We start from the raw sequence: 56190 nt of genomic DNA on the forward strand, positions 1-56190 counted from the left end.
TTGTTTTCTAAAATCTGTCTCATTAACACAGAGAGCTTCTTTTCTGTCTTTAGTTCCCTTCTTTGTAAAATTAGTGACATTATCTTCTGATGCACGCTGAGCGCTGACAGTCTGATGACAAGCAACGACAGCGATGAGTATAGCAGGAAAGCACAAGGTACTTTGTCTTAATGAGCTGCCATGCAGTTTGAGCTCCCCTCCACCTGTGATACGAGTTATCTCTCTCATCTCCTTATTCATCATAAGACTGATGTCTGTGTGTGCCTGTCTCTTTTGTCTACCTTTATGCTTATGTTCATATTCCAGTACTTCTTTAGCACTCATCTTCTTTGTTAAGAGGCTGAGGAAAGTCTTTCAACTATGGCAAATCATTTTAACCTGTTTAAAATTGAAAAGTTAAATAGAAAGTCCCCTTTGCCCCATGAGTTTACAGAACTTCAGCTGAGGACTCAGTTTAAAGTGTTTAGTAGTGATGTGCGGATCGATCCTGAAATATCGATTCCTCCGATACCAATCATTTATGTTCTAGAATCGATTCTCACATTAAAATATCGATATTTTAGTAATTTAGGGTAAATTTGTAGTTTATCATTAACAGGGACACAATGGAAAGAAACTATAACATTCGGATTGTCTACATTCAAAGGAACTACTTCCTCTTCCGTCTTTCATAGTCATGTGCGAAATACGGCTGTATAAATGTCTCGCAGGCCCTGGCGTGCACACGCACAACAATAGCTGAGCGTAATTGTGTGAACTATTTTACCTCCACAAACAGCTGAGACGTGGTTTGCCATACATGTGGCAAAAAAGTGAGGTGTTGTGGGCATACTTGCCAACCTTGAGAATTAGGGAGACATTCAAAAGGGCTGTTGGGGGGGTGATAAATACATTTTGCAGTGTTTATTTATCGGATAAAATTCTTAAATGTCACCGTTATTATTGGCCGGCCCGGAAACAGCGAGGGAAAATTCAGAGGCTGCTTCCACCTGAGGACCTGGCCTTCGCGGTTTAAAGAAAGCCGGGTAGTACGTAGAGCTGGGCGATAGAACGATAACGATATGTATCGCGATATAACTTTTTCTCGATAGAAAAATTTAACTATCGCGATAGACCTTGCCGCTCTTGTCCTCTTAATAAAAAAATAAAAATAAAAAAAAGAACGGCCAATCCTAATTAAGTAGCGCAGAGCCGAACCAATCACAGCCGCAGCATTACGTCACGTGACTTGTTACGTACAGCACAAGTGCCAAGCTGCACATGTGTACTGTATTTGTTTGGGAAGCAGCCAGCCACCGTACCGCCCGGGTAATGGAGGAAATGAGTGTGCCGACTAGAAAAATCAACCGAGCGTGACCGAAGGTTACCGAAGAGAAAACAGATGATGGTTCCAACGCCGGAGAGATTGTCGAACGGAACAGCCATAGAAGTTCCGTAGTGTGAAGGTATTTCGGCTATTTCAAGTCTGACAAAAAACAGAGTAGCAAGCACTGTAATTTGTGCTGAAAGCAAGTCTGGAAATACAATAAACTGGTGCATGCGCTACGTCCACACGTACCCGGGTATTTTTGAAAATGCAGATTTTGCTATGCGTTTGCACCTTTTGTCCACACGTAAACGGCGTTTTTGGTCACTGAAAACGAAGATTTTGAAAAACTCCGGCCAGGGTGGATATTTTTGAAAACTCCGTTTTTGCATTTACGTGTGGACTAGAAAAACGGAGAAAACGCAGCGTCAAAGGTGTGCGCATTTTTTGACGTCACACTGTGCGCCACGTTATTGTTTCGGTGAAATGAATTTCTACAATACTGTTACTGTTAATTCTACTCTCTGCAGTGTTTAAATGCTTACATATACACACAGTTACTGTCCCTCCACACATACGACTCGGTTCTGCTTCTATGCCCCAGCTTTGTTTACTTTTTCCCACCGAGGCTTCTAGACTTCTGATTGGCCAACATTTCTGCACGGTTAGGAATCGAGCGCCACCTGCTGCTTTGGCATGTTCATAGCAGCGTTTTCCTTCATTTCCCCCTTTATGTGTGGACGGGATTATTTTTTAAAACGAAAACGGAAAATCTCTGTTTTCAAAAATACCCGTGTACGTGTGGACGTAGCCTCAGTCTCTGACTGGAAGCGCTAATTCGTCATTCGGCTTTTGTCAGACTAAAGTAACTGTTAAAACTGTTTGAAAAGCTAAGCTATACAACAAGGAGAGATTGAGAATTTCCTTTTAGTTCTCAGTTTATTTGATATTGACAAAAGTTAGTTTTGTCTGTTCTTCTGTAAAACAAACTAAGATTTATTTTTAGAATTAATATTTTGTTTCTAAGTGGAATTGACAATTTAGTAGTCTGTTTCGTTTGTTCTATTTTGAAACTTAAACGCTTTAGCGGCTGCCTTTTGTGTAGTTTGCAATATTTGCCTTTATTTATCTGAAAAAGTTTCATGTTCCTTAAGTACATCTACCCTGTTGAACTTATTATGGGAAATAAATATTTAAATAAAAACAAGCTGCTGATTATTTCACATTTTACTTGTGAGCAACAGCACATTTAAATCTTACAAATATAGTTATTTGGCTTATATCGTGATAGATATCGTGATCGCCTGAAATGAAAAAAACATATCGTGATATGAAAATCTTATATCGCCCAGCTCTAGTAGTACGTCATGAGCTCCCTTGGTGGAATGAAACTCTGTCGTCTGCTCCTTGCTATCTAAAATATAACCGGGTGCTGGCGTAAACTCTAGACCGTCTCACACTTCTTTTTAATCAGTTATTCAGCTGTGTGAAAAACCCGGAGGAACCCTCCCGAGGGATTAATAAAGTTAAATTTAATTTAATCTAATAACTTTAATCTCAGCAAAACCGATTTACTCACGAACAAATAAAACACTGAAAAAGCCAAACAATAAAATTTTTAAGTTATCAAAGTGACTTCTATATCATGTTTAACCCGAGTAGCGAAAGACCGCGGGGGTTTGAAAACGATGTGTCGATCGTCTCAGATATTTGAAGTTTACACAGCTACATTCTCACCTGAAAATATGTTTAAAATAAAGTTTTTTTGCAACCCAGAAAGAGAAATAAGAGTCATATTAAAACTAAGTAGCTGCCGTCATTGTTGTAAACTGGAATTGGCTGGGCCACGCTATGAATTCTGCGATATGGTTTTTCAATTTTGTTGTCTGGGTGGAAAATCGGGAGAAATCCGGGAGATTTTCGGGAGGGGCACTGAAATTCGGGATTCTCCCGGAAAAAAATCGGCAGGGTTGGCATGTATGGTTGTGGCAACATCACTAACCTTGTCAAACACCTCAGAGTAAATCATATCACAGAATATGACGAGCGTATGTTGAGGCGAAATGAAGAGAAGGACAGGGACAGGTGCTGCTAGGGCGAGACAGACGTCTCTCACGGAGTCCTTTAGTGCTGCAGGCAGGCAGGTGTTCAAATAGCGCACAACTTCAGGTTTTTTTATTTCTATATGATGAACTCTGCATTATTAAGTGATAAGAACAAGTAATCTGATGTCCTGTAATCATTATGATGCTATAATTTGAGATACAATAAATAAAATAAGTTTTTGTACAAAGTATCGTATCGGATCACCACCCTGAATATTACTTGGTATTGGATCGGAAAGGAAATCACTGGTATCGCACATCACTAGTGTTTAGCTGTGAAATCTAAAACTAGCTTAGCTGATGGTGCCTTTATTGAAGCATAATTTTTTAGTATTAAATTAATTAACATTTGAAGGCTTTATTTTAGAACAGGGGTGTCAAACTCAAATACACAGTGAGCCAAAATTCAAAACTGGAACAAGGTTGCGGGCTAACATTAATATTTACTGGAAAAAAAAAAAAAAAAAAAAATCTTCCTCCAGATTTAAGAATGAATCTCTTCTTATGGACTCAAACAAGTTTTGCTGAAAAACTGAATATGGAACAATTAAAGCTTAATACTAAACAATATATATATTAGCTGTATAATACCAGTAGTGTCACAATCTGAGGAGGCAGACCGTGCGGTGGTGTGTGTGGTGGACCCAGGTGCGAACACACGAGAGTAGACTGGAGTAAACTTAACTGAAAGCGAGCCTTTATTGTGGCCGGTGACAAGGAGTGCAGATAAGGCAGAAACGCAGTGACAAACTAAATTATGACTAAACTGGGAAAGTAAAACTAGGAAAAACTATGAAGACACAGGAAACCATAACTATGAATACTAAGACTGGCTGTGACAACATGGAGGGTGGGAACACAGATGACACGACACAGACTACATGAAACACAGAGACTAAATACACATCAGGGATGATCAGGGGAAGTGGCCACACATGGGAGCACAGCTGACACACATGAACCTAACGACAGGACAGGAGAGGTGAAACTAAATACACTGACATTGAATACAGACTTTCAAAGTAAAACAGGAAACATGGAGATTAGACATGACATGAACTAACATAACCACGCAGACATGACGCATGAACCAGGGAGACTTAGTACAGGGGGAGATGACTTAAACAACTAAGGAACAAGATTATACAGCAATCTAGAAATTAACTAGGTGAGCTAAACTAGGGCACAAATGAATACAAAAGATACATATAAGAACTCAAACACTGGGTCACAGACCCAGCCCATGACAAGTAGGCCAGCTCTAATAATTTAGCATTGGCTTCGCGGGCTAAATGTAATTAAGCGGAGTTTGACACCTATGTTTTAGAAGAACAAGAACAAAAGTTATTTAGTTTAAAAACATAAAAGTTTTTTTTCTTTATTATAAAACTGTGGAAAAGTCTTTAACCAACACTCATTCATTTATATTTTCTTACATTTCCAACCTGTCTTGAGCGATAGTTTTCCAAGATTTTCCAAGACGTCTTTCAAAGCTTTCTTTGGACACCGGCATGTTTCAGAGCAGTATCTGACAGTCATGTCCTTAAGAACTCCTTCAAAGACCTGATGACTGTCAATAATCCATTCTCAAAAGGTAACAGAGAAAATTACACAAGAACTGGTCCAGAAATTAGTGTCCAACGAGTCACAGTGGAATAAAAAAATAAAAATAAAAAAATTGATTGGAACTAGAAAGTGCATTTTCTGAAGAAACTGCAGTGTGAATGCTGAAATCTGAAGGTATGCACTGAAATGAATTAATTGCTGAATTTTAAGTTAAAAATGTTGAATGAGATGGAAAAAAAAATTCTCATCTGAAAACAAAAGTGCAGAACTGTTGAAAGTTGAATAGTTAGAAAGTAGGTACCTTAAAGTACCTTAAGTAGTACCTTAAAGTTTTTTTAAGGTACAGTAGAAAAGCATATAAAGATGTGATCACATCTTTATATGCTTTTCTACTGTACCTTAAAAAAAAAAAAAAAAACCCTGACTAATAACAAAAGAATACATCTGAATGCATATTGAAATATTCTTTTTATCACTACAAAAGTGGGATTATTCATTTTAAGTGTCTAAACTCAAGAATCTTACATTCTTGAAAGAAAAACCAGAACATCTTGACGTCTACTCTGATCTGCTGGGTGTGTAGATCAGTGACTTCTTGTCAGGCAGGAAGTCAGTAAAATAAGGCTGAAGCGATGGACAGCAGCCTCTTGCCAGAGAACAGTGTGAAAAACAGTCTGTGTGGGGTCATCAACATCTTCTTAGCAGCGATCATGGCACAATGCAGTCTGCTTTTACTAAACTAATTCACTGAAACACAAACAAACACTCTGAAGAGTGATGACTTGGAAACCAATACAGACTCAAGATGCTTCTAATAACAGTAAAAACAAGGAACTTCGCTCAAAACAGGAATGCAATCACAGTAAAAACTTTTATTCTCCTCCTCATCTTTCTCCATTTTCTTCAGTTGGAATTTACTAATTTAGTGTTGCCCCCTCAAATCATTTGAAGTAAATGTAAATAAATTTTTTAATTAAATTAAATAAGACTCTCCAAGTTTGCAAAGCATTTAAAACATTCAGGATTAACAAACCACCACAAAACACTGAACTAATTAACTGATTTTTTTTTTCTTCAACCTATTTAATTTTCATCTTTAACTAATTACTTAAAGATAAACAAAAGATTAAAAAAATACATTAGATAAATAACTAAATAAATAGAAATGCTGGGAAAATAATAAAGGACGTTACTCCTCTGGCATCAGAATGTCTGTTACGGTGCAGTGTTCGTAATTTAGCAGGATCACTGAAGGGAGGATGTCTGGGAACACCTTTAGCCATACAGCAGATGACAATATGTGGAATGTCATCGGAGTCCAGGACCTCTTGGTCTTGGCCAATGGTTCTGTAACCTCTCGGTTTAATCTCATGGATCCCACTTCCAGGCTGTAGATAATAAAAAAAAAGAAAAGAAAAAGAACTTCATGGCCAGTTTAAGACGAGTACTAAAAGCATGAAGACACTGCATAAAGTAATTTACCGACCTTAACCACAGTAAATGCTGATGTGTGAAGTGCAAAGCCATATGAGTGCGAGTTGTTTCCTTTCAAATGAGTGATCTCTACAGGTGATCCAATATTGCCCCCGTTCCCTTTCAGTTTTTTTTCAAGGGTTCCATCTAAATGTGACAGAGAAGGACAATTATTTTAAAAAAATGGACACAAATCTGCATATTGCAGCAGATAACCGTGTCCCATTTTAACTTGTATATAGTTAAAATTTCGCTCTCCATGCTTTAAATCTCAAAAGAACTATCCTCTTTCTGTTGTCATACTCTGATTTTCATTTATATGATTTTTGTTTTGAAAGTGCCCTAAAATTGGTGTGTTCGCTTTAACTTGGAACAGTAAAAACAAAACGTATAAAACCTTAAGCTACATCTAAATGTGTTAGTAGTAAATTAATGTGGGGAAACTTACTGTTATGGCAAATGCAGATGGACCCAGGGAGCAGAACGCACGGAGGCAGAGTTGCTGTGAAGACAGTTTATTTACAGCGATGGGGAGGTATTAACAAGGACAAAGTATATACAACAGCGTATGAATGGGGACGCAGAGCCAGGACGTGCAGGTGACGGAAACACACACAAGTAATGCACTCGATCTAAAAAAAGGAAGAGGGACGTGAGAATTAGGAGGGTCTTGCCCGATAACCGAGAAAAGCTTAAAGTAAACTTTACAGAGAGTTGGAGAGCTTACTTGGTACTGTTTATTGCCAAAACCTCCAGACAGAAAACAAACCAGACGAGGCGAAATCCTAGGGAGGAAACAAAACTCCTTACAGTCACCAGAAATAATCCAACGGCTCCAGCAGGCAGGGGCAGAATTACAGACTCTCCAAAAACTTCTGTCACGTAGCTCCTAAAGAACACTTCAGAAGAATGCATCTGATGAGTAACAGGTGTGCCAGGTTCAATGACTTACTGCCCCGCCTACCTATACTAAAAGGGAGGCACCCAAAAACACATACAGACAAAAACACCACATAACCAGAACCCAACTCCTAACACTTACAGCTGTTACCCATCCCTTCACTGTCACATACATCATCTGTGACTGGCTGATGTTGGTTAGTGAGATCGAGGTGGTAGGTGGCTCCAGAAGCAGCCTTGCTTCGTCCTCCAGCTGTTGACTGACCTGGATGGGCACACTGACTTACACTGCCGTGTCCTTACTGGAAAGCATTGTTCTTGTGCTTCCAAATGTGGTCATTCTAAAATTTCTAATTGTATAGGTTTTACCCTCTTTAATTTGGGAGGCCAAGCTTTCAAATATAACAAATCTGAACACATTTGTCCCGTCACATACTGCCGCACTTGTATTATTGTGGACAGCTTTGGGCCTTGCACTTCCATCAGAGAAATGCCAGCCAGTGACTTTAGGGGTTTCTTTAAGATACACCACTTTCACCGTTAGGGGTGGCAGCCTCTTGTATGGCTCACTGGTATTGCGATGAGGTTTTGATGAAGCCATTCTGAAATTATACACACAAACACACCCGCACACAGAGAGAGAGTTTTACGAGACACGATAATGTCCATTCGATTAAATAGGACAAACACAAAAACCTGATGTTTTATATATTTCCCTTGAGCCTGTGAATTAAAAATAATCTTGATGTTTGTGTAGGCCCTCGGTTATCTTATGCATGTTAGTGTTAAAAACGTGAAAGAAGGGAAGGTCTTGATAGGTTAAAGAAGTCCAATCATATTCTTTTAAGCTCTTAAGACGTCTTTCTTGATATCACACACTCCGTGCAGTAGGAGGTGCCACATATTTTTAACTCTGAATTCATGCATGCCAGGAACAGAGTAAGTGCTGCAGCTTCGGATCCCACGGAGTCACGGGGAGCTCATAACATGGCACGGGGCAACTGAGAGAAAATTGTAAACCCGAACATGCATGTAAGACTTATACGTTTTTCAATGCTCTCTGTGTTAATAACTTGTAATGTAAACGTCACAGTTAATTAGCCAAGAGTGTACAAAGAGCACATGAATGCAAGAGTGTAAAACTGTGTGGCTAGCGGTCAGTGTACCTGCTACGGTGCTGCAAAGATGTGAAATTCGCACAGGTGCTTATGGCTTAGTTAACATAAGCAGAGCCCTTATAATTAAGAAGTATGTCACATTGTGTTATTTGTATGCTAAGAATATCTGTTAAAAGGCATATAGCCTTCTGTAGTCTACATCACCGTTTTATGTTCTGGTCTTTGCATACATCACGATAACTGAAAAAAAATGAAAAGGAAAAAAGTGGCTAATGTTTAAAAAAAAAACAGTAAAAAGTTCTAAGGTAGAACTGCACAGGCTTCAGTTCATAGGTACAAGAGGGTGATATCTCAATCCCTTCATAAGAATCTTGGAGCCTCTTAATCATGTCACTGAGGAGTGAGAATTTCACCATCACTGCTGTACCACGATTACGTGACCATAGTGGTAGAGGAAGACCACTGGGTGTTCTGGAGTGTGGATCAAAGAAACCATATTTGCCTGAATTGGATCTGAACACTGCGATACACAATCCACTCATAATCAGTAAGGCATACTGCACATCTGACAACAGGCAGCTCAGTCCTGCTTCTAAGATCAGAAATGTATCTACTGTTTCCTCTGGAGGTTCTTCATATGTCCCATACCGGGAAGGCTGTGTCATGTCAACATGATATATAGACCTGCGATCATCAACTTTGTCTGGAAGCTCATCGGTTGCCAAATGAATATTTTTTGGAAATCTTTTCTTGGCCTCTTTGTACATCATATCACCTTTATCCAAGACCAGATTAAGGTCAGCCGTAGTCAAGTTTTCATTCGCATGAATCAAAGCAAGAAATATGAGTGAATTGCATATGCACTGACTGTTTCTAGAGTCTTCATATTTAGGATGAGCCTGGCTGCACAGACATGTGTTACAGAGGGCTGGTTTTCAAGGTTCACTGTTTCTGCCTATTCCTCTGTGGGGCAACCTGCATATGGCCAATAAAGCATTCATTCATTCATTCATTCATTTACAGCATCAGCATAAGATACCTGTTGTACATGTGCAGGAACATGTTGACCTGCCTGTTTGACACCATCAGCATTGGTCTTTGCAGACACACTGTCTTCTCTGAGGAAAATCACACTCAGCTTGTTCACATGTTGGTACACTGTGAAACTCATGGAAATTCTTCCAGCGAGCGTTATACTTCTGCAAGCCTTAGCATTGCTGCTAGAGTTAACACTGCAGCTAGCGCTAGCAGCGCTAGCTCTCTTGCTGTTAAAAGTGAGCCACACTGGCAATAACAAAGCTCATTTGTTACTTTTGTCTCACTGAACACCAATAACTATCACAGGAATACTCTTCTTGGCAGGTAACAACTGCTAAGACATTATAGCTAGCGTTAGCATTGTTGCTAGCATTAGCATTGTTGCTAATGTTAGCACTGTTATTAACATTGCTAACGTTAGCACTGCTGCTAACAATAAATTTTATAAACCTAAGTCATAGAAACGTCATTCTTTTTTAATCTTTCTTTTTTCTTTTAACTTTGCTGAACTTTAAAAGGACTTGTCATGTGAGTTTAAATGTCAGACATGTATTTTTACCAACACAAAAATAAAACAGTCCAGCACTGAGTGTATTGTACTTACCACAGCAGAGAGCAAAGCGGAATGAGGACAGTTGGGCTCAGTGATGGGTTAAAAACAGATGAGGCGTCCGGGTGGTGCTTGGAAATTTGAGAGTCAGTTTGAATACCAATCAATAATGGCATCTGTGAGTATTTATGGTCGTGTCCAAATTCATGGGCTGAAGAACAATACTGTGAATGCTTTTCAAGCATTCAAACTAATTATGAATGCAGAAAAGTAATATCAGGTTTCGGATCCACCATGCATTACCATCTGCAAAGTGTCTGATTGGCAGTGGCACCGCTAATTCAGTAAAATTGTACCTGGATAAAAAACACACAACAGAACACAAGAGTCATGGATTGGACTCCCCAGAGCACAGACCTCAACTCTTGTGTATTGTATTTTCATGTATGTTTGCACCTTTTACCCAACAACATATAAATAAATGAGGGGTCACATGAAGACTTTTTCACAGTACTTTATATATGCGCATTAAGGAAAAACTCTTTATGCGTTACACTGTGGTAATAAATAGTTGTTGTTTGTTTTTTTTTCCATTTGCACCATCCTCCATCTGTAACCAGGTGTTCCACCTCTGGAAAAGCAGACTCGTGAAATAAGTGACCTTGTCTCATATGGCCAACATCATCAGGACTGTGCCATAGAGGTCCACTAATGCACATTAATCCTCCAACACAATGACCCCAATCCCTTAAATCTGTCAACAGGGAGCTGATGCTCCAGATTACAGATCGAGCTGTAATGATACTAAGGAACTCCTGTCTCGTTTGAAAATTCACACACAATTTATGATTTACAAACTTCATTATATGCAGTAGTAATGGCTGCTGTGCGTCTGGATCTCAGTGGATTACCGTACTGCCAGTATAAAGTGGCTGGGATTATACTTTATAATGCTGTTTTCCAACCGCTCCTTTTTCAGCAAAATCTTGTATGAAGAGTATGAGTAACTGAAATCCTCTCTCAAAACTGTGATAAAGCCAAACATTTCACGCTGACATCATCTAAATGGCATTTAGTTTATATGTAGGAGACCGAGATTGGATGAATCTGACAGCAAAAAGGTTTCCAAAAAGCCACAGCATTTCAGTGGAAAAGCACGGTGAGACATATTTTGTTATTGTTGTCACACAAACTGTGCAGCTTTTATATCTTAATCAGTTCTGTGTCTGAACTTTTGAGTTCGGAATTCTGCCCTGTTTGATACAGAAGGTCCACAATCAAAGATGCTCAGCTATGATCCAGCACAGAGACAGCTTTAAATCACCGCTTATCTCTGTTTGTTTACTTTTTCTACTGTTGCTGGACAGATAAATCGACTGGAAAGGAGAGACGGGTTGTGCACATACAAAAACGCTGGGCCTGTAGGTAGAGAATTTGGGAGAAAGTTATTAAAATTGCTTTTATCAACACTCTAAATCCACCCGATGCTGTTGTGCAGCAGAGAGTGACAATGTGCGCTGACATATCCAAAGCTGCCAATTCCTGAGGTGCGTGGCATCAGATTATCTGGGCTTCTTTAAGCTGGTGAGGTTGTTTATGCATCACAGTTACAGAATGCAATTTTAAAAAGGTGTAGCTGTGGTCACCTCAGAGACACAGGAAGGGGGGCTGGAGAAAAAGAGACAAATGAGCCATGAGATATAATATGCAAGCCTGAACCATTGATAAAATACCTGGAATTCTTTGGGGACACAGTCAGGCTACACAGAATGAGAATCAGTTTTTTTCTGCTGAGTTTTTTCATCCTCTCAGTGTACAAGTCATTTTATACAGCAGGACAAAATCCTGGCAGGCACAACAAATACATTGCTGTCAGAGTGACATTTCCATGATAAAATCAACCTTAAATGACATTCAGCTGTGATTAAACAAAATCAAATCCCACGGATTCCTACTAAAGCTTTAGCCTGTAATCCAAACCATTCACTGTACTTTCCTATGAATCGCTTTACTATTTAAAAAAAACAAAAACAGTAGCTGAATTAAATCCATTTTCAATTATAAAAAGAACCAATCTATTTTCTCTTTATTGATAGAATCTTGCAGGAAATACACATCACATTTTGGATTTAAAAAAGCAGGATGTCACAGAGAAAAAAAGGCATTTTATTTTCATTCACACATGAAAAATCTTACAGTCGAATGAATATGTGCACTGTGAGAACAGACCAAGATTACATGTTTTTTACAATTTGTAGAAGCAGGCTCCCAGGAGAAGCCCGAAGCCCAAGGTATCTCTGTTAAAAAAAAAAAAAAATCAGGAACAATGTCCATCTCAAACTCTGCAAAGACTATTTGCATAGCCTGCATTTGATTTGAATAAATATCTGGCGGAGACTGTAGTGACAGATTGCTCAAAATAACTTGATAAATGTTGCATATTCTCTGACAAATTGCACAGAGTCCTCAGGTATTCTCTAGAGGAGTCCTACAAAAAGTACAAAAGGCTGGAAAAGAATAGAATTACTAACAAGAAACAGTCCCTCCTGTACTGGTTTTTACCCTGAACTGAGCAATATCTGGAGCTGTTTCTGCAGGAGCAACAGAACTGTTGACATGTAAGAGGAGATGAAAATGCAGTTGTCTTGAATTTGAAATGTGGAAATAAGTAACATAGCATAGAGAGTGTTTGTTAATATTTACAGAAATAAATCGGAGCCTATAGATTCCTTTTATCAGAGGATAAAACATGCAAATTTCTTTTAATCTTACTAATAAACATCACTTCATTTTCATGTGCACAGGTTTGCACATTATATAGAAAATGTCATTCACGTAATCACATATACATCCTTTTCCCTTTTTTTTTAATAAAGAAAAATTAAAGACTTTGTTTTCCTTTTATACATCCTTTACACATACACACACCTAAACAAACTCACTGGGGTTCTCCTAGAGGTTTCACTACAGGCCATGGCATGTCAGGCAAAGGTGTTTGAGGTTCAGCGGGGGCCTGCTGTTGCTTTTGCTTCTGCTGGTTGGCCCAGTCTAACTCAACACCGTTCTTCTTTAGCGCAGCCAAGTGCTTGATGTCCAGCGTGGTGAAGGTGGTGAACTGGACCTGGTTTCTCTTACTGGTGGGGGAATGAAGAGGTTCACTGCGGTGTGGCCTCGCCAGTAGGGTAGCTGAACGATTTGCCATGGGGTCAATTGCCTTTCCTTGAAACTGCTGGTGCTGAGAGCTGTTCCTGCTTCGTCCTAAGGTTGCAGTTCTTTCTGGGACAGCCGCAGCGCTCACTGTAGGCAGATTGCCTTCCAGGCTGCGATGACCCATGGAATCTATCGAGTGGCGGGACTGCAGAGGGCAATGAGGCTCACGTTTTAGTGTGGACACTTGAGCCGGGGCACCTGAGGCAGGAGCACTGTGATTGCTGTTCCCAAGCCAAACCCAGTCGTGTTTGTGATCCTTTGTGTCTCCACTGGGGGCTGTGCCTGCCTGTATGGGGGTCTTTTGTTTCCTGAAACAGAGACTATAAGAAGCACAATTGAGCAGAAAAGCCAAGATGGCAACACAGGAGACCCCCACCAAGGCATACATGCCAATTTCCATGTCAGTCATAGCTTTGAATGTCCTAATCAGGTCACTCTCAATTACTTTGGGAGTTTTAGATTTAGGAGGCTCCTTTTCGGGTCTAACTTCTACCTTAGGAGTATCATTCTCAGGAGAGGCATCGGGGTTGTCAAGCATGTTTCCATAACTTACCCCAGGCCCTTCCTCTTTACGGACAACACCCACTGTTGCTGTGGGTTTGGCAGTGCTAAGTTGTGTATTTAAGTTTAATTCCTTTATTCTTGTAGGTGAAGCTGCAGTAGAAACAGTATAGGTGGAACCTTTTGGCGCTTTGGTTGCCTTTCCGATCCAGACAAGATGGGCCTGTGGATTTCTAGTTGAAAATGTCGTTGGAGTGGTAGTTTTTACCAGAATAGACTCTTGCTGATCAGATATGTTGGCCCTGTTGAGCTGTTTATCCATCTCTGTGGCAGCAGTACTTGTTTTGCCCATCACTTTTGATGCACTGCCATTTAAATCCTTACTTCTGTCAGTGCTTCCTTTCCCTTCTCTTGCTACACTTTTGCTACTACTCTGTAAGTTGATCTTGAGAAGCCCCGAGCCCACTGCCAGCTTGCTCTTCCTTTTAGATTTTTGGCATTCCTCACAGATCCTCAGCTCCACTCTCACTGGCGCCCCCTGGCCTTCACCTTCACCCTCTGCTACTACAAATGCTGACTGTGGAGTGCGGCGTATTGTGGCCACCCGCTCATCTGGGGTAGAAACAGTCAGAGAGTAGATACTGCGGTCAAACAGGTCCAGTGGAGCAACTGCCCCATCGCTGAAAGAAACCCAGCAGCTGACCAATGCTTCCTATGAAAGAAAGAAAAAAGGTTATATGTAGAAAATCAGGTCAGAATACCGGTGGTACATCAATACCTCCCTTGGGCTATAGTCTCATTATTGTTAATAACATTAAACTGCCTATGCCAATCCCTTTAAAGTTAATCTCTTCATAGTAAATGCCAGTAAGTAGTTTATCTAAAGTTATCCACTCTGGTTGAATTGCATTTCATACCATAAAGATATTATGAGAGTCTTATAAACGTCCTTCAAAAAGAAACCCAAAAAAGAAAAATTAATTAACATGGGTCACATTAAGAACAGAATTGGCCAGTCAAATTACATTAATGCACAGTGACCTATTTCCTGTAGCTAATGTGAGTTACTGACTCGCCAAAGACCTAACCTATATTTTGGATTTGAATACATTATAAATGGCCCTAAGCAAAACATTAACACCCCGCCATCACAGACACAATTGGCTGGTCATGGGCACTGGCATGGTTCTAATAGTTTGTTATTGACGGGGCAGATCAGCAACAGTCACTGTGTACTGGAGGTAAAGTGAGTTGTCGTTCCAGCAGCTATGGACCGCCTAATTGCTGCCCCATGCCTGCGACAGGGAGCTGGTTTAAAATGGGCAGGCTGCCATGGCTAAATGTGTGAGTGAGCTTTTAAAATGATCATCTATGCACCCTGTCTGCCTTTCCCGCTCTTTCACACAGCATGGTGGTTGGAGATGATGGTCGAGGCTGTGAACACAAAGAACTCCTATTCAAAGAGGCGAGGAGAAAACACAAATATTATTAAACCCCTGAGGTCACTGGTATGGGAATCTGCTCTGCTGCGGCAGTACTTTTAATTCAAGTTCTTTCTGTAGGAGGCCATTATATCTGTGTTGCAGGATGAATATTTAGGATATGTTAATAACGTACTACTTTATTATGGCAAGTTCAAGTGTAATTTTAAGGGCTGTCTCAAAAGGTTTTCAATGAGAAACATGTTTTTATGTTGCTTATACTACCTCTGCTCCTTGTGTGCAGGAACAGCTGAACCCTAACTGGAAAAACCCTTAAATGAATGCTGAACAGTGCATTTATGACTCAAGGCATTTCTCTTCTTGCACTTTTATTTGCAATCCTTGAAATTCAGACTGCGATTAAAGAAGCTGAAAACCTTCATGATATATGAGAAAGCCAACCTGCAATGCTCTCACACTGGGATGTTTCAGACTATAACAAACCATAAAGGCTTTTCTTCTTCTTCTGCTTTTGGCTTCTCCCTTTAGGTGTCACCATAGTAAATCATCTACCTCTGCCTCTGTCCTAAGCCCCAATCTCAACCCTATTAAACATTTGCGGATTACACTTAAAACCGAGGTCTGTGCCAATTCTGCCAGGAAGGACGGTCAAATATCCAGACAGAATTATGCCAGAAGCTTTTTAATGGCTACCAAAAGCATGCAGTTGAGGTGTAACCTGCTGAGAGGCATCTTACCAATTATTAGTAGAGGTATAAGTATATATTTGAGCCTGTATGTGTACTTTTAGCCATGTGTGGATTAGAGAAAATCTAAAATAACATCAAATTTGTGCACTTAATTCTTGTTTTTTTTAAAGTCACTAAAGACGTGCTGTTTAATCATTCCATCCTGGAAAAAAGTTCAAATAAAACATCAAAACCAAAACCACCATGGCATACATTCCCATAATCAGTATATGTAAATTTCTGAAAACAACTGTATAACACACAAATGACATGTAGTGTATGAGGACTTGTTTTCAAATGAAAAAGTGGAACTTTTTTTCTTTAGTTAGACTTTTTAAATCTGCTAAGAGTACAACAAACAATGTTGGACTACAGAGACAAGACTGTGAATGCAATGATGTTATTTATGCTCTTGCTTTATTATGCATGCATCTGAATAACTGTTTCCAGGCTGGTGTCACTAATAAAAGGAGGGAATTTGTCAGTGGAGCTTGGTGATGAATGCCAGGAGGCTACTTGTTAAATGTCTACACCTCCACAGAACAACGACAGAAAGATGTTTTATGACAAAGGCTTACAAAGTTAAGAAAAAGAAGGAAAAAAGACAGACTGTGCACTCTCACAATCAACATTTAAACACACAAAATCTGCAAATTCTGAGTTCCCGTGATCTTAGCTAAGCTGTCTTATGATATCCTGCCTATGGGGACAAGTCTGATAGACACTTCCACAGCAGCAGATCAGAATTTTCAAAGATGCAATTTTAAAGAAAAGTTCATATCAGGGATTCTCAACTTGTTTTTTTTTTTCTAGGGGCACTCTTGCACACTCTTGCACAATGATATGAGGCTGATCATAATAAAAAATATTATTCATCAGATAAAAATGAAAACGGCAGCATAAAGGCCCTCGCTCATCTTTGATTGAAAGGATGGATGGATGGATGGATGGATGGAAACACAAATGGAAAAACAACTGCCACATACACATGATCAGATGGATGGATGTTTTGGTATAAAGTGGTGTTGAGGGACTTCTTCAAATAACATGAGTGTATTTTCTATCAGTTATCAGTTCAATTTTAGAATACATTTCATGCCCACTTGGTAGATCTACTAATCCTGTTCATAAAAAAATGTGATTGAGTATCATATGATCAAGCAGTTATTCTGTTTTCCCAGTGAAATGTTTGCAGTGAGGCTAAAAATGAATAACTCTCAAATTAACATGCATGAAAAATTCTATTTTCATGCTTGTTAAGTATCATCATGAACAAATGAGATGTGCTTTAAACTGGCATGCTTTTGTGTGAAACAATTTTCCAGCTGCTCACCTGTTTGCGCTGCACGATCGTCTCCTTAGTGGTTGCCGTGGCAACAATAGCCCTGTTGCTCCCTGGACTGAGCTGCAGGGACAGAGAGAGCCCAGACACCAACTGCACTCCGAGCTGTGTCACACTCACTTTATCATCCACCACCCTGATGCTCGTCTCAGCCAGGACCGCTGACGTCAGAGGGGACAGCACCTGCAACAAGTTCATCCTTCTTCCAGCTAAAGATGGATATTGCACAATGCTCACACCACACTCACACAAACACAGTAAATGACTCACCTGTACAGTGGTAGTGCCCACAGCCCTTCCTTGCAGCAGCACCCCATCCTGCACCCTAGCTACATCCGGATCTGCTATGTTTAGAGAATAGCGTACAAGGTTGGTGACATCTATCTGCCAATCAAAACAAACAGGAAAAAAAGGTTAAGCACTGTGTGGCAAAAGGTCAGGTGACTTTTAATCATAGCACAAGCATATAAAGAAAACCTATCATCCTCTTCTTTTGAAATGTGACATGTATAATTACTATGACTTCCCTATACTTATACACTGAAGAATGGGCATGTCAAGCCTTATAAAACCTCCTGACAAGTGAGCTTTATTTGGAAATGTTAAAATGCTTGTACCTGCCAATCAGAACCCAGAAAGTATTCAACTGTTTTTTCCCCAGTTAACGGGTCTGGCAGTGCCTCAGTGTCAGGCTGGGCTACAAAGGGTGTGAGCACCCTTACAGTAGAGTGCTGATACTGTAGCATGCAACCCCTGCCTTTCCTCATCTCCTCCTCTTCTTCACTGTCCCATGTAGACCTGACACACACAAAAAGCATAGGGACACAATGAGCTACACGTTTCTTGCAGACAGGTGGCTATAGAAGTATATTGCCTGTTTTAATATGTTTAAATATATACAGTAGTAGACACTTAGCACAGGTTATCAGAATGACTGCAAGCCTTATAAATATATATGTGTTGCAGTTAAGAGTGGAGAAATTATACCAACAAAGTCAGACTTGCTATCTCTACCTGCTTGCAGTGGTGTACATACAACTGACACAAAAAAAATAATTTATTTATTCTTTAACAATAAGGACTGGTGAGCTGAAGGAAAACCGAAGACCAGCAGTGAAGCTGTTGCTATTATAGAGGCACAATGCATGCTGAGTGACCTTTTCCGCTAAATGAATTGAAGTGAAATTAAACAGGATCCCACGGCTGAGTGGTTTGTTTATGGGTGATAGAGGTTAAGCTGTGAACCATCCTCAAACCCCTCAGCAATGATCATATAATTATCATACACGCAGCTGGTCTGCCACACACTGCACCACAGGTGTGCTGGAGGGTTGGAGAATATGTTTTTACACTGCAGGCGCAAAGTTCCTGTCAAGAGCTACAGTCCCAATAAACATCATTATTATATAGCCTAAGGTGAGAGCTTAACGTGATGGAAATGCTGCTTAAATCAGCGTGACTCAACATCAGACAGCAAAGTTACTTTAAATCTAGTTCGTGAAAATGATCAGCATCTTGCTGGCCTTCCATATGCAGGGAATGAACAGGACTTATTTTTTGCTCCATAAGATACTTGTACTAGTTCTGTTCAGAACTTTTGAGCCACCCCTCATTTCTTTATATTTTGCTACCAAGGAGTCAGACTTTTTTGTACTTTTTAAAAGTGGTCATGAGAAATATTTCTCCGGGCTTTCTGGAAGTCTTTCAGAGTTTTTTGGACATTGGCTGCTTTTTCACTTCTCTATCCAGTTCTTGCACTTCATAATACTGACCTATGAATCATTCACCCAGGGATGAACCAGGGTTGCGTCTGCACATAAAAACTAAAGCTTAGTAAAGAAATTGTTTGAAATTGTGTCCTTAGGCACTTTGTTACTAGTTCCCTATCACAAAATACATTATTTGTTCCCATTTATTTTGTTTAGTCTAAAAAATGTCAAAGATAACACAGTTTAATAGGCATTAAAATAATATTTTTGCACCAAACAGGTGATTCCCAAAGAACTATAAACCAAAAGTTGGCATATCACAAGGTGGGTGTGCAATGGACAAGTGTAGAACAGAAGAATAAGTGACATCCGTAAAAAAAAACAAAAACACTACCTACAAGAAATAAACAGTATCTGAAAATCACATCCAAAGACCTGAAACAAGGCCTGAGAAATGCATCTGGCCCTTCAGCAGATCCATCTACTATTTACTGAGTCTTTCAATCTTTCATGAAGCCATTCTCAAAGGAAACAGAGAGAAAAGGCTGAATAAACTTTATTTATACAGCACCGTTCACAGGTCAAAAACTACAAAGTGCTTTACAATAAAAACAGGCATAAGAAACACAGAAGATAAAAACATAAAACAGAATATATATATATATATAACATCATACAACCTAAAACAAGTTAAAAGCCAGTCTGATTAAATGAGTTTTCAGCTGCTTCTTAAAAAAATCAGCAGAATCAAGACAACACAAACAGAGGGAGGGAATTCCGCAATCAGGGACCCACAACTCTAAAGGATTTATCCCCTCTGGTCTTAAAATGAGTTTGTGGGATTGTTAACAGCCTTAGACTGAAAGATCTCAGACTGCGAGAAGAGGTGTAGGATTCTAGAAAGTCAGAAATATAGGCTGGGACTTGACCACGCAGGGCTCTCTGGTACAGAAAACGGCAGCGTTCTGTACCAACTGGAGACGGTCAAGATCCTCTTATTCAAACATTTGAAAAGGCTGTTACACTAATCAAGAAGAGATGAAATAAAGGCATGAATAATCATCTCTAACTCAGCTTTTGACACAAGAGTTTGAAGTTTAGAAATATTTCTTCAAAAAAAAAACAAAAAAAAAAAAAACAGTTTCTCATTAATCCACCAGTGGTTTAAAAATGTGTGGCAACAGAGGGTGACAAATCCAAATCTGGACATTTTTGGTTACAATGGTTGTCAATATGTACAGAGGAGTTCAGAAGAGAAGTGCAACAGTGAATGTCAACAGTCACCTCTAAAAAATGGTGGATGCTCTGTCACAGTTTGGTGCTACATTTCACTCAGTGTTGTTGGGGATCGCTTTAAAATTGACTGAATTATGAATGCAGAAAAGTATATCCATGTCAACCCGTAAAATTTGTGCAGGTTACAGAGACTTTACTAGATCACCTGCAAACTGTGACAAACTTTTATAGTTTAAACCCTAAATATGCATTTGGGCAGCATCTTAGGGATTCAAGATATCGACACGCTGTAAACTGTTATGATGTGCGAATGCTGGACTGCCAGAGATGGAATGAAGAGAGACAAATAAAGCTTTCATGGGTACCCATACTTCCAAACCTTTGATAACACGAGTACTTGACCATGCAAAGCCGCTGTTTCCTCTTAAAAAAAAAAAACTGCCAAGGATCTTTGCAATTTTTCCTGCGAACAACTATTAGTTGATTCTTCTTTAGAACCTGTGAACAACTAAGGTTGAAAACTCTGAACCACGACTAGAGTTGGATGTCTCGAGACTGGTCTTGGTCTCGAGACCACTTTTACATGGTCTTGGTCTTGTCTTGGTCTCGATGGACTTTGGTCTTGGTCTTGTCTTGGTCTCGGATTCCTCAGTCTTGTCTCGGTCTTGCTGTCTCAGATCGACACAGTGGTCGGGAGATTTGGAGTCAACAGTATCCATGACACACAACCTAATGTTTGATAATGTGTCATGCGCAAAAGCATCGGCTCGAAGAGCCATGTTTAGAGAGCGCTTTGTAGTCAATCAGAAGAGTCGACTCCCATTGAGCGAGAGCCGGCTCCTCACTTAATTTCCTTTCACTGCTCAGCTCTCACACAGTGGCTCAGCTATGGTCCAATCCCTCCATATTGTGGCCAATCACATGCGAGGATATAGGATAATATCATTATGTGAAAAACAGAGAGGGTGAGAGACGCGACAGTCAAGTGGAGCTTGTGTCTGTCCTCTCAGTAAACGAGTAAGACAGTAGACAGCGGTGAGGAGGGCTGTGCGAGTGCATCGCAAAAAACACATAAATATGCCTGACACCCGTAAACGAAGCAACATCTGGCTGCAGTTTAAGACTTTTTTGTCTCGGTCTTGGTTTTGGTCTCGTCTCGACTTTGTCTTGGTCTTGACTCGGTCTGTCTTGGTCTTGTCTTGGTCTCGATACCCTCTGGTCTTGGTATTGTCTTGGTTTAGGCGGTCTTGACTACAAGTCTAACCATGACTTCACAGGTTATACTGTAGTCAGATTTTGCAATACCATCTGCATCTGAGATAAATGAAGAAACCTTTGACTGCCCTTCAAGAAGTCTGGAGAAGCTAAAAGCTACTTAATTATAAGAAAGCTGTCTAAGAGAGTTCAGGCTGTGCTGACAAAGTGCTCATACCACCTATGAGTTTCAAGCTCATTAGAACTACGCAAACTCTGTTTTTGCTCTTTGTTATTTATTTCCATGTATGTTTGGATATGCTTTACTAAATCACTGCAAGAAAAATGTAAAGAAATGAAAGATGGTAAAAGACATTTGCACAGTGATGTATATTTTGCCCTTGATTTTTAAGATTTCAGAGAATAGCTTTTAAAAACACTGTACCACAAAACATTGAGATTTCTATGTTTCCTCACTTTTCAATTTGTTTTTTCAATAACCCTTAAACCAGCACGCCTTTTTAGGATTGCTAGGCTGCAAATCAATAATCACAGTATTAGTGTTAATTAAACAGTATAAGTGTTCATTGATTACAAGTGTTTTACATTCTACAAGTGTTTAAGAGTTTATTTTGAAACCAAAAGAGAGTAAAAAACATGCTGAGGTGAAAATTTTCCATGAACCTACATAGTTTTTTAAGATATAAACATATGAAAAACCCATAAGAAGTCTGACCTTAAGTTTTACCTCCATTATATTATCTATCTATCTATTGAGAGAGAGAGAGAGAGAAAGAGAGAGAGAGATTAGTGTATTCCACAGTATAGGATGGAAAATAACATTGAGCACCTTTATTACTTGCGAAAGTGAGAGAAAAATAGAGAATAGGCAGTACAATCACTGTTGAAATTTCACAATACTGACCTAATGTCCCTTTGGGCCCAGAGCTGGGTAGTGAATGTTTTGGGAAATGACAGCCCATCAGGTGGCCATCATCATTAGTATTGAGTGGGGAAAATAGTGACTCGTATTGAGTAAAATCCCACTAACCTTTACCTCCAGGGCAACTGTGTTGCCTTTACACTTGCCTGCTCACTAATGTACCAAACACAGATGTGATGTTGTTTGTTATGACTGACTGTAAAGAGTGCACAGATGGATATTAGAAACACACCACTCAGTATAATGTTATTCAATTCAACACCACCATTAACAGTCTCAACATGTACCAGCTGATTGTTTCTGAGCCAGTGTCAACAAAAACATTAAAAAAAAAAAAACAGCAAAGATTTATTACAGGTTAAACATCAACTTTAGACTTAAACCTGGTTTTTATCTGAAACACCAGAAATAATAGAATAACACTTTATTGTGCCATATATATGTGCAGTGAATTTGTGGAGGATGGTGTAAGCTGTGGTGGGAAACAGACTTCCATTCCTATATGTCACGTGCCTATGACGTATAGGTCAATGGGAACGGCTTTAGGTCTTGGCCTCTGTAAACATTTTGGGTCATATTGAACAAAAGATTAAGTCTGTTTTGTAACTCTTGGTAATACCATGCTTCAAAATGGTGAATTCTCTATCATATAAAAATTGTTAATCTCAAGTTGCTAGCCAATGAGTGCGTGGTTTCACAGTCAGACCTACCCCTCTCTACATCTTGTTTTTACTCTTCTTTTGCAGTCAAGGTGGCAGAAACACTCACGCCAAGGCTTATAAACAACACTTTGGAAGCCAGTCATGACATCACTTTTATTCTTCTCTATGCTATAGATGAGGTTAGCCAACCTTTATTGATGATGCATAAGTAAACTTTTATGCAGAAAAAAGCTTTAGTATTTGACTCAGTACTTCAAAGCAAAGTCTTACAGGTAAGGCAGGTGACAGAAGGTAACAGAACCCCCAAGGAACAATAGATGTACGGCAGTTGGTCAGGCCTTACCTCCTGTTTCCAGTAGTAACGGGAACCCTCCAGCCTTTGATCTGGCTAAGCTCAGGGTCAGCCACATCAATACGCAAGGGCAGACGGGGCATCCATACACTCATCTCCAGCTGGGCACTCAGAAAACCATATGTAAAGTTGAGCATTATCCTACTTTTCCCTCTGGTTTCCTTCCCATTTAGATATACATAGCTGCAGCGCTCTGACACCTGGAAAGAAAAATAGAGAAGAAAGATAATGAACAAAGGCCTCAAGAAGTATGTCTTGGTTCACAAACTCAGAGTTGCTCGAAAACTTTGTAAATATACCGAACAAGAAAGTTATTTTAAAATGTACACAGGAGTCACTTGACCAGAACTGGGACTGGACTGTCATCTAGTGATGTGAAATCAATATTCTCTGGATGTACCCTGGTCAAGGTCTTTTAATGTAAAGCCTATGCAAACTCAATAAGTTTGAATATATATATGATGAGAGGGTAGAGGGGACAGAATCGCCAAACCCAATAAGGCAAAACCACACACATACCAACATTTTATTAATTTCACACCACTTTCAAAGTCTGGCCTGGGAATTGCAGCGTGTTTGTGTTTATGTCATGTAAATTCACATCTGTGGTCTCTATGAAACTGTTACTGAATGTAAATTAGCTCTCCTTTATGACTGTTCCTGTAATGCCTTACTGTAGGTTGGAGTGCCACAATCCCCACCAGCGAGCGCAATGAGGTGAGACACAGCAGTTGGTGTGTTTTATTTAAGATTGGAGGCCTATCTCCACTGCCGCCGTACTTATCTTAACAAACCAGTGGCTCCACAGAGGTAATTGGAGAGCACTAGACTGGAGAATAGAATGGAGCACTGGAGAGAGGGAGGCAAAAAGAAGGAGGGAAAAAGTGAGGAAAAAGCAAGAGGAATGAATTCTGAAGCAAGTCGAGCTGAACTCTCATGGAAATGATGACAGAGGGCAGTTCATCATGCTAACTGTTCATGACTCAGATTTCTTGGGCAGCTCTCCAATTCAACTTCCTCTTCTATAGTCAGCAGACGATTTGACGGTGGAAGATGAGGGATGCTATATCTACTGCTAGCAAATAGATCAAACGCATTTCTTTTTAACTTACCACCCCTCATTCATGTGATAGCACAGGAAAGAATGCACCAGTTGTAAATGTTCACCCACCTCATTGATCCTTTATCCGACTTAGATAAATGACTGTCCGTGGGCCTGAACAGTGTTGTATATAAACGTGATTTTCTTATTTATTTATTTTTTTGCAACATGTTGCTAGTCATATAGTTATGTTGTCACCTTATTACATATGTTTTCAATTATCTGTATAATGTGCAGACTTCAAACTATCGATTTACTAGATTTACTATTTATCATGTCAAAAGTTGCAGAGCAGCCCACAATTTTAAGGGGTGAAGATACAAACATTAATTCAAATTTATTCCAGCAAGGGACAAGAGTGTGACAGAAAAAAAAAATACAGACCAGCAACAACTACCCACACCCTGATATCAAAGCTTACCAAGCATGTGGAAAGACATAAACTAAACCTAATTAAAAGGTGGTAGCAAAAGATCCAACCAAACTGGGTGTATGCTGTCCATAAACAAGAAACTAAAGCTTGATATTTTAAAGAGCCAACAAGTAGCAATTATACAATCACATTACATTTTTAAGTAATATAGTAATATAAATGTACTGTATTGCTTTACTAAACCCAGTAACCACATTACAATTGTAGTTATGTTATCACATGTGTCAAGCTTCAGTTATCTACATGATAGACAGCTAAAAATACAGTCCAATATGCCTTTTCTTCTCCTACACACTTGCTCTTCAATCAGCTGAATCCGGTTGTTCAGTCTGACGTCACTAGCCGTGTCTGGGCCTAAACTCCGCTGCAGGTCCATATATCAAACGATCACTATGGCATTACTGAGAGTTGAAAAACTGTCTAAAGTCTTTCATCTTTAATAGAATGATCAGCGTTCTGCTCTACCAGGTGTAACAATTGAGTTTAACATCCAGGCATCCATGAAAACGGAATTTATGATATTTAACGGAGTTAGAAGTTAGCAGGGAGTTAGCTCGCTAGCTTCTATCTAAATACAATATAGCATGTCCTGACTGCGGGGTTTTGGAACCAAATTAAAACGTACAGCTCTGTTATCACTTCCAGCATAAATGAAGACAGAAAACTAAACAGCAGTGACGTTTGTAGGGTTACTGAAGTTTGGCTAGCTGGTATATAATGATGTGCTACGTGACCGCTAGCGACACAGCTATGTTAGCATAATATAAACAAGCTAACTTTTTTTCCTCTCGATAAAAGTTGGCAGGATGCTGTAAAAGGACCAAACTTCAGCCAGGAGAACAACTGAGATAATCCACCCACAATACAAGGTTAGTCATTCATTATACTGCTGCATGGGCTGGGCTGTAGTTACATCCTAAGGTATTAAAAACTGAGCTTAAATAAATGATTAGCGGTAATAAAAGCCGAGGGAGGTCAACAGCGATCACTGACTGTTTTAGGAGCTTTTTGAGATTAAATAGAAGAAAATACATAACATTAAACATGTTAACAACACAAAAGCCATATTAAACGCAGACTACTTTAGGCCCGGAAGTAGGATTCGTCACAACATCACTTAACGACCGGATTCGATTCATTTCCAAGGAGGAGAAAAATGGTGGTCCGGTCTACAGTTTTTGAGATATAACCATTAATAGTATCTACACTGCACAATAAGAAAAGAGCACAATAATAAAGCACAAACTATGTCCAGGACAGAAAAAAGCTGCGCTATACTGCTAACACAACACTGGTTCTTTGCAGCCTGAGTTTTAGCAGGTAACAAAAGGAGTGATGTGCAGTCAGGTTTGTATACGCCGTTTCTCCCTGTACATGTTTTAAAGTCCCTTTGGGAATGTTTTTAACTTGTTAACAAACCTAAACAATGACAATTTATTTTAGGCTATGTTGCAGAGTGCATTGAATTACCTCCACTGGGGAGTAGCTAAGTAAAAAAATGCATTACTTTTAAGAAAAGTAATGAGTAATGTGTAAAATCAATTATAATTAATACATTATTTCTGTGTTTATTAAATGCCTCTCAAGCCAATTCAAACAAAGGCCTAACCAAGTCATCTCCCCGCCTCCCCCTCTCCTACTATGACTAGAAAGGGAAGCAGGGATTTCTGAAGGTGTGAGGTATAAGGAGCACTCGAAGAGATCAGAGGCACACAGTGGCATTGCCAGCTTTGTGAATTTGTTGCAAGGAAGGCATCAGGAGGACCACTTGACCCTCATTTATTTTCAAAACGAGGATATTGCCTTGGATTTTACTGGTGTCCAGACAATTAAATATGCATAAAACTTGAGTCATGACACGTAATTTAAAATACTACGGGGATTTGTGGGTCCTGCTTACAGTGTATTGTGAGAGACATGAGAAAATGCTACCTGAATAAACTCATTCCACTGCATAAACTTTTACTGTGTATTTACTTATTACTTTAACATGCAGTTATAAAAAGATAATTGGAAAGTAGGAAAAGAAGGATGTTAACTAGAGGAAATTGAAATTGCACAATTAGATATTCTTTATACTGCAGTTTTATTCTTTTAACTGTGCATCTTTTCTTCTGTACTTCAGCCTATTGCATATTTCAGCCTATCAGATATATTTCAGAGCAATGAATTTTAATAATAGTGAATGTTTTATCTACCATTCCCAGCTTGTGTTGTTTTCTGTTGATCTCTGTTTGGGAGACTGCTGAAATGTGTTGGAATGGGCAGTCCATGAACTTCACGTTGTGTAAATTGCTTTCTTTCTGTTACATTATTATGCTTCCTAAATTCACCATAAAACTATTTCAGGTTAGAGGGGTTTAAAAAAAAAAAAACTATGTATCAATGCATTAGTAAAGTACTACATGAAAAGTGTTAATTCTTCCTTTTCGCATCATGAGACAAGAATGCATGCATTAGAACTATAGGATAAAAGGTCAGTATAATATTTTAACACAAAAGCTGTGTTCAGCCTGGGTGCTGGATATATATATTAAGTTTATACAAACACGGTTTATACAGACAGGAACACATGGTATTTTTAAAATCTCTAACAAAAGGATTTTATGAGGTAATTCCAGGAATCCTCTAAGGTTTTGACCAAAAACAGAGAAGTTGATGGCCTGCTTGAAGGACAACAACAATCTATCAGCTGCAGTAAATATGGAAATACAGCAATATTTGTTTTAAGATATATAACAACAACACCCAGAAACACTCATGTCCTCACTGGGCCAAAGTTTATTTAAAGTGGACTGAAGGAAAGTGGAAATCTGTTCTGTGGTCAGACCAATTGAATTTTGAAATTCTTTTTGGAAAACATGGCACATCTGGAAGGGCACCATCAATATAGATAAAGGTGTTAGAGCAACATATGATGTGTTCAGGGAAGACCTTGCATATTTCAGAAAGACAACCACATACTGCAGCTATTCCAACAGCATGATATCAAAGTAGAAGAGTCCAGGTGGTCAGCGTGCCTGTCCACAGTCCAGACCTTTCAGCTATTCAAAACATTTGGCCCATCTAGAATAAAAAAATACAACATAGAAGACCCCAAACCAGAGCAGCTATAATCCTATATCAGACAAGAATGGGACATTTCTCTAGCAATTGGTCTCTGCAAGATTAGGAACAAGCCAGAGTTTTAAATGTGTTAATGTGTTGGGATGCCTAAAAATATCCAATGTGTTTTTTTAAGACTGCATTGAAGAAATATGTTAATTCAGATATGCAGCATGAAATTATCCCACTGGTCACAATTATGCATTCTCAAAATAAGAAAAATAAAAAAATAAAATACATTAAAAATAATAATAATAAAAATAATGGCTGATTATTTCAAAGGGTCACTAATGTCATACTGCATTATTACAGTAATCGCAGTCATTGTTAGTCTTTAAGGTCAAGAACAAAAACAGAGTAAACACACAATTAGCATAAAGAGAAGAAGTAATGCGCCTTCATTTTCACATAACAAACCACTGATGGTGTATCTACAATAACTATTTTACATGCAGGACTAAAAAACAGGCTGCATCAGCCTATTACCACTGCAAGTTTAAAGATCTAACTGGTGCAGAAGGGGTGAATGCTATGGGATTCCCTCTCAGTTCTTGCAGGATCAGAAATCCTAGATTCATTGATTTTTGGTGACTGCTCGTCATTGTCCCAGGAGAAATGTTCCCCCGTCTGTAAAACTGGTTGAAATCTCACTGTTATCCTTGTGTCCAGCATGGCAACACAGGAAGGGAAGCGTTTCAGAGTAAAATAAAATTAGATATGAACGGTTGTTTTGGATATGAAAGATATAACATAACCTCGAGTGATTTGCTTGATTACAAAATTGATTACATTTGATTTTCCCTCCAGTACTTTATACAGTGCCAATGCATCCCATATTTTCTGTGTACGGGATAGTGCATAGGTTTGTTTTGGAAAATGTGTAATATAGCTCCATCTGCATATACTGCATACAACTGAATTCCCCAATAAAGGTTCAGTCTGTTCCGCTTATGCTATAAAGAGTTACGTCTGTGGTTTTAGCCTTCAACTTCACCCAGTTAGTGGTATTGCATTAAGAGAGTCAGTGACTACAGGAAGCATAAGGTATTCATTCAGAGACACATAATAACTGGATTAAGTTGATACAGAAAATCATTACAAACGCAGTCTCACTCTCTTCAGCTCTTTCCCACTCTCTTACTGTTTACTTACTGCCTTACACTCAGGCAGGTCAGCTGTCTGGTAGAAAATAACAAATATCTTTCTAATTTTCCAGTTCTTCTCCGTCACCCTCACTTCTTTTTCTGTCCTAGTAACATGAATCCATTGCACAAAGGTCAAATCACAGCTGAGTGGTGTGAGCATAAGCTTGTGCTATATTGGAAGAGGTTGCTTTTGTCTGTAGTACTTTAACACACACTGACACACTAGAGTTGAGGTTGTTGTGTGTGATGCCACAGTGACAGTGGATGTCTTAGAGGCATATACCAGAACGACTCATGAACAATTTCTTTTTTTGTATTAAAATTCACTTTCACTTTTTGTGCAAGTGAGTCCTGATTTTCATTCAATTCAAAACAGTATCTACATCAATTACATCAATTCTTCAATTACATCTGCTGTAATAACTGCATTAGCTGATATAGATTTTTTTTTATGTAATTATTTATTATTCATGCATAATACAGAACTCATATACACAGTTAACACTATGTGTTCTAGCATAGGTGCTTAGGTTACTCATTTCATAAAAAGCCAAACACACGAACCAGAAAAATGAGAAACCATGCTAACAGTTTTCTTGACTTACCTTGAGCACATCCTCATCTGTAGATCTACAGTTGGTGTAGTCGGTCACGTCAGTGACTGAACCACTGGCCTCAACAGCGAGAGTTTTCACTGGGACTGAAACTCTTTTTCCTGTCAGTACTGCAGTATTCAACATATCTGTGTTCTGGGCAAAAAAGAAGGGCAAATAAAGCACATGCTAGCAGTCTAGGCTAACACAACATCATGGCTTTTTTGGTGTTGTGTACAAAGAAACAGAGCCACAAAGTTAGTAGTTTGGGGATCATTTGTTAACATTTTTAGCCTAATTCCTAGATATTAGCTGAAAGAGTGAAAAGAGTCACGCGCTTCCAAAGGGATGAATCTTTGCTCTAACTATATTCCCAAAACATCCTGCCCCTCTTGCAACACATCGGCCGCAGAAGAACATGCACTTTTTGACTCTGGATCTTTTTTTAAGATTATTTTGTATTGTTTTAGATTCAAGATTCTTTATTTGTCACGTGCACGGTTATACAGGTATAACATGCAGTGAGATGTGACCTGATACGCTCCTCGACTGTGAAAAGAAAAAAAGAGAGAACTGAACTTTACAATATTATAGTTATTATAGTTATATACTATAGCTATAGTATTTATAGTATATAGAACTTTTTAATATTATTACTTTAACATGATTGTCAAGGGAGTGTCGGAGAGCAGAAGCAATGTACCAGATCTGTAAATTACACTAACATACAGGTACATATTTTAATTATCATGCTTTAAAATTGATTCCGCTTATCCTTTTCAGGGTCGCGGGGGGCGCTGGAGCCTATCCCAGCTGTCATAGGGCGAGAGGCAGGGTACACCCATGGACAGGTGACCACTGTCTGTCGCAGGGCTAACACACAGAGACAAAAAAAAAAACAAAAAAAAACAGTTGCACTCACATTCACACCTATGGGCAATTTAGACTGATCAATTAACTTATCCCCAATAACTGCATGTCTTTAGACTGTAGGAGGAAGCCGGAGTACCCAGGGAGAACCCACGCAAACACGGGGAGAACAAGCAAACTCCACACAGAAAGACCCCGGCCTGATGGTGGAATTGAACTCAGGGCCTTCTTGCTGTGCGACAACAGTGCTAACGACCGTGCCACCGTGCTGCCTCATTAAAACCCATACACACATATATTTTTAATTCTAAGTTCATTATTATGTAAGTTAAGGTATGGGGCACAATTACACTTATATTCAAACACCATGTTGTTGCCTTTTTCTTCTCTTTTTTTAATTTTTTTTTAATAATAAGGATGATAATAAGGAACTTATTGTCCTGGATTTTCAAGGCTGTTTCTGAGCTTGTTCTGGACTCCTTACTCATTCTTTTGAATTTATGAAATGTTAGAGTTTTGTATTCTGAAGAGAAACAGAATTTGTTATTTTTAGTTTCTGGTTCTTGTCTAGTCTCCATGTTTTGTTATCCTTTTGTTATCCCCAGTCATGTTCCCATGTTTATCTGGTCTCTCTGTTCTATCTAGTTTTCCTGCCTTATTAAGTTAATACGTGTGCCTATGTTTATCCATTCCTATTCCCATATTCTTCTGTTTCATCCTTTCAGGGCTCTAGACTAACTTTTTGCCATGGGCGTACCGGCACAAAAGTTAGGCGCACACAAATTTTATAATAATTTATATAATATAATGTGTTTTTCTGGATACACTGTGCTTTTTCAGCATTCAAAGATTGATGACACCGTGTCAGAGCACTGGCTATGAATTTCAGAAGGATCAGGCCTTAACTTAACAGAAAAGTGAGCAATGGTTCTTTTCCTATTACAGCTACATCCACTTCTGTCGTGCCTAGGCTGCTCACTAGGGCTGGGTATCATCACTGATTTCTATAATCCATTCGATTCCGGTTTTCAAAGTCCCGATTCGATTCAACTTAGCCTCAGACAGTCGGAAATATTATAATTCTCATCATTTATCAGTACTGACTTCATCAGAATTGTGAACATCACAGCAGATGCCTTTGTGTGAAAGTAACAGAATAAAACACAGAAAAATATGAAGGAGATTTTCCTGGTCTGGCTTTTTATAGCAGATAACCTTAAAAATATTCTACAATGTTCTGCATATAAAGTTTAAATTTCTTCAGTATTGAACAACAGAAAAAATAGGCTTTCTTGTCCGAGGTCATTTAAGTGAAAAAAAGAAAAGAAAAAGACAGCAGCCGACAGCGCTGTAAACAACAGTAGACTGGTGGGCAATAAGCGAATGAATAAAACAGAAAACAGAGATTGGAGACGGGAAACTGTTCTTGAAGTACAGAGAGAGATAGAGAGAGAGCTAGCTGTGCATGAAGTGTGATTTTAATAGTCGTGGAAGCAAAACAGCAAAATTCATGACGACATTGATCAAATGTGAAGCGCAGTTTGCTGCTTCTTTTGCTGCTGGCTCGGTGAATTTTGGTTGGAGAGACAAAACCTGCAGCTCAGAATCAGCGCAAAAAGACGTAATCACAGCGCGGACCGGACGCATCAGAATCGCTAAGCTCCGACAGCGTGTCCGTCTACGGGCCGTCAGGTGAGAAAGCCGAGAAAGACAAAGCTGACTCTGGTGCGTCGGGTCCGTTCTGTGTTTACGTCTTTGTGTGGAACCCGTGTACCTGCTCTCATCTGCTGTTTGGTTGTTGTTGAAATGGTTTTGTGGGCTTTAATCTGAGAATCTGGCGTTTCTGGCAAAACACAGTTATATTTAAAAGTTGATTCAGGATTTAATGAATTGATATCGCTTTATTCGAGCTACTCACCTCCCACTTCCACCTGCACTTTCAACTGGACCACGGCGAATCAGAGAGGTCCCGCCGCTGACTATCTCTGATTGGTTTAGTCCACAATAGGGGCATAATGTGTGTCTGTTGTTGAGCACAGGGAAGGTTGCAGATTTTTTTTTTTTTTTTTTTTTTTTGCTACCTGAACAGTTGGTCGCACAGGTGCAACCAAATATTTTTTTTTTAGTCGCACCACTGAAAAATTTGGTCGCATTTGTGACCAAATTGGTCGCACTCTAGAGCCCTGCCTTTGGTCTCCCAAGTCAGTCATATTTCCATATGTGTTTATCTCCAGTCCCAGTGTCAAGTTCACATCTCAGTCTAGATCTCAGCGTATGTGTGTGTTACTTCCTGTTCTATTTTGATAGTCTCGTGTGTGTGTGTGATGTTACGTTTTGCTTCTCTTGTCTCGTCAGTCAGATTCTGTTCAGCTGTGATCCCCAGGTGTGTCCACTCTGGCCTAATCTCCTCTTGTGTATATAATGTCTGCATCGCCCTCTGTTCTCTGTTGCATGTCAGTCTGCTGAGTCCTGCATCTGGGTCCACACCTTGTTTGCAATAAATCCACAATTCATGAGAAACTTTCATGACCCTGCTAGACTATCATATCATACATGTTTTACAGTCATCACTGTTATAGCTGTAGGAACAGCAATGTGAAGCAAGACCAAGTGTTACCATGAGTTAATGATCAAAGCACACATTAAAACTGGTTAAATGTCCTAAAAGCTTAAAAAATACATCCCCACGATGACAGTATGACTGTGTCACAAACACACACCTGGATGAAAATTCCCTAATTCCTGTAGTGCATTATATTGCCCACAGATCAGCACTAACGCAGACTAACACCTAAACCTGATTACATGTCTAATCTTCTAACCTATTTTCCCACCTTTTACTGTACATCGTTGTCAGTGCAGAGCAGCAGCTTATCCCTCACACATCCCGCAACTTGTCATCTAGCCTGATGCAGCTTTAATTTTACACTTTAACTCCTCCTTCTACACAGATTTACAAATACATCCCAGTTTATAAGATCTCTGAATATGTCTTTTTTTAAGGCAGAGGCGTCGTGTGTGTAAGAAGCTTTGGGTGATCAGTAGTGGGGGGTTTTTATCTCTTGATACTTGCGAAATAAAGTGCCAGGCGTCGCTCGGCAGATGTTCCCTGACAGCTTCACATTCTGAACTCTGCTGGCTTGACAGCTGCTGACCGCAATTCCAAAAGGACATGCTCTAGTTCAGACTCCAACACTGACCCAAACATAAGCCACTGGATCAGGGATAGCAGAAAATCAGAAAGCAATAGCTTCGCTCTGTGGTGATGCCAGTGCCACACTGAGAGGTCTTGATGGTCGATGTTACCATAAGCTGAAACTTGGTTTCATCAAGTTCAGCGAAAGTAGTTCAGCTTTGTTTTTCATGTGATTTATGAAAAGAGGTGTTTGTTTTCACTCTGCTGCAAACTCTAGCATTATTTGTTTATTCATTCACTTCTTGAGTATAAGTGGTAAAGGAAATTATGAACGCTACAGTATAAATCATATTTTGATGGGGGTTTTTTTGGTGGGGGGGGGGTTGCCTTGTGATTCACATTTGTTCGACAGTCACTTGAATGAATGTTACATTTTTATGATATTACGTTGGTTCAATTTTTTTTCAAAGCTGTGAATATGCTGGAGATGATTCATGGTCTTGTAATAGTTGTTTTTGTATGACGAGAGCTGCGACCTCCTCATGAAAAAGGCCAGTTCACTCCACTGTTGGAAAAAGGGTATTTTCCTCATGTGAATTATGCAAGTGACTGATGAAACATATAGTGATGGCTTTCAAATGATACTTGAAATTACAGTTACCGTAAAATAGACGTGTGGATCATCTTTTAAGGACAACTGTAGAGTAGAGCTACTTTGACATTTTAGAGAGTTTTCTTTGGAAATGTTTTGAGATTGCAAGTGGCAGCAGGGAATCAGTGAAAGCATGTTGAATATTTATGCACAATACTGTGATCAAAGGGGAGACCCACAATGAGTAGGCATGGAAGAAAAACTAAATAAAGGAAGACTGGTCACAAAAGCAACTTGCTGACAACATGACATTCATTTCATTCTATTCAAAAACAAAATTCAAAAATTTATGACAGTTTCTACTATTTGATTGAGCTGACTTTCAAAAGATTTTAAGGTTTTTGTCCTCTTTATATCTTTGCAGTGTGATATGACGACACTAATTAAAATGCTAATTGCCGGGTTTATTGAACCTTGCAAATGAGTGCATCGTAAATGCTGACAGACTGTGAACACTTTCAGAAAAAAAGACTACTTGTGCATGTTAAGTCCGGAAAATGTGACATTTTTCTCAGCAGCCAAGAGTTCACTTTCTTGTGGCATTACCTTGCTATATGATGCATATACCCATCTCATCTTGTTTATTCATCAAGAATATAAACTGTTTTTTTTTTTTCTTTGAACCAAGGCATTAAATGCCAATTTCATAGAGACTGAGTGAAGTAGCTGGGGGCTCTTGCATGCTCTGATATTGCCCTGTGATAAAGTTAAATGCCCTGGCAGATTGCCTAATCAGGTATCTGACTTTAAGCCTTCCACTTTCTTTGCTATCAGTATTAATAAGAGTACAACCGATTGAATAAATAATTCAATACAAAGCCTGAAGGCTACACTGTAAACCCGAATCAGTTGACTGATAAAACAGAAACTGATTCAAATTTTAAGTAACAAATATCTTTTCTAAGTATGGGTACTCGTATTATGTACTTAAAATAAATAATTTAATTACAAAACCTAATATTTTTGGTTTTGTAGGTACTTGATCCAACACAATGCAATTATATTACAAACTAAACGCAAATTATATGATTATTAATTAAAAGAAATGTATTATTAAATGTTTGAGTGTAGACTAGTAAAAAAAATTAGAGAAATTCATTTACTTCACATTTTGTTTATTTAACATTTTTTATGGAAATGTAAAAACATCACTTAGTGTTTTTATAAAACCACTAACATGGACATTGGCACCATAAAGTGAGCATTATAAATTCAATGTAGAACATGTATCTTTTTATAAAATCACAAAGGACAACATCAGTCCTAATTGCATCTTTCTCAAAATACATAAATTCAAAATAAAAAGTCAAATACTAATCACTTTTGTTTGAAAAAGAAATGAAAAACAATTTTATAAAATGGGTACAAATAAAGATGATCATCTTCCAAATAACCAGAGCAAAGTTAGGTAAACTGATGGAATTAAATCCACCCAAAGTCTGTAGTAAACTTAAAGTGCTTTAAATAAAGTGCTTAAAACAAAGTGCTCAGTAACAGAGTGCATGTCCTAACAAACATTGCCTTATATTCCTTCCAGAACTACTCTTTCAGCAACAAATCATTTTTAAAAGCATGTAGGCAGGGTTTCAGAGGTTTGCCGTCAACAAGCCCCATGAAGATTTTTTGGACAAAGGTAAATGTGTGAACGAGCTTCCTGGGGTAGTCTAAATGCAGAGCATAGATCAAGCCAAACAATAAGGCAAATGCATCTGCAAATCTGGGAATATCACGCATCACCAAGTCGCCTCCCACCACAATGGCCATGCTTGAGGAAGTAAAATGGACTGGACTGGTCTGGGAAGCGCCGTCGGTAACCACTGTGAGAAGGGCAACTGGAGTGTCAATGAGGGTCGACTCATCCAATGTGTCCGCCTGGAATAGACACAGTATCAATAAGTAAGGTTGGTTTGAGAGAATGTGACAAGCAAGACCTGTAATCTAGCAAAAAATTCAGCAGTGTAGTGGGTTACTTTGTAACGGGTTAGGGTACTCTACTTTTTTGAAAAATGTACATTAACGCGTTAGCTTCTTGCATTACATAATTAGTATGTTTGTTATTTTTCTAAAAAAAAAAAAAAAAAAAAAAGAAGTCATTTTTTATTTTATGACTTTATCTCAAAAAGAAACTAAATCTTGACTTCAGCCTTGTTTTTGGGGCCACCTGCAGCATAGCCGAAGTGCTGTGATACGCCTGTGCCCTGCTCCTGACCCTGTGTGTGTGTGTGAGGGTTTTCTAAAGAGAGGGTATTTTGCTTGTACAATTTGGTAGCTGCTAGGGTATTAAATTGTATTTAAAAAAATCCATGGTGTTTTATCTCACTGGCAGAATTTAAGTGATGCAAAAATACACTTACATTACATGTCTTAAAGAATTCTGGGTCCTCCTCCCGCAGGTATACAGGAAGGGCACGAAGCACTGCAGTGCGTTTCACGTTGATATCAGGCGCCTCCTAAAAAGGGAAAAGAAAAGTTCATTGAACACAAAGTTTTCAGGTGTCATTCTTTTAGGGAGAATACATGTTTATGAAACTGCATGACATGTGACTCTACATAATTTTGGAGACATTTCTTTTAAGACACAACCTTTCTGTCTCTTATGACAAAGAGTCTGTATCTTACTCATTTGACAAAAATCCTACACAGTATTTTAAAGTAACATACCAGATCAGAGCTGTAATCTGTATAAAACACAGATGTTTCAAAGCAAGGAAAAATTGAGTTTTTATCAGTGAAACTTTTAATTTGTGTTAATTTTATCATTATCAATATTCACCTGAAGATCATAATGATTCAGGATGGTTCGCAGAGCCTCTGATATCTTGCCAGTCCGTGCAGCCTTCTGTCTGTATAGAGCCATAAGTCGTGGTGTGTGTCTGTCAAGTTCAGCGTAGAACTGGTCAGTGATAATTATATACTCAGCCATCATTACAGCTTTCAAAAATTTCAAAAGTACACTGTACATTTCATGACAAAATAAACACTTAGCATGGTAAAAAAAAAAAAACCTTACAATTACTGCTGTTTACTTTGAGTGCAGTCTTGAATTCTATGGCCGATCATCCAACAGTCCAAAACATAGGTAAGAATTTCAGATGTTACAAAGTCACAGGCCATCATTCCATTTAGTCATGGTAAACAGTAACCCTCTTTTAGTTTTAAGTTTTTACCATATAATCAACATTGTCTCACCATGTATAAATTCTGTTAAGTTGGAAAAAAAAAAAAGAAAAAAAAAAAAAAAGCACAATTTACACTGCAGTTATTTTAAAAAACCAAGCCAAACTGCGGGATAAATCTTTGCAAAGACACATTGTTATGCAATAGTACATAATACATCAGTGAGATACTTGTAATATTACACAGAACTTCTACTTACAAACTACTTCTTTTACAGGCTGCTGCTTAAGATAGAAGTTGCCACTGCTAGCTAAGTCACTTTTGAATGATGCTAATGAGAAGAAGAAAAAACCCGGCCGAACAATGAGGCTGCTGTTGTAAAAACGCCAACTTTCTTGCGTTGGCAATGGGTCGTTAAAATATCACTAAGACACTTTCTTTATGTGCAATTCTTATTAAAACTGTGTTTTAATCGGTTAAAACTGTAAAACTGACGATATCATCGGTTTGAAAAAGAGCGCGAACAACAGCGAACAACAATTCACTACCTGGGTCTGTGCTGTTTAACACAACGGCGCATTCAAAAACAAGTTAATGGCTGCAACATATTAATATACTTGCTTTTTTACGGAAAAAATAAACATAACGAAGGTTCCGTTTTACTTACAAGTTTCTCCAAATGTGCTCTCCGGTCGCTCGAGAAGGGCAGCCATATTGAACAGAATTTTCTGTCAACGTCGTTCAGGTTAGAGAGAAAACGTCATGACGTCATGACGTACAAATGCGGAGCTCGAAAAAAAAACATTTACTCAAAAATCATAATTAAAAAAAGCAGTATTTACTCTTAACTTCTAAGCCATGTACAATGAAGGCTATGCAACATCTTTAAATCACAGTCATGAATTAAAAACTAAGTAAGGCATAGATAAATGCAAACAACTGTAAGATATATGAAACATGCATAATCTTATACACATAGATTTATGCTATAGTATGATATTTCAAATAAATATACTCCAATATACGTTATGCTAAAACAATTCTCACCATCACCAGCGGTGCCAGCCCCACGTAATCTCTCTGGGTGGTGTAGATCCGCGTTACGCCCACATCCTTCACATTCCCTGGCAACTCCAGACGCCAGGAGATGGTCTGACTTTCAACCTGCTGTGAAACAGCTTTTGGTACAAAGTCCAGTTGTAAAACCTCCAAAAGGCCCCTGTTTAGAGATTCAAAATGATATTTAAAATGAGTTTAGGCAAATTAAAGCAAGCCTAGATATGTTTTGGTGAAGAGCAGTCAGCACAATTGCATCTATTTTTTTACTACTGACTACTTTTAATGCAAAATCTACCTAACTGCAGGTGTGGCTTTAATGCTTAAGTTTAATATTTCATTTTTGTAGAATATGAGAATACATATTACATATCAAGGTTGTAGCGAACATTTAGCAAATAGCAAATTATTACTACTTAATTAACAAAGCCAGGTCATAATCTTTTATCAAGCGTGCTGTAGCTAAGTAATATCACATTGAACTTTATGTTATTGGGTTATAATAGGCCACAAACCTGTGGTAACAATAGTATAGTAATATTCTGCTAACAATATAACAGCCTGCTAGCAATAAAATGGTCTCTCTTTATATAATTTTATTCATTTTATATGCTGACTTGTGGTAGTAACCTCATAATAATAAGGTAATGCTGGTTGATACTTAACATATTAGGATCCTATCGTGTCATGTTAGTACCACATGCCCAATATGGACTAAAATCTCCTTTGAATGTTTCCAGCATCTTGTTGAATCTATGCCACATAAAATTAAGGCAGCCCTGAAAGCCAAAGGGGAATCCAACCCTGTACTGGCAGGGTGTACCTAATGAAGTGGCTGGTGAGTGTATATAATGTATTGATTGTACACTCACTCACATAATGCAGCTTTCCTACTAAAAATGGTCCAAGTGCAAAAGGAGCTTAGCTGTAGTGAATAGTCAATAGTGTTCCTTGGAGAATAAAATGAGAAAATTAAATGGAGAGAGCTTAATCTGAACTCTGTGAAAACCCACATGTTATGTTGGAAAGTAAAGACGATACACATGAGGTCTCATTTCCATCAGCAGATGGAAGAATAAAGTGAGAGTGTGGAGAGAAGATTAAGTGAGCTGGCAGAGACTTCAGCCAAGTATTCTGGTCAAAGGATTGTCAATGAAATGGGATGTGATGTTATTTAATGTTGGAGAGTGTGTAGGCATACCTGTCAGCAGGAAGAGATCAAAGGGAAAATGAAGCAGGGTGTGAATGGAAGTGTGGCACTTTGAAGTGGAGCAAAACTTTGCATAAAGCAAAACAATGAATCTCTACATGATTGAAACTTGAATTTTAAAAGGATGAACAGTGTTGAAATCGGTGGTAAGAAAAAGCAATGCAAACACATACAGGATATACAGAAACGCTCGCGCTGCATCAAAAGTATGCCATGGACTGAGCGTTATACGATAACAAAGTGCAATGAACGAGGTCACGATGAGGTTATGTGAAGCACTCTAGGTCGCAACTGAAAAGACACAAAACAAACTTTTTTCATTTTCTTTTTGGGTTATGCGCAACTGTAAGCTTTGAAATGCTTGAAGATTAAAATAATTGATTATAAGGAAATCAGAGTGTTCTGCAATTGATTCTTTAGGCTGGAAAAACATGAAACGTGAAAATCTGTTTTCTGCATTTAAAAGGGCAAGATTCTCGTGGGCAACATGAAGCTTGTCGCAGAAGATCGGTGAAAAATGTTGGCAATGACGACCAAACAAACTCAGCATTTTCTGCCTTTTTTTTTAAAGTGGTAAATAAGCATAAATTAGAGTTAGATAAAAAGATTAAGCTTTTCTTAGTATATACCAGCACCATGCCAACTTAGCTTAGTGTGAAGACTGACATTGGGGTGGGGGAAGTGGCTTGCCAGGCCAAAAAAAGGGGTTTAGCCCTTAACCCTCTTGGATTTTTGTACAGATTAAAGAGATACCATGTGGTAATCAGTGAGTGTTAGAGACACTGGTAAGTGGATTTTGTTACTTCTGGACAGAGTTAGGCTCACTTTTTCCTTCCATTTTGTCCCATATTCATTTGAAACTGTTATCAAAGAGATGTTGAGCTTCTTATGCCAAACATACAATTTGACAGGAAAGTGGGTTTTTTTCTCCATTTTTCATAAGAGTCGTGGAAAAGCATGCGTATAAAATATCCAAATAAGACACTAATATAAAAAGAACACTTAAAACTCAGGTGCTGGTTGAGCTCACTGGGGTAAGAAGGCAACCCATATGCTGCAAGGCATATGGGTTTGATTCCACCCCAGTGCACTTCCTGCATGTTGCTACCCTGCTCTCTCTCCCCCCTTTTTCTCTCTGCTTCATTGTCCTTTCCAGCAGTAGAGGCTAAAAAATGTCTAAAATTAATTCCAAAAGTCTAATCTTTATGTGTTTTCGTGTAAGTAAAATAGAGCCGGGCAGATTTTAAACAGATTGAAATGATTCACAATGTGAATACCTTGAGAGAGAGAGAGAGAGAGCGAGAGAGAGAGAGAGAGCGCGAGAGCGAGAGAGAGAGCGAGAGAGAGAGCGAGAGAGAGAGAAACACAGGAGGGGTTTATGACCCTCTTTCCTAGAAACCATCTATGGAGAGGGGGGCTTTAAAGCCATGGATGCATCATGACTTCAGAGCACAGTGGTGAGAGTATGTGTGTGTGTTTGTGTGCATTTGCATGCGAGTGTGTGTTTGCAGGCCTTGCATGTGCGTACGTGTTCCCCAGTGGAAGCTCAGCACAAGAAACACGACTTGGAATATCTCTACTCCCTAATCTCCACTTCGGAACGTGCAAGCGCTTAAGCCCGGATAACGTGGCCATGATTATGGATTATTACGGATATGTGGGTCGGACGGATGGCGGGTGGTGTGTGTTTGTGTGGGCGGGGGTTGCTGGGTAAAGGTGGCTGCTGGTGTGTCACCAACATCAGCATCAGACACTACTGATGTATTCAGCTGGTGTGCATCGGGAAAAAGAGGTGGAGAAAGTTCTACGAAGTTTTAATTAATCTTTGTTTACTGTTAAAATAAACAAAGTCAAAGGGAAGCACTTTTATTTCTTTACTGATTTCTCATATTTCAAAGCTATTTGACTGGTAAAGTCTCACAGAACTGGGGAAATGGAGGACTTTTTGTTTTATAGGAAGTTCAGAGAGAAACAAGATGAATTAAGATTATAAATGATCATAAATGTATAATTGCACAAAGTAATGTGTTTTACAGTAAAAAGAAGAAAAATAGAATATATTTATTCTGAATTTAAACAAATATCTTAATATTTTCATTCTTCTATAAGTCTTACCTCTTTTTTTCTTTAAATATTAAGTATTATACATACAAAACATGTTTGCTTATATTTGCATATGAGGGACTATGTGAAATTAATTTACATCCAGATATTTTAAAAAAAAGAGGATTTAAACACCACAACCAACAATATCAAAGTAGTTACAGTATATGATTGTCTGGATTTATTCTTTTCCCCACAGTTTAAAGTCTTATTCTTTCAGTGTCACATGATGTTTTTACATGAAGCAGAGTAATCCTGCTACGCAGCTTCTGATCACATTCTCGGTACTATGTTTACAGGAAACACAGGAAAATCTTGCTATGCGTAGTCTCATATACATGATACGTAACAGCATTGTCACTATTGATCACAACACCTTTGCAAGGTTCCATAACATATTCAGGAAGTAATGGTTTTGTGAAACTGGATAAAGACAGTCTAATGTCCTCTAGTTGTTAAATCCCATGCCTGCTATTTTGGGTGGTCAGTCCTTACGGGACATAATTTTGTTATTGTTATTATTAATAGGAGCAGCAGTTATAGTAGTAGGAGTAGTATTACTAGTGGGAAGGGATAAAAAATTGCACCTGAAGAACATCTCATTTATTCTGAGCAGAAATTGGAGACACGCAGGGAGACACTCTTACCTCCTCAGAGAAAAATGTCTATTATATGAAAATGGATACAGTCTGCGCATCACCAAGCATAATGCTTCTTTTTCTTCTCTTTTTTTCTCTTTTCATCTAAAAACATTCATTTTGCCCTGTGAAGTGAATGCAACACTGAAACACACTGTTGATCACTTTTCCTTCAGGTAGCAGCAGCGGTTATTGAAATCTCTATGACAATAGACGTCTCCACAGAATAAACAACGAGAAAAGATTGCTTCATGAGTGTGGAGAAACTGTGTTTTACGAAGGGTATGTGAAGGGTCTAGTGAAAACAGGCATATGCACTGTACGCGCAGTAGACTGACCTCTTTGCAGTGACAGCAACCTTCCTGCGGCAAACAACAGACACCGTGTTTGGAGCTGCTCCTCTGCCAGGCTCTACCACCATGTCCCACAGTGCTGAGTCACTGGGCCGAGCTGCACTGAATGACAGGCCCATCTTTACTGCAGCCCTGCAGCAAAGACATGCACATATAAATAGGACACTTAGTATAAAGTGCAACTTTGTACACTTTTGTAGACTTTTTGTAAAATGTCATAAAAACAAAGACAGGACAGGGGATGTGCTGTGTAACAATAAAGAATTAGGAATGAAGAAAGCTTCATAATGTTTGAATCTTTTATTACAGAACATGATGCAATGTGATTTTCTGCTGTAACGGACAACGTCGGGTTATACGGAATTGTTCTGACGCTCAAAAGAAATATTTGAACTGTTGCATCTGTCTCTTTTTGGATGTGCAACAACAATATTTGCCATATCTTTTAGTATAATGTACACAGGTACTAAGGTTACTAAGGGTTGTGTGCACTTGCTTGACAACGTGTGGGTTTTCTCTGCGATCTTATGTGTGCTTTGCTGCTCGTGTTGAACAAGGTGAGTCACTGACAAACTGAGTCACAGGTTGCTTGAAGGCTGAGAATTAGTGGGGTTATTTAATTCCCATTAGCCATTAGAAGATCTGAAAATCAGTTAATCACATGTCTTACACACACACACACACACACACACACACACACACACACACACACACACACACACACACACGTGTGCCAAACGAGAAAAATCCTGCAAATCCAGCTATCACCACAAGTTTTCTGTCCATCCATCCATCTTCTTATATGATGTAGGGCCATGATGGTAGCAGATTCAACAGGATATTATTTTTCTTGGTAACATTTTTAGTTCCTCTTGGGGGATACTGTGGTGTTAACAGGCAAGATGAGATACACAATCTCTCCAGCGAGTTCTGGGTCTCCCCTGGGGTCTCCTCACAATTGGACATACTCAGAAAGCCACCGCTAAGGGAGGCACCCAAGAAGCATTGTGGTCAGATGCACAAACCACCTCAGCTGGCTCCTTTTGACACAAAGGAGCAGCGGCTCCATGCTGACCTCCCTCTGGATGGCTGAGTTCTTTACCCTGTCTCTAAGGCTGCACCCAGCTAGCTCATAAGTTCAGCCACCACAAGTGTTACACATCTGAAAACTGAAAAGTGATACTTGGGGAACAAATCCTTCAGATCCCTGTTCGAAGTGCAATGATTGGCTAATTATATTATAAAAAGGAAATGAGTCTGAGACGTGAAACCAGAAATCCTTAAACCTGCATTGTTTTTAGTGACCTGCAGATGATGACTCCCTCTTTTTCCAAAAAGAAAGCAGTTAAGAAGTCTATGGAGAAATTACTCTGATGCTCATTGGAAACATTTTTCAGATTAAAAAAAAAAATATTAAAACCATTCATTTTGCTCCCAAGGGCTTCCAGGCTTTCTTGGATTTTTTTAAGTGGTCTTGAGCAACAGTTCTCCAAGCTTTGTGGAGGAAGTTTTTCCTTGGACACTGGTTGCGTTTTCATTCATTTTCAGCCTAATCAGTTCCCAAACTGTTAGCTGAAAGTCTTGGCATGTTGTGCAGCTTGTCCTTAAAAAATCTGAGGAAAAGTAGATGACAAAAGAAGTAGCAAGCTTAAAACCTATCTATAGCAGATTTATAGTATCTGAGCGCCATATCCTAAAGAAGAAGGAAAAATTCCAGCAAAGAACTGACCCAGGAATTCAGAGATACTGTACATGTGGCTCTTTAATTGATCCATTTGCTGTTCACTGAAGCCTCATCAGAAATGGTCGTAGTGGAAGGGTAGCTGTTAAGAAGCCTTTCTTATGGAAGGCTAAACATGAAGGTGCCAAATTACACAAGAATTTAACTGAAAAGCAGAAGCAACAGATCTTATGTTCAATTTGTTATCAATATGTGAAGTGGAGGTTAAGAAAGAGGTAAAATAATAATAATAATAATAATAATAATGGATTGCAAAACAAGTGGAGCACTATCAGTCATGTACTGGACTCCACAGATAGTGACGTCAACATTACTGAAGCAGTGTGGGATCATTTTAAGAGAAAATGAAACAAAAGGCAGACAAGATCCAAAGAAGAGCTTTGAATGTCCTTCAAGAGGCCTTGAGAACTATCCTGAAGACTCCTTAAAGAAGTTACAAGAAAGCTTTCCTAAGAGAGAGTTCAGGCTGTGTTGAAGAAAAAAGATGGTCGCAAACTATAAAGAAATAACGAGTGACTCAAGGTTTTTGCAGAGTACTGTTCTGTTCACGATTTGATTTGTAAATTATGGCCCCATGCAGAGTAAAATAAATGGTAAACCTTTGTATGGCATGGCCAGACATTTGTGAAGCAGACAGATTCAAATTTCAAGGATTCAGCAAGGTGCCAGCAATGTTCAAAGTGAAATTCAGCCCACGAGCATATAGAGAGCAACAGATAGACTGTGGTTGTGACAGAATGTCTGTTCTTCAAGAAAATATCGAGGTAAACACATTGAAAATACCATTAAAACCTCCTTCACCTGCTTCGTCTTTAAGGAAGCCAGATCAACATTTTCATTATGTCAACTCCAAAATACTCTTCCTGCCATCAGTTTAAGACGTGCAAGGCTTAAGCATTTATTAGAAGAAGTGACATGGAGTGAAAACCTGTTATTTTACAACAAACAGTCCATCTCTTTTAACAGCCTGTTGTTATTTCGGCTCCAAATCAGATTTCAAACAGTTGAAGAACAATATGACAGGATGACTGGAGCAGATTCCTGCTAGAATAAGGGTCAGCAGAAAAGTGCGTGGCATTAGGCTTAGCACACTGACACACACATCCAAATACACACACTTAAAAATACAGATTTGTAATCAAAGAGCGACCAGACAGATCAATAACCCCTGAGACTGAGGTCAGTGTTAGAGTGGTTTCAAAGGCAAAATACAGTAGGCAAGAATTAAGGGCACATTTAAACACACACTCAGGCACCCACACACATATTGTTCTGCTGAAAATTCAATGCGTGCCAGATAAAGACTTGCACAGAAATTACTATCTGAAGCAAAACTCTTATGCCAAAGGCACATGTTTTCATTTGTGATTTTAATTAATGTTTGAAAAACAATAAATGCAGATACTGACTCAGTCGGGCAGATCAGAATACAAATTTTAAAATAATGAAACAATTTTTGAGGATGTTTGTCTTTCATTTCCCTTAAATCTTAATTTGCTGCCTTTTTAAGGCATAATAATTTGTCATTGTGATCATAGTTTAGAAAAAAGTCAAACTGTGTTTTAGTTAGGGGAAATTACAGCCAAGGATAAATGTATTCTTTTGCTATATGCAGTGAATCATTTTCTTGCTGCTTGCCCAGCTCAGCATCACAGTGACAACAGCACCTGATGACCACCCTTCCCAGGGGTGCAAACCACTTCAACTGGCTCCTATTGAGTGTGGAGAGGCAGTAACTCAACGTCAGGATCTTCCTGGATCACTGCGCTTCTTGTTCACAGGCAGACACAGGCTTCCCTGCAGAGAAACCTCATTTCAGCCACTTTTATCCCCACGCTTTGTCTTTGTCACTCACTACCCAGAGTTCACAACCACAGGTGGGGGACAGAGCGGATATCGACCTTTAAACTGAGCAACTCTTCACCCCTGGTTTACCAAACTTCATCTCTTTGTTTAAAGCTGCGAAAGTTGCAAAGCTCTTGCCTCTTTTGTTTTTTTAGGCATTCGGGTAACCTAAAATTATTTTTTGCTGCAAAAGTGGCCTCTGTGAACAGACTGTTTTATGTCTCTGTACTGTTTTTTTAAAAGCTGCCTGTGGTTAACAGGTGGAAAACCACACACACGCACAAAGAAACCCAAAACAAAACATACACATAATCAGTCCTGGCAGCCCAGATCATCTCTACCCGAAAAGGTTAACCTCTTAATTCACTTTCAATCAGGGGCACAGATTATCTGGCCTAACTCTGCTGGAGTGGACTCAATCTTGGGCCAAAGAGCGAAGTAGAGCTGGGATTTCTCCCAGGAGGAATCAATCACTTTGCCAAGCTCCTCAGAGCTAGCCTTCACTTGGACTCAGCTGCTGCACTCAGTCCCCTCTTCTTGTCCAATCTCATTCTGGATGTGGCAGCAGGTCATAAATACACAGACCAAAATCACTGACCTGACTAGAGGAATGTCATTGGTTCGGTCAGTGAGTATGAATTTGGGGAATTTCAGGTGAAGGGGCTGTAAATCCTCGCAAATAGTCAAAACAAGAGCAGATGTTAGAGGGTCAGCGTCTCTCTGCCAAATCTTATTCACGTAATTTCAACAATGCAAGCAGAGGTGCATTCAGGTCAGTGGGATTCTGCATTTGCGTGTGTGCGTGGAGGCATGTTTGTGTTTGTGAATGCTGCCTGATATCTGAGAAGAGCACTGGGAATGACACACAGCCACAGGGTAACAGTGTGCCCTATGGATTAATATGCACATCTTAATATTTCTCTCCACTTGCTTGTATCCTGCAGCAGATTACTACGCTGTTGTTATGACGACAGCACAATATCACTAAATCGTGGGATTAGAAAGAAATTTGTCTTGCATTTCAAAGAAAATCATTAATCAGACCACAGGCTGGAAACACAAACCTCAGTGCAATGGCTTTACTATTGACTGATGCAAAGTGTTCTGATAAAAATAAATAGTTTTACTCCACCAAGTGATGTGCATTTTAAAAAAAACAAACAAAAAAAACAGCAGGGGAAAAAGTCTGTAAAGTCAGCTGTGAGTTTCTACGTGTTGCAGAGCTATATTTATATTAAATTCACTTTTAGCCAATGGGGCCTTTTAGATTTTAGTTATTTGTCTTTCTGCTCCATTTATTAGATGCATTATTTATGAAGTCAAGTAACCAGAGAACCCTGTTGACATGTTGCGATATGAAAATCAGTGAATCATTTACCAATTACTTTCTTGTTTATGGAAGAGTGCGCCCCGTAAGTCCTCCACTAACTGATAAGTTGACATAGACAAGATACAACATGTCAGTAATTTGTGAAACCGGTGAATGTGGCTGGCAAGACAAGTCCTGCTGGCGCTCAAGCATTTAACTGCAAGGCATTGATGGTGAGGCCCATTAGTGTTCAAGTGCCTTAAGTAACAGTTTAAATGCATGGAGCTAATCCTTCATGAATACGCTTCAATATGCCGTACGACCTGATGATTCCAGTTGGTTCCAGTGTCTTTTCATGCTTCGCATGTTTCATTGCAACAATGAATTTTTATGTAATTCAACCTAAACTATTTTCCCTTCCATCCTCAGCAAGACTGGAGAGTAATTACAGTGTTTTCCTTTCTCCGTTTCATTTCCTAAATGTCACTTTAAGCACAAGAAGAAGGGAGCTGGAAAGGCTTTGCTGTTTAATTTTCATAAAAGGGATCCAGATCATCAGAATTGCATGGGTTCGTCCACTTCCCTGCCTGTTTTTAATAAAGTTTGTGACACCTAAACAAACAGAACTAAAAACATACATTCAGGTCTCTCCTTGGCTGGAGGAATAATGAAAATCATAAAAAGGTTGTTACTCTCCGAGTCTGCATATCTTGAGTAATTAAGTCTAAGGCTTTTAACTTCATAAAAGAACTAAACTAAAATATCATTTTTTGTAAATTTCTTCACTTTACTTACCTTCAGCAACTCAGACATCTGCAGTCACGACTTACAGTATCAGAACTATACTAACAGATTTGACAATCAAAAGAGACTCATCGCAGTTTCTTGTAAGGACTTTTAGATCATGAGGACTGTAAGAAACTTTAGAATATAGTCGACCCACATGATCTTTGTGAATTTAATACTGTTGAATAAATCAGTAAGTAATGTGTGCAAGAGCTGACTTTAAAAACTAAAAATGCTTTCAGTCTGGCGAGAAGTCATTACTCAAGACCAAATAGCTCAACAGACAAGAACAGCATAACATAGAATATCTCTCACCTCAGTGTGAAACTTTCCAAGGTGGACGTACTAGCAAGAAAGACATAGAACGTTGCGACATCACCAGACTTGAGGGGCTTTGAAGAAGTCTGGATCACCACAGCGCCTCCCAGCCTCAGCCGAAGAAAGGTGGGATTCCCTGGTGGACTTTTGAGCAGGCTGACACTTCCTACCCTCCTCATTGGTGTCCCTGATCCACCAGTGTCTCTGCCTCGTCCCACTCCTACTCGTTGCAGGCTATCCTGTGGGGTGCACTGGCCAGTCTGGTCCCGCCGACTCTGGAAGTAGACTTCCACAAGGTTCCCCTGAAGTCCCTTAATGCCTTCAGTGCTTTCTGCTTCCCTGCTAGAGCTTCCTGATCTACTGGCTGAGCTGAACCAGGAGGGTTCTGGCTTAAGCTGTGCCACACAAAAGCCGCCAGGAGACACCAGACAAGCCCCACGAACTTCTCTGGTCTCCCAGAAGGCATAAGCCGTGACACAGTGAGCTCCATCCTTAGCCTTAGCTCCATCATTTTTCCTCCCATTATCTTCTAGAGAGCCCATTGTTTCTTGCCAAGCAGTGATATTGCTTTCTGTGGGCATGTGGAAAAGAATCTTAACTACTGGGGATGAGGAACGAACCTGGCGGCTCAAAATGACTGGCAGTATCTTGCGCCCACTGAGGAGCAAATCTAAAGGAATAGAGGCATCTAGAGTCAGGGGGCCAAATGAAGCATTGACAGATGGCTGGAGAAGCCCAGCACCAGGTCCAGTGATGAGAAAAGTCTGAGTCTGAGCTTTCAGGCTAGAGTTCCCAGATGGCTGTGGACTGTCCTGTCTCACAAACACGTGGTCCACATTGAGGACCTGAAACTTGATGGTGGGATAAACTGGAGATGGAGTGGTGAATGTCCCAGTGTCTTTAGCCACTCTTGGAATCTCAGCACCTGTGAAATGATGAGTTTGGGGAATTAGGACTTTAGAGAAATTAGGTAGAAATTTTCCATATATATGCTTTAACTCCAAGGTTCAGTTTTAGGTTTCAAATCTACCGACAAGCACAGTTACTGCTCACAAAGCTAGTTTGCTACTGTAACTGCAAACAGGATGACAGGAGGATGAAGGGTTGAAAAGAGATCAGAGTTGGAGAAGCAAAGCAAAGGGTCGATGCCATGAGGTTCAGGTAGGCGCCAAAAGGACAGAGTCAGGATCACGACACTGATGATGACAGTTGGCTGTCTTGGCGAGCAAGACTCAAAACAATTAAATGACTTCATTTAGCAAACATGGTTTATTTCTGAATATAGTTCCTGCATCAAAAAGAGAAAAGAAAAAAAAAAACAGCCTTTTAATTTTCTTTCACTGAATTTTCGTTCTCCCTTACTTTTCCTGAATACACGATTCACGTTTCCTAAAGCAAAACACTGTGCGGCTTGAAAAAGGAAAGACAAACAGGGTAATTCTTATTGCATATCATACGACCAGATGGTAACAATTCCAGTAGGCATACAAGTTGCTGATTAAATTTTCAGCCAGATTAACCATGGCATGTGGCTTTATTACAGAGAATTATACACATCACTATAACATTCAAGCTCTAAAACACGAGGAAATTAGGTCTGCGTCATTTCTGTCCTGCAACGGATATTCTATTCTCTGCTATTCACTACATCTATCCGAGCCAGTAAAGGAAATGTGGCATCCGAGTGCTAAAAAGCCTGTCTGGTAACTTCTGTGGGATGACTGTTTGTCCAGATAGAACGCCGTATATGACAGATCACTCTTCCCGCTGCCAGAGACACTTGGTAATTTGCCCTCCTCCATGCTGAAGTGCTCAAAGATTAATACGAATTTTTGAATATGACTTTCCCTTACCTCACAAAAAAAAAAAAACTTTTAGAAAAGAAAATATTCCTCTCCTTCAGACGCATTAGAAGTGGTATATTATTGTTTTCTGATTCCAAACCATATTTCATGAATAAATTTATATTTAAATTAGATTACTTGCTGAATGGAAAAGAAAATCAGATGTCAGGGTGGATATTAAACAAAGACACACAAGAAAAGTGTCTTATAGATCCCAGAGATCAGACTAATGATGTAAGGAATTTCACATGCAGGCCAATATAAAAGTTTTAGTTCTACATTATTAGTTTGTGTCTGCAGGTTTGAGATAAAACAAAAGCACACCAATGCTCATTTGCCATTTCCAGCTATTCTCTCTGTCTGGGACTAATAATTATTTAATTTAGCTGACAGTGCACTGTACACTTAGAATTCACTGTTAGGGTGTACAATCAATGTTGTTAATCATGTTAGTCTGTGAACAGACATTTGAAGATCTATGAATTGATTTCTTTTTGCATTTGGTGCACACATTTCAGCTAATTAGATTTTGATGCTGATTCACTTCTGAGGTTGCTGAATTAGTACTCAAACTGTTACAACCCGACTATAGTGCAAAGATTTTATACAATGCAATTAAAAAAAAATCTAACAAAAAAATCATAAATGTTGGCTTTGGCGGCAGCTGTGTTTGCTCTCCAGTTTAAGAACCATCTACTTTATTTTACCATCATTATTCTGCTCAAACCAGCACGGGAGAAAAGCTCGAATCTTATCCTTCTTTTTAAATCTAAAAATAGGATAATTGTTCATTATGAAGGGACTTATGCCCATACTGTCGCAAGATTATAAATGCAGCTTGTTTAAATATCTCCTGTGAAACTTAATGCAATTAATGGAAGCATAAAACATAAAGACAGAAATAATCCACAGTATTTCTTAGCTGTAGCCTCAGAATTATCCCGCTGCTCATGAAAACTGCTGCTTAACAGAATAATGTATTGATCAGAAAGTAATCTGGTCAGACCTGGCAGGATCCCTTTAAGTATATAAACCAGAGATATTACAGAAAAAAATTACACATGTGGCAATTTTGAACAACTGGCAGTTATAACTCAGAGAGGCTCACAGACACATTAGACAGCAGACTGTGACTGGACTAAAAGATAAGGCTGTCATGCATATTCATGGTGATCAAGCAGGGAAGATATCAAAGGCTGAACCCTATCACTTAGACACGCAGTCAGAACACAGCCGAGTTCCACAGTTGCAGACATGCAGCAGTCACACATGCATGTGTGATGGAAAAAAATGCACCCACAGATAGCATGGGTAGATATAAACCCAGGCAATCTCAAACAGTAGTCTTTCGCATACTGTCGGTATCACAGAGGGACAGACTGCTTTCTGTGGCTCCCAATGCAGGTTATCTTTAAACAACCAGAGAAACAGCTGTGCAACCTCAGCTTCAGGCCACTTTAATCCCACAGATGAGGCTTCCTGATGCACACTGGAGAGCATGCTGTCACTTTCATTTAGACTGAGGGATAACAAAATGGGCTTAGGCCATGGATGGTAACCACAGAACTACAAAAATATGAAACACAACTTTATATCTTTATGAGCCAGTCAAATACAAAAAAATAATCATGACAAGCAAATATGACAACTCCATAGCAATTTTGGGGCCTGCTTAAATTTTGTGCTGATAAAAGCCAAAAGGAAACAAAAGTATATTGGATGTGCGTAATAAACTACAGCAGAGTCATTTAATATGCCCAGTGTGTATGTGCTTGCACTATCAAAGTATATACAAGAGTATAAAATAGCTACACATTTTATCTTCATTACTCGTCTCTTGTAAACACAGCTGAAGCCTCTGAGCTAGTTCCAACCCAGTTGTTTTCATATTTAAAGCTTTCCATTTACGCGTTATTTGCGTCTCATCCAGCAGACCACTTCAAACCAATGCATTAATAAAAGCTGAAACTGATCATCGTTCATCAAAAGCAATCATAAATCTCACCTTCAAAAGCTGTTAAAACCGCCACCGCGACAACCGGAAACAGAAAACGAAGGGAAAACATCATTTTAGTGAAGTTGCAGGTTTTGGTCTCCAGTACGCACGGAGGTAAGTTTTGGTGACTGCACGCACACGGTAGGAAAACAGCGCTGGAAACAAAGCATTACATTGCAGAGTGTCTTGGTTCCTCTGAATGTAGAGGCTCAACTAGGAAAAAAATAGTTTTAAATGTACTTCCCTGTCCTCTAAGTGATGACAGTTTTTCCCCCCCCCTCCGACATCAGTGCTCTAGCTGGCACTGTGGGACAGCATCAGACACGGCTCTTACCATGATAGAAATCAGTAAACATGTGCCGCGGGGCAGATTAACTAGACCCACGTGGGTATAATCGGAAGGGCCGCAGGCAAATTAAATGCATACAAGGTCGGGGATCAGTGATTTCTACATGCGCATTTTAGTTTTGATTGAACAAATTAAGGATGGATAGAGACCTTCTTGAATTGAGCATATAATAATCATAGATTTCTACAACTCACTTGTGGATGAGGGGGGGGAAAGTAACTGAGTAAATGATTTTTTCTTACTTAGTCGTACATGTGCACGGTACTTTCAGACGGCCTTTAAGGGTGGCATTGCTTGACTTTTGGTCTTGAGTGGAGAAAAGAAAACTGTAGGGCGTTTTTTTGCCAGCTGTCAGCTTTATGTTCTCACTCATAGACAGCGTTACACATTACTTGGAGCGTAGGAAGGAGGATACAGTCACAAACGCTTCGTGATGTCACAGCACACATACACTTGGTACAAAGCATCAGCAGTCACTCAAATTAACTCTAGTTTTTTAGGCCCATAAGTCCCTGTTAAACAAACGTATCGTTTATTTTTTTACAATTTGAGATCTCTACGTGGAGCTGCATGCTAAAATATTTTACAGGGCTTTTTTTTTTTTTTTTACATATTAGAGATTAGTGAGTTTAGACTCTAAGTTAAGCTTAGATGTATTTTTCTGTGCTACTGCAGGTCCTCGGGCCATATTTAATTTCCTAACACTCAAAATCACAGAGGTAATTTTGTAACTCTCTCTTTGTCTCTCTTTTCTTTTCTTTTTTTTAAGTGTATCACTAGATCTGCCTTGACCTAAAATTTTATAATGAGATAGGCTGAACCGTTCAAAGGCTAAACTGGAATAGCACGGTGTCCTTGCCATAGTATGTGTCGTGTAGCCAAAGCAAGGCCAGGGGGAAGATTGCATTTAGAAACTATGGAATCCACCTGCTGTTCTTTTGCCCAGAGGCATCACACTAAGTGCTGGCATCAGTTTTATGGTAAAGAATACCAGGGTTTAATGAGCTTGGTCAGACTTTTCTTCACTAGTTCGCTCTCCAACACCGTCTTAAATACCCATTCTCTAAAGCAATTACTGGCGCAGTATGTCAGATAAACTCACTGCACTCAATACCCTAGTGCATGTTTTATTACGAGGTGGCACCTGTGCCAGGGTGACAGCATAAAGCATGCAGGTGTCACTGGTGAATAAATAGTTTCCCACTTTACAACAGAGGCTGATTAACTACATGTTATTAAATATGTGCCTCAGAGAAACACTTAAGGATCTGAAACAGTCTGCATTGTATAAATACAGGGAGTGCAGAATTATTAGGCAAGTTGTATTTTTGAGGAATAATTTTATTATTGAACAACAACCATGTTCTCAATCAACCCAAAAAACTCATTAATATCAAAGCTGAATGTTTGTGGAAGTAGTTTTTAGTTTGTTTTTAGTTTTAGCTATTTTAGGGGGATATCTGTGTGTGCAGGTGACTATTACTGTGCATAATTATTAGGCAACTTAACAAAAAACAAATATATACCCATTTCAATTATTTATTTTTACCAGTGAAACCAATATAACATCTCCACATTCACAAATATACATTTCTGACATTCAAAAACAAAACAAAAACAAATCAGTGACCAATATAGCCACCTTTCTTTGCAAGGACACTCAAAAGCCTGCCATCCATGGATTCTGTCAGTGTTTTGATCTGTTCACCATCAACATTGCGTGCAGCAGCAACCACAGCCGCCCAGACACTGTTCAGAGAGGTATACTGTTTTCCCTCCTTGTAGATCTCACATTTGATGATGGACCACAGGTTCTCAATGGGGTTCAGATCAGGTGAACAAGGAGGCCATGTCATTAGTTTTTCTTCTTTTATACCCTTTCTTGCCAGCCACGCTGTGGAGTACTTGGACGCGTGTGATGGAGCATTGTCCTGCATGAAAATCATGTTTTTCTTGAAGGATGCAGACTTCTTCCTGTACCACTGCTTGAAGAAGGTGTCTTCCAGAAACTGGCAGTAGGACTGGGAGTTGAGCTTGACTCCATCCTCAACCCGAAAAGGCCCCACAAGCTCATCTTTGATGATACCAGTCCAAACCAGTACTCCACCTCCACCTTGCTGGCGTCTGAGTCGGACTGGAGCTCTCTGCCCTTTACCAATCCAGCCACGGGCCCATCCATCTGGCCCATCAAGACTCACTCTCATTTCATCAGTCCATAAAACCTTAGAAAAACCAGTCTTGAGATATTTCTTGGCCCAGTCTTGACGTTTCAGCTTGTGTGTCTTGTTCAGTGGTGGTCGTCTTTCAGCCTTTCTTACCTTGGCCATGTCTCTGAGTATTGCACACCTTGTGCTTTTGGGCACTCCAGTGATGTTGCAGCTCTGAAATATGGCCAAACTGGTGGCAAGTGGCATCTTGGCAGCTGCACGCTTGACTTTTCTCAGTTCATGGGCAGTTATTTTGCGCCTTGGTTTTTCCACATGCTTCTTGCGACCCTGTTGACTATTTTGAATGAAACGCTTGATTGTTCGATGATCACGCTTCAGAAGCTTTGCAATTTTGAGACTGCTGCGTCCCTCTGCAAGATATCTCACTATTTTTGACTTTTCTGAGCCTGTCAAGTCCTTCTTTTGACCCATTTTGCCAAAGGAAAGGACGTTGCCTAATAATTATGCACACCTGATATAGGGTGTTGATGTCATTAGACCACACCCCTTCTCATTACAGAGATGCACATCATGCTTAATTGGTAGTAGGCTTTCGAGCCTATACAGCTTGGAGTAAGACAACATGCATGAAGAGGATGATGTGGACAAAATACTCATTTGCTTAATAATTCTTCACTCCCTGTAGTTGAATCTGATTTTGCCTGGTGTTCCCCTCCAATGCATTTTAAAGTCAGCGAGTTTCTATTCGAGCAGCTTTGTTTTGTTGTTTTTGGCTGGATGGGATTGCCAACACTGACACTGCAGATTATTTAGTCAGGTAACATCTCCAGATCTCAGTTGTTTTTCCAGACATGCGACCTGCTGCTAGTGCCATTAGAGATGACAGAGATGTGGCTGGAGTCACCATCTGTGACTGCAGTACTGGATATAGAGCTGCTGCTACCAG

The 56190-nt window shown here is 39.3% G+C and overlaps 2 protein-coding genes and 1 long non-coding RNA gene across 6 annotated transcripts; all 3 read right to left on the reverse strand.

Annotated features, from left to right (window-relative positions):
• Positions 1 to 5401: 5401 nt before the first annotated feature.
• Positions 5402 to 8749, reverse strand: LOC113025864 (uncharacterized). The gene is made up of 4 exons (XR_003272838.1): positions 7178 to 8749; positions 6899 to 7082; positions 6464 to 6597; positions 5402 to 6365 (listed from the first exon to the last, which is right to left on the reverse strand). It is a non-coding gene; the product is annotated as an uncharacterized LOC113025864 (long non-coding RNA).
• Positions 8750 to 12124: 3375 nt separating this feature from the next.
• LOC113025861 (transmembrane protein 132D-like) lies at positions 12125 to 53238 on the reverse strand. Of its 2 annotated transcripts, XM_026174063.1 has the most exons (11): positions 52737 to 53238; positions 48885 to 49812; positions 42874 to 43020; positions 38576 to 38747; positions 29766 to 29909; positions 23367 to 23575; positions 17897 to 18077; positions 17550 to 17663; positions 17271 to 17462; positions 12999 to 14479; positions 12125 to 12353 (listed from the first exon to the last, which is right to left on the reverse strand). In XM_026174063.1, the coding sequence occupies exons 1-11, from the start codon at positions 52798 to 52800 to the stop codon at positions 12302 to 12304; spliced, it is 3684 nt and encodes a 1227-aa protein (XP_026029848.1). In that variant the 5' UTR covers positions 52801 to 53238; the 3' UTR covers positions 12125 to 12301. The 2 variants fall into 2 exon arrangements, with proteins under 2 accessions (XP_026029848.1, XP_026029849.1); XM_026174064.1 differs by lacking the exon at positions 29766 to 29909.
• On the reverse strand, positions 35577 to 38329 carry LOC113025862 (uncharacterized). 3 transcript variants are annotated; one of them, XM_026174066.1, is made up of 4 exons: positions 38196 to 38329; positions 37185 to 37284; positions 36766 to 36861; positions 35577 to 36283 (listed from the first exon to the last, which is right to left on the reverse strand). In XM_026174066.1, exons 2-4 carry the CDS (start codon positions 37266 to 37268, stop codon positions 35951 to 35953), a joined length of 513 nt encoding a protein of 170 aa, XP_026029851.1. In that variant the 5' UTR covers positions 37269 to 37284; positions 38196 to 38329; the 3' UTR covers positions 35577 to 35950. The 3 variants fall into 3 exon arrangements, with proteins under 3 accessions (XP_026029851.1, XP_026029852.1, XP_026029850.1); XM_026174067.1 differs by lacking the exon at positions 38196 to 38329 and adding an exon at positions 37422 to 37627; XM_026174065.1 differs by lacking the exon at positions 38196 to 38329 and having other exon boundaries at positions 37185 to 37410.
• Positions 53239 to 56190: the final 2952 nt, after the last annotated feature.

Source organism: Astatotilapia calliptera, chromosome 7 (genome assembly GCF_900246225.1).
Source record: "Astatotilapia calliptera chromosome 7, fAstCal1.2, whole genome shotgun sequence".
NCBI lineage: Eukaryota > Metazoa > Chordata > Actinopteri > Cichliformes > Cichlidae > Astatotilapia > Astatotilapia calliptera.

Excerpts from the sequence above, each read along its gene's own strand:
- LOC113025861 (XM_026174063.1), bottom strand. The coding sequence starts at position 52,800 with ATGATGTTTTCCCTTCGTTTTCTGTTTCCGGTTGTCGCGGTGGCGGTT. Across the intron at positions 17,463-17,549 it reads TGGGCACTACCACTGTACAG|GTGCTGTCCCCTCTGACGTC; the intron begins GTGAGTCATTTA and ends AACTTGTTGCAG. Across the intron at positions 12,354-12,998 it reads AAACCTCTAGGAGAACCCCA|AGATACCTTGGGCTTCGGGC; the intron begins GTGAGTTTGTTT and ends TTTTTTTAACAG.
- LOC113025862 (XM_026174065.1), bottom strand. The coding sequence starts at position 37,373 with ATGTACAGTGTACTTTTGAAATTTTTGAAAGCTGTAATGATGGCTGAG. Across the intron at positions 36,862-37,184 it reads TGAATCATTATGATCTTCAG|GAGGCGCCTGATATCAACGT; the intron begins GTGAATATTGAT and ends TTCCCTTTTTAG. Across the intron at positions 36,284-36,765 it reads AATTCTTTAAGACATGTAAT|GCGGACACATTGGATGAGTC; the intron begins GTAAGTGTATTT and ends TGTCTATTCCAG.